This window comes from Capsicum annuum, chromosome 5 (genome assembly GCF_002878395.1).
Source record: "Capsicum annuum cultivar UCD-10X-F1 chromosome 5, UCD10Xv1.1, whole genome shotgun sequence".
In the NCBI taxonomy this organism is placed as follows: Eukaryota; Viridiplantae; Streptophyta; class Magnoliopsida; order Solanales; family Solanaceae; genus Capsicum; species Capsicum annuum.
In genome coordinates this window covers 181,641,959-181,714,047 of record NC_061115.1, presented here as the reverse complement: position 1 = coordinate 181,714,047, position 72,089 = coordinate 181,641,959, and positions in this window count along the sequence as shown.

The following is a 72,089-nucleotide window of genomic DNA, read 5'->3' as shown; positions in this document are numbered from 1 at the left end:
ATCCTTGGGGTACACCAGTTCTATTCGTGCAAAAGAAAGATGGTTCTCTTAGAATGTGTGTAATACCGCAAACGTTCTTAGCTCAACTCAGCCCTTAGTAATATTCCAATAGAACTTAGAACCTAAAAATAAAGCTAAGACTTGAGAGATTTAGTCATTTTTGACTCACTGTAAAATTTGAGGATTTTTAAGTTGACCTTCCGGGATCCGTGTTGATGATTTTTTTGTTTAATTACATTCAAGGGTGTAAGTAGTATGTTTAGGGTAAGTTTTAGAATTTTCGTACAAGGTTTGGATTGCATTCGGATTGGCAAGTCAGCAGCTCACCACGATTAGGCCGCATTACGGTGAGTATAGCGGTGAGGAGGACACCGCTGTCGAGGTGGAGTACAAATCACTACTCAATTTCCAGAGAGCCACCACAATTGCAATAACTCATGATGGATTTTGCGATGAAAGGCACACCACGTCGCGGTGTAGCCCAAATTAGCATTTGTCAAAAATCAGTGCGTCACCGCGATTCCATTATATCGCGGTGGGTATCATGATGACCCACTCACCATATCATAGTGAGGCCTTAAACGACACTCCATTTCTGAACTTAAACTTCCAAAGGGCAACTTAGTCTTTTTTGAAGCTAAAATCATGAAAAACAAAAGATTAAACCTATTCTAAGCATCTTATACCCATTATTAATCAAATTGCTCTCCAAGAAATCCCTAGGCTTCAACATTCAACTTCAAGGTAATCCAAGATTTCACCATTCTCTTTCAAAGATAATCTAAAATTCAAGGTTCCCATTTTAAGAACTTCAAGAAATAATCTTTAAGAGCATCAATAGGAATTCAAAGTTAAGTGTTTTCATCTATTTCATTAGTTAAGGTATGTGGGGTTATGAGCTATGATAATCTTTCATCCTTGTGCCCAAAATTAGTTTTGAAGTTGATTTTAATATGAATTTACATGAGATTCAAATTAGTGTTCATAGCGAATATTGATATTTGCAAGATTATGAGATTACAAGTGATATAGATGTTGAATTGCATGTTTACTTTCGTATTTTCATACGTATGATATAAATTTCCAGATTTCAAATTGTCTTATCATTATTCTCATTATCAAGCATGAACTTTGAAATGATTTGACAAGAATTTGATGCATAGGATATTAAGCCCTAGTTTGTATGTTGATATTTCAAGAATGACTATGCTTGAAGCATCCCATGACTAGTTATTTTCAGATTTTGATAAAGATTTGATCTGTTGATCTTAGCTTAGGCATGGAATCAACTTTACAGTCTCAGTTATAGTTTTAATTAACAGAATAGTATTTAGCACCGAGTTGGGCATGTTTACATGCCCTAGAACTACCAGTCAATGTAGGTACAAATTATCAGATTATTCCTATTTCTATATGGATGATAGTTATAGCTATGATCACTTAGATCAGGTTATACTCCTTGACAAGTGTAATGCCCTAAAATCCCATCCTGGAATGTCACACGGTGCTTAAGGCCACACGCGGCCTCAAGCTAACCCTCTAAGCTAGTCTTTCCTTCTATAACTCACTACGACAAAAATCAAGCTAGAGTAAGAAAGAAAAATCATTTTGTGAACATACTGTAATATGAAAAGATACTGTCCTGTACAATCAAAATACTGAAGTTCTGCATATACTGGTACTCTAGTATGACAAAGCCTCTACTACATAAGACTGAGGAGTCATTGGGATAGATCCCCCAACTGATTCATACTAAACTGAAAGGTAACAACCATCTATTAAAAAGACAAAATCAGGGACATAGTTCCTCGAACCATGAGGACTCACCAACTGCAGAAATGTAGATGAAGGTACTCAAAGATCATTGTCGCTGCTCAGACTGAGTACCTGAACCTACATCACGAGGAAATATAGAACACAAAAGAGTATGGGAATCAGTACTTGGCAATATACTGAGTATGTGGAGGTGTATGCAATGTTATTAAATAATACCATAAATATAAAATAAAATCATGCATGCTGACAATAATGACTCTCTTCACTTGAATTCCCTGAAACGTAATTTCCATAAATCATCAATAATAACACATGTTTTATAAATCTCATAAATCATTGGACTCAACTCAAACTCTTTGACTCATCACTTAGAATGACTCAGTAACTCAAGGAACTTAGATCATTATGGACTTGAGAGTTTTTTATAACAGACATAAACTAAACTAGATGAGCTGCATGGAGTCCAACGTTTTGCCCTCCTAAGGAGAGAACCCCACATTGGAGGGAGCGTCATACTCTTGCAAGGGAGTAAAACCTCAATTTCATTATCATAATTCCATACTCAACCTCTGGCCCACAATTATCAATATCAATACTACGGTGGCACATAATTTTGGGGAAATACCATATTTCCCGTTCGGTGCTAAATAATCCTCCCAGACTCAACTCAGAACGCGTTAGGAAATCCACCTTAATCAATATCAATTCATGGGTCTATCATAGAGACCAAAACATAAATATATCTCATCTGTAAATCATATACAACTGTGGATTCCTAACTCGACTCAAAATCAAAACAATCTTTCTCAACATCAAGTGTATTGCTCATCAAATCATATCAAATGTCAAAACTTTAGGAAGACATCAAAAGACTTATTCTTTAATTTAAGTCCCAAATATCAATATATATATATATATTCTATAATCAACATTTCATAGAAAAGCTTGAATCATGATACTTATCTCAAATCATTTAGAAATCATCAATACATAATAACAATATGCATCTCATGGCATAAATCCTCAATTTAAGAAATATGATGGTAAATAAATCATAATAACAAACTTAATCAACTCAAATCTCGTAATTCATCAATAAAGTAATTTGGGCACTAACCCACTTGCAAAAATTATGAAATTCCCATGGTAAAAATCAATTCTTTGGGCACAAAAATGAAAGGATATTCTTGTTCAAGCCCCACATACCTTGATTATGATTTTTAAGGTGAACAAGCTTTGTTGAAAACTCTTCTTTACACTTTTAAGCTAAGTTTCTTGATGCCTTTGAGTTGGAGAACTTAATTCTTGAATAACTTGGAGAAATCTATGGAAGATTCTTGAATTTCTTGGAGATGATTTGGATTTTCAAAAAGAAAACCCTAGTTCTGTAGATATTTCTTAGAATAGATTTAAGAGAAAATGAATGACTCTTATCTACTTGGATATATATATATATATATATATATATAAGTCCAAAAGGGGAGGAAGTAACCAAAATGCCCTTTTAAAAAGAGTTGAAAATTGTTGATCGAGGTCTATGACGGTCGAACTGATGGTCCGTCAGAGCAACTGATCATCCACCGGATCGTTTGTCACTGGAGTACCAAAACTAGGACATTCTTCCTCAACATGATGGTCGAAGTGATGATTCGTTAAGAAACTAACGGTCCACCAGATCATCCGTCACTCGGGAGTCAGAAATGGGACATTCTGCCTCGACTTGAAGGTCCGTTAAATTTTTAGCAGCCCACTATTTTGGCCATCGGACGATGGCTAGAAAAAGGGGTTATTGCCTTGGCTTGACAGGACAACTAACGGTCCACCAAGGACTTGACGGTCCATCAGATCGACCGTCAAAACTGGGCGATTCTGACAACGGTCAGTAAAATGGCCATAACTTCCTCGTCCGATGTCGGATTTTGATGAAATTGGTAACGATTGAAAGCTTATTCAATCAATTTAGAAGCCACCCCTATCCACTCAAAAGATAGATTTAGGCTTAAGAAACAATCAGGATATGCCAATATCTCTCCCTTGGAAATATTTGTCCTCGAAAGTTGCAAAATAGATCAAGAACAAGAGAAAAATGTGGACGCACAGCTAGAACGACCCATTTGAAGGGATTACTTTACTCTAAACTTTTAGGTATTGCACAGAATGCACGAATCATACAGAGAGTAACCATATAGATGAATTCACAACTGAATTGAGTATAAATAGTACCTTTGGCTTGATTTGAACTCGTGGTGAAGAGATGACGGTACTTGGCTCGCATGTCTGCTTCAGCTTCCCAAGTAGCACCCTCTACTGATTGATTTAGCCACAAATCTTTAACCAAGGGGACTTCCTTGTTCCTTAGTTTTCAGACTTGATAATCTAGGATCTCGACTGGAACTTCATCATTTGAAAGGCTATCCTGCACATCAAAGCACCAATGTGCTTCTTGAGTGTTGAAACGTGGAAGACAGGGTGGACAACTAACAACTCTGCAGGCAACTCAATCTCATAAGCTGCTTTCCCAACACGATTCAACACTCTATAAGGGCAAACAAAACGGGGATTAAGCTTTCCTTTCCTTCCAAATCTCTTCACCCCTTTCATTGGCAAAATTTGTAAGTACACCAAATCATCTACTTCAAACTCAAGATCTCTTCTCCTCACATCTGCATACAAATTTTGATGACTCTGGGCTGTCTTCAACCTCTCCCGAATTAACTTAACATTCTCCATAGCCTCGAACACAGCATCAGGTCCAATTATGGCAGCGTCACCTACTTCAAACCAACCTATGGGTGATCTACACCTTCAACCATACAAAGCCTTAAATGGATCCATTCCAATGCTAGCATGAAAACTATTGTTATACGCAAATTCAATCAATGGCAAATGTTCATCCCAACTCCCTATGAAATCAAGAACACATACTCTCAACATATCCTTCAAAGTCTGGATAGTCCTCTCATCCCGATCATCTGTCTGCGGATGAAAAGAGGAGCTAAGATGAACTTGGGTGCCAAGACCCTTCTGGAAGGCTCTCCAAAACTGAGAAGTAAATTGAGTACCTCTATCGGAGATGATAGACTATGGAACTACATGTAACCTGACTAACTCTCGGAGGTACAACTTAGCATAGTCCTCAGCAGTGAAAGATGTACGTACTGGCAGGAAATTCATAGACTTAGTCAACCTTTCTACAACGACCTAAATAGAATCATAATGACGATGAGAAAGAGGTAAACCGGTGATGAAATCCATGTTCACCTCTTCCCACTTCCATGTAGGAATGCTAAATTCTTGCATTATCCCACTAGGTCTTTGCTGCTCTATCATAACTTGTTGACAAGTTGAACACTTCTCTACGAACTTTGCTATATCCTTTTTTATACCATTCCACCAATAAATTTCCCACAAATTATGGTACATCTTGGTAGCACCGAGATGAATAGAGTATCGCGTCCCATGCGTTTCAGCCATAATTCTCTCCCTCAAATCATCAACATTAGGCACACACAATTTATTCTGAAATATCAATACACCATCTCCCCTTGGGAGAAAAAATCCAACTTTTGGTATTTGACGGACCCTTTCAGTTCAACCAGACGAGAATCCATATCCTTCTTCTCCTTCACTTTCAAAACTAGGGAAGATTCGAAACTACTCTGAACCCAAATATTACCCTCAGCTAATTCAAGAAATCTAACACCTAACCTAACCAAACGATGCACTTCGTGGGACAAATCTTTCTTATCTTCTTCTATATGTGCTACACTACCCATGGACGATCTGCTAAGGTCATCTGCCACTACATTGGCCTTGCCCGGGTGATACAACACATTCATATCATAGTCCTTTAGCAATTTCATCCATTGCCTCTCTCGAAGATTCAATTCTCTCTGAGTAAACACATAATGCAAAATCTTGTGATTCATAAAGACATCAACATGAACACTGTACAAGTAGTGTATCCAAATTTTAAAGGATAAAACCACAACAGCTAATTCGAGATCATAGGTCGAATCATTTTTCTTATGTCATTTCAACTGTCGGGAGGTGTAGGATATAACCTTACCTTTCTGTATCAACACGCACCCCAAACCAACTTTCAAAGCATCATAATACACCATAAAATCATCTACATTATTAGGTAGGGTTATCACAAGGGCTGATGTGAGTCGAGTCTTCAAATCCTGAAAACTCTTCTTGCAGTAATCTGACAACAGGAATTTAACTTTCTTTTGGGTTAACTAGGTCAAAAGAGCAATGATGGAAGAGAAAACTTTCACAAAATAACGGTAGTAACAGCTAGGCCCAAGAAACTCTTACTATCAGATGGAGAGATAGGTCTAGGAAAATTTTTCACAGCTTCTACCTTTTAAGGATTAATTGAAATACCTTCAGAAGAAACAATATAACCCAGGAAGGCAACTGACCTTAGCCAAAATTCACACTTGCTAAATTTGGTGAACAACTGATGATCTCTAAGGGTCTGCAAGATAATTCAAAGATAATCTGCATGGTCGTTTTCATTTTGAGAGTACACAAGAATATCATCTATGAATACAATAACAAACATATCCAGGTACTATCTGAACACCCAATTCATAAGGTCTATAAAAGCTGCTGGACCATTTGTTAGCCCAAAGGACATGACCAGGAATTCAAAATGACCATAACATTTGTGAAAAGCTGTCTTTGGAATATCATACTCTCCGACTTAAAGTTGGTGATAACTGGATCTCAAATCTATTTTTGAGAAATAACTAGCACCTTACAGCTGACCAAACAGGTCATCAATCCTAGGAAGAGGGTACTTGTTCTTGACTGTGACCTTGTTGAGCTGATGATAGTGGATGGACAAGCTTAATGAACCATCTTTCTTTGGCACGGATAAAATGGGTACGCCCCATGAAGACACATTGGGCCTTGTGAAACCCTTATCTAGAAGATCTCTGAGTTGCTCTTTTAACTCCTTAAGTTCTGTGGCGGCCATACGATATGGAGAAATAGAAATAGGCTGCGTATTGGGAAAAAGATCAATCCTGAATTCTATCTCTTTATCGGGAGGTACTCCTGGGAGATCTTTTGGGAAAACATTAAGAAACTCATTGACAACATTAATAGACTGAATATACGGAGTCTTGGACTCAGTATATTTAATACAAACCAAATGATAGAAACAACCCTTAGATATTAATTTTATGGCTTTAAGGTAGGATATAAAATGACTCTTGGAAGCTACGGAATTTCCGGACCACTCAAAAACTGGCTCGTTAGGAAACTAAAACTTTACTACATAGGTACGACAGTCTATAGACACATAGCAAGAGTGAAGGCAATCCATACCTCGAATAATGTCAAAATCAACCATGTCTAGCTCAATCAAGTCTACTAACATGATTCTATTAAGGACAGTGATAGGACATTTCTTATACACTTGCTTAGTAACAACAGATTCACCCACTAGTGTAGAAACTAGAAAAGGCTTAGGAATCTTTTCAGCACTGATTTCAAAATTCACAGCCACCAACAGAGTCACATAAGAAAGACTTGACCCAAGGTCCATCAATACATACACATCGGAATGAAATACATGAAACATACCAGTAACAACATTTGGTGAATCTTCCTACTCCTGCGGGGTGGTATAGCATAAAAGCAATTTTGGCATTGACCACCTGCAGTACTAGCGAGGCACCCTAAGGAGGAGTAGGACAAACTAAAGGGGCTGGAACACTAATAGCCTGACTCTGGGGATGAACATCATGACTCCCCTGTCTGGTATATGGGTAATCCCTGAATCTATAGCCCAACTTACCGCAACCAAAACAACTCCTCCGATCAACTAAGCACTTACCAGGATAGTCCCTAGCACACTTTGGACATGGGGAGGACAAGATTTGTTGCTCACACTGTCCTGGGACCTGGACATAGTAGACCTATTGCCCTGCTCCTGCCTCATTTTGAATACGGGAGCACTGGCTGATGAAGGCACTGGCATAAGTGAATGGTTCTGGGACTGAGGGCAATTCCCTCCAAAAAATCTAGTCTGACTATACCTCTGCTTCTTTGATCTAACTCTTTTAGTCCGTTTCACCCTCTCTCTCTCTCTCTCTCTCTTTTACCTTATCCGTCTCAATCTGCTGAGCATGTATCATTAATTTAGAAAGGTCCATGTCCCTATTAAGCATAGCGGACCTACACTCTTTCACAATATAACTAGATACACCAGCCAAAAACTTACTAATACTAGTTCTAGAATCAGTGATCATACAGGGAGCATACTTAGATAATTGATTGAACTTATGAAAATACTCCTTAACTGTCATGGAACCTTGTCTGAAGTTCATAAATTATTCTAGCTTTGCTTCCCTCTGCTCATAGGGGAAGAATCGGTCTAAGAACGCATTCTGGAACAACTGCCAAGTCATGGGAGAGGCATCCTCCCCTATGCTTTTCCTCCATATCTCTACCTAATCAAAAACAACATCTTTCAAGTGATAGGAAGATAAATCCATGATTTATTCTTCTTTTACTTGCATAATTTGGGTGATCTTTTTCACCTAATCAAGATACATCTGTGGGTCCTCACCTGCCCTTGACCTATAAAACTCTCGAGGATTTATCTGCATAAAATTCTGAACCTGAGTTGTCACTGAATTACGTTATTGTGGAGGTGGAACTGTGGCCTGAACATTGGCCTAAGCATTGGTGGTAACCGCCTGGGCTAGCGCCTGAAAAGCTTTCCAAAACTCAGCGTGGGACACTATCTCACCTAAAGGATCAATGGGTTGAGGTCGTTCATCATTTTTGCGAGCTCTACGAGGAGGCATTTTCTGTCATAAAAGAGCATGAATTAATAGTAAAGAGAAACAATTATAGGCACAATCAACTTTTAAAAGAAAGAAATGACTCCTAAAACGTTTCATAGCCTCTTGCTCATAGATGTGGCGCGCTACACATCGATGATCAAGAATCTACATAACACGGGTTGTCAGACTACCTAGGACTCTTTGAACCTTAAGCTTTGATACCAAGCTTGTAACGCCCCAAGATCCCATCCCGGGATGTCACATGGTGCTTAAGGCCACATTCGGCCTCAAGCTAACCCTCCAAGCCTGGCTTCACTTCTATAACTCACTACGACAAAAATCAAGCTAGAGTAAGAAAGAATAATCATGCCATGAACATACTAGAATATGAAGAGATACTATCCTATACAATCAAAATACTGAAGTTCTACATATACTCGCACTCTAGTCTGACAAAGTCTCTACTACATAAGACTGAGGAGCTATTGGGACATATCCTCCAACTGACTCGTACTTAACTGAAAGGCAACAACCATTTATTAATAAGAAAAAATTAGGGACATAGGTCCTCGAACCATGAGGACTCACCAATTGCAAAAATATAGATGAAGGTACTCAAAGATCACTATCGTTGCTGAGACTGAGCACCTGAACCTACATCACAAGGAAATATAGAACACAGAAGAGTATGGGAATCAACACTTGGGAATGTACTGAGTATGTGGAGGTGTATGCAATGTTTCTAAATAATATCATAAATATAAAATAAAATCATGCATACTGACAATAATAACTCTCTTCACTTGAATTCCCTGAAATATAATTTCCATAAATCATCAATAATAACACATGTTTCATAAATCTCCTAAATCGTTGGACTCAACTCAAACTGTTTGACTCATGACTTAGACTGACTCGGTAACTCAAGGAACTTAGATCATTATGGGCTTGGGAGTTTTTTATAACCGACATAAACTAAACCATGTGAGCCGCATAGAGTCCAACATTTTAGCCTCCTAAGGAGGGAACCCCATATTGGTGGGAGCATCGTACTCTTGCCAGGGAATACAACCTCAATTTCATTATCATAATTCCATATTCGGCCTTTGTCCCACAATTATCAATATCAATCCTATGGTAGCACCTAGTTTTTGGGAAATACCATATTTCCCGCTCAGTGCTAAATACTCCTCCCATACTCAACTCAGAACGTGTTAGGAAATATACCTTAATCAATATTAACTCATGGGTCTATCATAGAGACCAAGACATAAATATATCTCATTTGTAAATCATATTCAACTGTGGATTCCTAACTCGACTCAAAATCAAAACAATCTTTCTCAACATCAAGTGCATTGCTCATCAAATTATGTCAAATGTCAACACTTTAGGAAGACATCAAAAGACTCATTCTTGACTTTCAGTCACAAATATCAATATATGTATTCAATAATCAACATTTCATAGAAAAGCTTGAATCATGACACTTATCTCAAGTCATTTAGAAATCATCAATACGTAATAACAATATGCATCTCATGGCATAAATCCTCAATTCAAGAAATATAATCGTAAATAAATCATAATAACAAACTTAATCAGCTCAAATCTAAAAAAATCATCAATAAAGTAATTTGGGCGTAAACCCACTTGCAAAGATCATGAAATTCCCATAGTAAAAGTCAATTCTTTGGGCACAAGAATGAAAGGATATTCTTGTTCAAGCACCATATACCTTGATTATGATTTTTAAGGTGAACAAGCTTGATTGGAAACTCTTCTTTTCACTTTTGAGCTAAGTTTCTTGATACCTTTGACTTGGAGAACTTAATTCTTGAACAACTTGGAGAAATCTATGGAAGATTCTTGAATTTCTTAGAGATGATTTGGATTTGGAAAAGAGAAACCCTAGTTCTCTAGATATTTCTTAGAAGAGATTGAAGAGAAAATGAATAGCTCTTCTCTACTTGGATATATATATAAGACCAAAAGGGGTGGAAATGACCAAAATGCCCTTTTAAAAAGAGTTGAAAATTGCTTATCAAGGTCTGTGACAGTCAAACTGATGGCCCTTCAGAGCAACTGATCATCCACCAAATCGTCAATTACTCGAGTACCAAAACTGGGACATTCTGCCTCGACGTGATGGTCGAATTAATGATCCATCTGGAAATTGATGGTACACCAGATCGTCTATTACTCGGGGTTTAGAAATAGGACATTCTACCTCGACTGGATGATCCTCTTGACGGTCCGTCAAATTTTTGGCGGACCACCATTTCATCCATCACATGATGGCTAGAAAAAGGGGTTACTTCCTTAGCTTGACGGGAAAACTGATGGTCCACCAAGGACTTAACGGTCCACCAGATCGACCGTCAAACCTGGGCGATTCTAATAACGCTCAGTAAAATGGCCATAACTTTCTCGTCCGATGTCAGATTTTGATGAAATTGGTATCGATGGAAAGATTATTCAATTCTATACATGATATAAAGTAGAAATTAGAGAAATACAACACAATATAAATATCAATCAATTTGGAAATATAAATATCAATCAATTTGGAAGCCACCCTTATCCACTCAAAAGACAGATTTAGGCTTAAGAAACGATTGGGGTATTACAACAAGAGTATGACACCTCACCCCAATGTGAGATTTTCCTATAAGGAAACTAGACATTGGACTCTATGTTAGCTTACATAATTTATGTCAGTTTGAAGAACCTCTCTACAACATACAAAAAAGAATAACAAAAAAGATTTTAGAACTAAGTGTAAAGGCTTACAACTTAATTTATATTTTGCTCTATAGAAGACATTAGCTACAGATTTTAGTTCTCAGATTTTATATATAAAGTGAGTCCTTTCTATAGTTAGACAGCCTGATATTCAGACAGAACACTAGTACAACTTTCAAAAACTAAATGCTATGACTCACTAGATTATGTAGTATGTTTTACTACTCATTGTCATAATTCTCATTTTTGAGATATTAAGGCTTATGTGAGTCATCTATATATAGCATGCATTATGTTGCAAATTATGATGATGTTGAGACATTGTTTTACTTATGTATTCACCCCTATATACTCAGTACAATCCCAAAGTACTAATCCACATGTACATTTATGTGCTACATTATCTCATAATGTAGATTCAGGTACTCAATTTTAGCAGTGTGAGTGATTTCGATCATCTCAATCTGTATCCCGATAGTGGTAAGTCCTCACTATTTGGGGAACCAGTCCTTTAGTTTTTTTCAGTTTATTAGTATAGATAATTAAGTATTTTTAGATAGTTTAAGTCAGCTGAGGGTTTTTCCCAATGATTCTCTAGTTATTAGTAGTAGAGGCTTGTCGGACTGCTAGATACGATTCATATTTCCAGTATTGATTTATCAGACTCTTAAGTCTAGTATTTTCAAATATTATATTTAGATAATATCAGTTAGCTCAGATAGAATTTTGCATTTTAGCTTTCATTATATATCTTTATTTCCTCTATTTTGAGGTTTAAATTTAGTAGAAAGTAAATAGGGTTAGCTTAAGGCTACTCATAGTCTTGGGCACCGTGTGACACTCGGGACCCATTTTTGGGACATTAAAAACTTGGTATCAGAGCCTAAGAGTATAAGTGTCCTACGGAGTCAAAAAAGTTGTGTTAAGTAGAGTCTTGATCTTGTGTCTAAAGTGTGCCACATTTATAAGCAAGAGGCTACAGGATGTTTTTAGTTTAGGAAATCATCTATTTCTTTCATGATCTATCATGCTTACAGTATCTATATCTACTTTAAACTCATTTTCTTACATGATAGTTAAATATGCCTACTCGTCGAGCTAACGCCTGCAGAAATAATAACCAACCACCCCAGTCTGCTGACCTTCTGAATAAGAATGTATCCCATTCTGAATTTCAAGCTTCCTTTTAGGAATTGTCCAAAGCTGTGACTGCTAATGTTCAGGGCAACCATTAAGAGGTAGTCTTACTTCACCAGATTGGTGATTTAGCAATATCCAAAATCTGAGACTTTATGAGAATGAATCCTCCAGAGTTCTTTGGGTCAAAAGTAAGAGAGGACCCACAACTTTATTTAGATGAGGTGAAAAAGATCACTCAGTGTAGGACCCCGTATAAATCCTAAATCGAATTCATCTTCTTAAGGATTGATAAGGAAATCAAACACTTAGAAGAATTTTGCTAAGTGTTAGAAACACTTAGTTTCATCTTATACCTCCGAACTTTGGGGATTTATTTGACGACCTTCCCGTCCTCCGTTTTTAGATTTTCAAGTTGCGTTGTGATCGGGGAAGTCAAGAGTACATCTCGAGTGAGTTTAAGAATTTTTGGAATCTTTTTAGGGTGTGTTTAGATTTCAAAATAGAAGCACCATGCGATTTGCATGCGTCGCATGCTCTATAGCATGCTCCAGAAATTTTCAGCATTGCAGGATCAACTTCAAATGATCATAACTTCTTGAATATTTTGAACTGTGAGAGCTGCTATATATCGATGAAAAGATCTTTGATTTCTCTTTCCAATTCAATTAGTTTCATCCAATTTAAACATCGTAGAAAGGAGTTATGATCAATTTACTTCATCCTATCAGCCTAAAAATAATATAGGACAGCTGTGTCTTTCTCTCTTTCTTCAGGGGTATTTTAGGCCTTTTCCCATCCTATATATATGCTCAAACACAGAATTAAGCCTAATTTAGAGCATAATATACTCCCTTTTTCTCAAATTCTCTCAAAAATTATCAAGAACAAGTAAGCATTCAATTGGAGGTTTCAAGATTCAAGCCAATTTCACTATTAACTTTCACGGATAATCAATATAAGGTATGCATAGTGTTCATTCATGGATTCTTTCCATCCATGGAGCTCAAGAATCAAGTTTTAAGTTATGTATCTTGAATATTTTATTGTGGGATGTTTATAATCATGTTGTTGATGTTAAATTGAGTTTTAATTGCATGAGTTATTTCAAGAATCATGAAAACTAATTTATTTATGGTATTATTCATATGAGATTTATGTTGAGTTCTTGGGATTTACAAGTTGGATGTTATACGCATAATATTGATATATGTTAATTGATGAATGAAATATCCATGTTTCCCATGTGTGTTGAATTATGACCATCAAATGTTGAAAACCTTGAGATGTGAATTGCTGGTTATGGTTATAAATTAGGAGCATGTTATATATGCCTAAGTATAAAATCATGCCTTTCATGTGTTTGTGAAAATGTTCAAGTGAATGAATTGTGCCTTGTGATCCATTGGTAATCTAAATAATGAATTCATGTGAATACTACATGATCTAAATGATTTCCATGTTGATGCTATGTCTTGCAAGTTTTTGACAAATGGTTCATGAAAGTTAAGTAATGAAACTTCATTATGTTAGCATGTATACAAGCTCATGTCATGCAAGTAAAATTAAAATTGTGAAATTATGATATATTAGGATACATTCCTATTCATGTACAAGATTATGATTATCAAGTGCTTTCATGAGATCCTAAACTTATGGTATTATGAATTGCGGACTTTAGTCCTATGATCAAGAATTTTCATGATGTGTCAGTTTCCTTCCATCGAGTCCTGAGGGTACTTGTACCCGAAAAATATTGCGGGGTGCCTAGAGCCATGTCATGTTTTCACGATGCTCTCAGTCAAGCCATGTTCAGTAGACTTCAGTCAGTCTCATCACTCAGGAAAACTCATGTAAAGGCTGTATCAGTTCAGTTTTACTTAGTACTCAGTAATCTACGTAATCTCAGTATTATTCCATCAGTCTATGAAATTCAGTAAATCTCAGTATCAGTATAGTTTAGTTAAGTATTCAGTTCAGACATCAGTAAACTCAGTCAGCTAATAGAACTCAGTAGCATTTAGTCAGTTAATAAAATTCAGTAGTGTTCCGCTAGTCAACGGAACTCAATAAAATCAGTCCATGTTCAGTTTAGTTAAATTGAACAATCAGTAACAATTCAATTAATTCTAGTATGAACTAGGAAATCATTGCAGTATAATCAGTTAAGTGCAATTCAGTTGAGAGTAGGATTCAGCATCGTGCGAATCCAAGGATGGAAACTCACCTACCAGTAGAGGGTGTGATTCTTAGGTTGAGACATCAATACCTGTTAGTTGAGGGTAGATGGGGTGGCTTAACCTGTCAGATGAGGGTTCCCACCATTCTAATTAGAGTACCTGCCAGAGAAGGGTCACTCACAGCTTGTCCTTACCAGTGGTGCGATATTAACACCCTTCCAACCAGGGCAGAGATTGGAACCCAGCTTAGCTATTATAGCAAATTTAGGGCATGTCAGTTAGATAAGTACTTTCCATAGTTTTAGTATCAGTATCAATAAAAGAACTTAGATAGTTCTTCAGGATATCAGGACTAACAGATACAATCAACTCTGATACACTACAGAACTCAGCTAGTTTCACCAGATTCAGGACTATGAGATAAAGTCATTCATGCTATCAATTATCAGAACTCATGTTATCATATATATTAGTTACCAGAATTCAGTTATCAGTGATGATATGTTATAAGTAAATACATGTCATCAGTATTCATACTCAGTAGTCATTTTATCATGAACTCAGTTTCAAGACTCTTATATATGGTCATCAGATCAGTTCTTCATAATTAGAACTATCAGAAACAGTTATTTTCTTTATTAGTAATATAACATTAGTTCCTCTTTATTCAGTAAACTCACATATCAGTAAAATCAGTACATAGAATTTAGTATCCAGTACTAGTACAGTTTTAGTTACCATTATTATGTATTCGTGCATGTATTGTCACATTCATGTTAGTCATTATTGTTCATACATATGAACCCTATGAATTCAGCCTACCTCACTTGTATACAAATACATTCAAAGTACTGACGCATACTTTTCTCACGCTATTCTGTCTTATACCATAGGTTTGGATGCACGAGATCCAAAGCTCCCTTAGCAATTTCAGAGTCAGCCAGCAGCAGTAATTAACAGTGATTCCTCATCCTTCGAGGACAATTATGTTATTATTCATATCACTATTTAAGTTTTTAGTTTATTTCAGTAGACAGAGTTAGTTGGGAATATGTCCCCTCAACTCCTTATTCAGTTCAGTTTAGAGGTTTTCAGACTACAGTATGTCAGACAATTATTTCAGATTTATGTTTTTATTGTTATACCATTTTTAGATATTATTTTATCATATGTTTACAGTATTATGTTTTTGCATATTTTATAGTATGGTTATTTAGTGCTCAAGTACAGATAAAAGTCATGGGTTGGCTTGTTGTCCTTCAGGGTCATGGGCACCGTGTAATATTTTGGTTCAGAAAATTGGGGCATTACAAACTTTGTATCAGAGCCTAAGTTCAACAGTGTCCTAGAAAGTCTGAAAGCTGCATCAAGTAGAGGCTTATACATGGGCGTGCTATGCACCATACTTATATGCAGGAGGCTATGAGATATTTTAGGAACAATTTCTCTTCTTTCATGTCTCAAGATCATCCTATAGCAAGGTTCTCTAAGGAACCCATGTAGATTCACATTAGGCTCCCCTCATGTCAACCTTACCTTACTTTCAAGGTAACAGAAATAGTGAAGCTCAAATCCTAAAGATAGGGCTTTCTCATGCAGTCCCTGGAAATAGTTATGGGATTTGCCATATGCTCAGACAATATCCCCTCAGTTTAGTCATGTTCCAAAGTTGTACAGATTTTATTTATGATCATGACAACTCCTTTGTAAACTCAAATCCAATTTTTTATATTCCATTAGATCCCTTCTCAGAATCCTATGACAGTATAGACCTAGAATTTTAAGCATGGACCTAAGAGTTTAGCAGTAGATGAGTTGGGATAGTATTATCTAGTTTGATTAGATTATGTATTCATGGGGATAGTTGTACCAAGGTAAGTCAGGAGGCTTGAACACTATAAGTTAGAATTAAGTTTATTTACTTGAAATTAAGCATGAAGGTATGGATGTGATATTAGTAGTGTATGAGAAAACAGAAGTAGCTGATGTGGTTAGTAGGATGGGAAGGTGTTGAACAAAGTATAAGTATGTGATGATAGATCAAGTGACCAAGTCAGACTCTTAGATTCCAGTAGTAGTGCCAGTATGTATAGAAAAGAAGTAAGGGAAGACGATTCCCAACCCATTCTCTTCTTAGTACAAAGATTTATACATCAGCTATCACGAAATCTACTCAGGTCTTACATATGAACTCCAAGGTCACGAACCAAGATCGTGCACTTTTCCATAAATCATGTACGATTTCAGTTCCCAGTATAAAGGATCTCAGTTTACCCCACAGTATGAATCAATTCAATGAACATGGCTTATGTTCACACGTTTTTCATAGAATCGTGTGCACTTTCAGTTCCCAGCATAGGAAGTCAGATCTAAATCACCCAGTGCCACAAATCATGTCTTACGAATATAAAAATTCAAAACTTAGGTCATGCAGTTCATGAATCATGTACATATATCATGATTTACAGTATACTCAGCTTTCATGACTCATGCTATGCCCCTACAAATCAGATAATTCAGACTACGTCATGTATATCCTCAGTTCATACCTTTTTGGTAAAGTTATGTTGTTGATATTCTACTCCTCAGGTTTCAATCATGTGTGGAGTTTAGTTTGTATCAATTCATCCTTCAGGTCTTTGTGATTTAACCCTTCAGTCAACTCTCTTTATGAAAACAGTGTAGTGATAAGTGGTTGCGTAGATAGAATAGAGAAAACGTTTCATGTTAAGAGAAAATTGTTGCATGCTTATTTTATACCAGGGTGTAGTATTAATGATAGGCTTAAATGTAACTATTCAAATATAGAGTATCCTAGTAGTTACGAGTATAACCCAGTTCATGTATCATTCCTCAGTTCCAGATATTAGATAATTATGTCACGATTCAGTTCCTACATGCCTTGTGCATTGCCTTAGTTTTCCTCAATATTTAAGCAAAGGAAGTCCAACATTCTTCAAGGGACATAGTGTCCCAAGAAGTAGATACACTCTAATCCCTAAAACTGTTATGACATAAACATACCGGTCTCCCTTCACGTCATGAATCCAGCTTAGAGGAAGGGTTACTTATAAGATGGACTTATAACTCCAAATCTCAATCGTAAGCCATGTACTCAATGACTCAGTTTAGTTCATGATACTATATCCATGTCACGCATTAAAGACTGAGTTCATATCATGATATTCAGTTCATGTATCACGTTCCAGACTCAGTTATGTCCTCATGTTTCCACTCATGCATATTGAGTAATTAATCTCAAACTCATTGGTATTTTAAGTTCAATGTAATAGTCTTCCTTAAACTTACTCTTTCTCATGTTCAGATTTTAGTACCAAACTTTGTATTTAGTTTCATGCCCAGTTTTTAGTTAAACTTAGCATCTTTTACTATTGCATATTCAGTCACATGTTCATGAGCCAGTTCAGTCATATAATAATGCATCAGATATTTATGAATTCAGCTTATCAGTCATGCACAAAATATGTATTTTGAGAAACTCAGTTCATCAAAACACTTATTCCTTCATTTATAAATCAGTTACACATGCATTAGATATGCATGTTTAGTTTGAAACAAATTCAGCTTATTAGTCATGTAATTCATGAAATCCTATTTCAGTCATTCATGTTCAGTATATTCCTCAGTTGGTCTCTTCTCCCCTTCTTAGAAAGTCTTATTCGAGGACGAATGTTCCCAATGAGGAGATATTGTAAGACCCTATAAAAGTACTAAGTTAAATTCATCCCCTTAAGGCTTGATAAGGAAATCCAACACTTAGAAGAATTTTGCTAAGTGTTAGAAACACTTAGTTTCATCTTATACCTCCGAACTTCAGAGATTTATTTGATGACCTTCCCGACCTCCATTTTGGATTTTCAAGTTGTGTTGTGATCAGAGAAGTCATGAGTACATCTCGAGTGAGTTTCAAAATTTTTTGAATCCATTTAGGGCGTGTTTGGATTTCAAAATAGAAGTACTATGTGATTTGCATGCATCGCATGCTCTATAGCATGCTCCAGAAATTTTCAGCATTTCAGGTTCAAGTTCAAACGATCATAACTTCTTGAATATTTTGAACTGTGAGAGCTGCTACATATCGATGAAAATATATTTGAGTCCTATTTCCAATGCAATTGGTTTCATCCAATTAAAACATCAGAGCAAAGATTTATGATCAATTTACTTCAGCCTATCAGGCTGAAAACAACATAGGACAGCTGTGTCTTTCTCTCTTTATCCAGGGGTATTTTAGTCTTTTACCCATCCTATATATATGCTCAAACACAGAATTAAGCCTAATTTAGAGAAGAATATACTCCCCTGTTCTCAAATTCTCTCAAAAATTATCAAGAACAAGTAAGGGTTCATTTGGGGGTTTCAAGATTCAAGCTAATTTCACCGTTAACTTTCATGGATAATCAATCTAAGGTATGCATAGTATTCATTCATGGATTATTTTCATCCATGGAGCTCAAGAATCAAGTTTTAAGTTATGTATCTTGAATATTTTGTTGTGGGATGTTTATAATCATGTAGTTGATGTTAAATTGAGTTTTAATTCCGTGAGTTATTTCAAGAATCATGAAAACTAATTTATTTATGGTATTATTCATATAAGATTTATGTTGAGTTCTTGGGATTTGCAAGTTGGATGTTATACCCATAATATTGATATATGTTAATTGATGAATGAAATATCCATGTTTCCCATGTGTGTTGAATTATGACCATCATATGTTGAAAACCTTTAGATATGAATTAGTGGTTATGGTCATGAATTGGGAGCGTGTTATATATGCCTAAGTATAAAATCATGCCATCCATGTGTTTGTGAAAATGTTCAAGTGAATGAATTGTGCCTTGTGATCCATTGGTAATCTAAATAATGAATTCATGTTGATACTACATGATCTAAATGATTTCCATGTTGATTCTATGTCTTGCAAGTGTTTGACAAATGGTTCATGAAAGTTAAGTAATGAAACTACATTATGTTAGCATGTATACAAGTTCAGGTCATGCAAGTGAAATTAAAATTATGAAATTATGATATGTTAGGATATATTCCTATTCATGTACAAGATTATGATTATCAAGTGCTTTCATGAGATCTACAACTTATGGTATTATAAATTGCAGACTTTAGTCCTATGAACAAGAATTTTCATGATGTGTCAGTTTCTTTCCATCGAGTCCTGGGAGTACTTGTACCCAAAAAATATAGTTGGGTGCCTAAAGCTATGTTATGTTTTCATGATACTCTCAGTCAATCCATGTTCAGTAGACTTCAGTCAGTCTCATCACTCAGGAAAACTCATGTAAAGACAGTATCAGTTTAGTTTTACGCAGTACTTAGTAATATACATAATCTCAGTAATATTTCGTCAGTCTATGGAATTCAGTAAATCTCAGTATCAGTACAGTTTAGTTCAGTATTCAGTTCAGACATTAGTAAACTTAGTTAGCTAATAGAACTCAGTAGCATTTAGTCAGTTAACAGAATTCAGTAGTGTTCCGCTAGTTATTGGAACTCAATCAACTCAGCCCATGTTTAGTTCAGTTAAACAGAACAATCAGTAATATATCAGTTAATTCTAGTATGAACTAGGAAATTAGTTCAGTATAATCAGTTTAGTATTATTCAGTTGGGAGTAGGATTCAGCACCGAGAGAACCCAAGGATGGGAACTCACCTGTCAGTAGAGGGTGTGATTCTTAGAAGCAGTCTTTGCATTCCATAACTATATAGCTAGCATAGGTTGAGACATCAATACCTGTCAGCTGAGGGTAGATGAGGTCGCTTAACCTTTCAGATGAGGGTTCCCACTATTTTCATTAGAGTACCTGCCAGATAAGGGTCACTCACATTTGTCCTTACCAGTGGCGCGGTATTGACACTCTTCTAATCAGGGCAGAGATTGGACCCTAGCTTAGCTATTATAGCATATTTGGGGCATGTCAGTTAGATAACTACTTCCCACAGATTTGGTATCAGTCCTAGTAAAAAAACTCAGATAGTTCTTCAGGATATTAGGACTGACAAATACAGTCAACTTAGATACAATACAAAACTCAGCTAGTTCCATCAGATTCAGGACTATCAGATACAACCATTCATGCTATCAGTTATCAAAACTCAGGTTATCAGATATATCAGTTATCAGTCATAATATGTTATCAGTAAATACATGTCATCAGTAGTCATGTTATCATAAACTCAGTTTCAGGAATGTTATATACGGTTAATCAGATCAGTTCTTCATAATCGAAACTATCAGAAAAAGTCATTTTCTTTATCAGTAATATAACTTCAGTTCCTCTTTATTTAGTAAACTAAGATTTCACTAAATCAGTACACAGAATTCACTACTAGTACTAGTACAGTTTCAGTTACAATTATTATGTATTCATGCATGTTTCTCACGTTCATGTTAGTCAGTATTGTTCATACATATGAACCCCATGTATTCAGCCTACCTCACTTGCATACCAGTACATTCAAAGTACTGACATATACTTTCTAGCGCTATGGTATCTTATACCATAGGTTTGGACGCACGAGATCCAGAGCTCCCTTAGCAATTTCAGACAGCTAGTAGCAGTAATTAACAGTGAGTCCTCATCCTTCGAGGAAAATTATGCTATTATTCATATCACTATTTTAGTTTTTAGTTTATTTCAGTAGACGGAGTTAGTTGGGAACATGTCCCCTCAACTCCTTATTCAGTTCAGTTTATAGGTTTTCAGACTACAACATGTTAGACAATTATTGCATATTTATATTGGTATTGTTATATAATTTTTAGATATTATTTTATCAGATATTTATTTAGATTTGAACCTTATGGACTTACAGTATTATGTTTTTGCATATTTTACAGTATGGTTATTCAGTGCTCAGGTACAGATATAAGTCATGGGTTAGCTTGTGGTCCTTCGGGGTCATGGGAACCATGTAACATTTCAGTTTAGAAAATTGGGGCGTTACATTTAAATTATGTATTTTACTGAAGAGAAGAGTGTAGAGTTGGCATCTTATAGATTGAATGATGTAATGTATGATTGGGTGGTTATGTGGAAGAACGGCAACAGTGAGAATACAACTCCTGTGTGTTGGCAGGTGTTTTAGGATGTATTTCTAGATAGGTTCTTTACATCAAATAAGAGAAACTAAGAGAGAGGAGTTTGTAAAACTGAGGTAGGGCTTAATAACAGTGAAAGAGTACTGCTTTAAGTTCAACTAGTTGTCTAAGTATGCCCCTTATAGGATGGCTGACCCTATTGAGAGTATGAGTAAGTTTGTTACTGGAGTATCTGGTTTAGTAGTCAAGGAGTGTAGGACTACCATGCTTATTAAGGACATAGATCTTTCTTTATTGATGATTCATGCCTAATATATTATGGTAAAAAAGTTGAAGAAAAGAGAGAGGGGAAATAAGAAGGCTAGAATCGGGAAGTTAGAGTAGGGCCAGACAAAGTTTGGAGAGGGAAATCGTTTATAGTTTTAGAATCATTCATTTATGTCAGTGTCATCTTTAGATAGCACTCCTACTCCCTCTCCTAGATCTAAATAAAAGCATTGGTGTAAGACATATATGCCCAGATCTTAGAATAATATGAGTGGAAAACCCAGTTATCCTCCATATGCTAAGTGTGGTAAGAATTATCTTGGTGAGTGCTTGCTAGGATAAAAAGGTTGTTATGGTTGTAGTAAGTTGGGATATGGAATTAAAGAGTTTCTGTATGCTAAGTAAGGAAATAGGGATGTTCGTCCCCAAACTTAGTCTACTAGTGCACCAGCTCCTCTAGGTTACCCAGTCCCTTCTCAGAGCCCATCATCCAGTACCGGTGGTGGTTAGTGCCAGAATTAGTTTTATGCTTTACCACCCCGTCAGGATCAAGAGGATTTACCACATGTTGTTATTGGTATACTTCGTGTATTTCATCTTGATATTTATGTGTTGTTAGACCCTAGGTCAAATTTCTCTTATATGACCCCACTAGTTGCAGTAAATTTTGAAACAGGTCCTAAAAAGATCCTTGTGCCTTTCTTCGTTTCTACTCTAGTGGGTCAGTCAATTATTTTCAAACGGATCAATAGAAAGTGTCCTATCACTGTTCGTCATAAATTCATGTTAGTAAATTTGATAGAGTTAGATATAGTTGACTATGACCTTATTCTTGTTATGGATTGGATCCATTCCTATTATGCATCCATAGATAATAGCACCTGTGTGGTGAAGTTTTAGTTTCCAGATGAGCCAGTCTTTGAGTGGGAAGTTAATTTAGTGTCTCCCAAGATTCATTTCATATCCTATATTAATGCTAGAAAGTTGATCTCTAAAGGGTGAATTTATCATCTAGTTCAAGTCAAAGAAATTAAGTCTAAGGCTCCAACAGTTCAGCTAGTCCGTGTAGTCAATGAGTTTTTGAAAGTTTTGACTGAAGATTTACTAGGGGTACCTCCCAACCTAGAAATAGAATTTGATACTAATCTTCTTCTTGATACTCAACCCATCTTTATTCCTCTATATCGTATGGATTCAGCCGAGCTTAAAGATTTAAAGGAGCAAATCAAAGATCTTTTGGATAAAGGTTTCATAAGGCTCAGTGTCTCTCTATGGGGCACTTCCATCCTATTAATGCGAAATAAACATGGTTCTTTGGAAATGTGCATTAACTATCGTCATCTAAATAAAGTCATAGTAAAAAATAAATATGTCTTCCTAGAATTGATGAATTATTCAACAAACTCCAAGGTGTAAGTTGGTTCTCTAATATAGACCTTAGATTCGACTATCATCAGCTTAGAGTAAGGAAATGTGATATTTCAAAAATAGCTTTCAAACTTATTACGGTCATTTTGAGTTCTTATTCATGTTATTTGGTCTTACCAATTCCCCAACAGCCTTCAGGGACTTGATAAATAGAGTGTTTAAATAGTATTAGGACATACTCGTAGTGAGGATGACCATGCAGACCACCTTATAATTATGTTGCAAACTCTTAGAGATCACCAGTTGTTCGCCAAACTCTGCAAATGTGAATTTTGGATAAGATAAGTAGCTTTTCTTAGTCATATTGTTTCCAGTGATGGTATTAGAGTTGATCTCCAAAAGACAGAAGCAGTAAGAAACTAGCCTAGACCTACCTCTCCATCAGACATCTAAAGATTCTTGGGGTTAGCTGGCTATTATAGATTCTTTGTTGAGGGTTTTTCTTTTATTGCATCCCCTATGTCTAGATTAACTCAGAAGAAAATTATGTTTCAGTGGTCAGATTCCTATGAAATAGTTTTTAGGAGTTGAAGACTCAACTCACCTCAGCCCCAGTTTTAGTGCTGCCGAATGGTACAAATGGGTTCATCCTATATTGTGATGCCTCTAGAATCGGTCTGGGTTGTGTTTTGATGTATATAGGTAAGGTTATATCCTATGCCTCTAGATATCTTAAGATTCATAAAAAGAACTACCCTACCCATGACCTTGATTAGCTATTGCTGTGTTTGCATTGAAGATTTGGAGGGACTATATTTATTGTGTGCATCTTGATGTGTTTATGGATCACAAAAGCCTGCAATATGTGTTTTCTTAGAGGAAGTTAAATCTTTGTTAGAGAAGGTGGTTAGAATTGTTGAGAGATTATGTTATGAGTGTGTTGTAACATCCAACCAAGGCTAATTTAGTGGGAGCCGCCCTGAATAGATTATCTATGGGTAGTGTTACTCATATGGAGAATGATAAAAGAGAACTAGTTTGAGAAGTTCACTGGTTAGCTAGATTGAGTGTGAGGTTGGTTGACTCAGCTGAAGGTAATGTTTAGGTTCAGAGTAGTTTAGAATCTTCTCTAGTTTTTAAAGTGAAATAGAAGCAGGATAAGGATTCTAGTTTTTTCAAGCTGAAGGGTTCAGTTAAATTACAAAAGGTAGAGGTTTTCTCCAAAGGGGGAGATGGAGTGTTGAGATACCAGAGTAGACTGTGTGTGCCATATGTTGATGATTTGAGGCAGTGGATCATGGAAGAAGTGTATGGTGTTCGTTACTCTATTCATCCAGGAGCCACCAAGATGTACCGCAATTTGTGGGAAGTCTATTGGTGGAGTGGTATGAAGAGAGATATATGAGAGTTTATAGCTAAGTGTGCAAATTGCCAATAGGTTAAGGTAGATCAACAAAAACCAGGTGGTATGATGTTCTAGCTTTTGACGGAACATTTTCATCTTTTCTTGGGAAAATTGGATGTTTTCTGGCAACCAAGGTTGCATTTGATGCAGGTTTTTAGTGTTTCAGGGTAAGGAATTAGCTGAAGGAAAAGACTCTAGAAAGTGACAAAAAAGTGCTTTTGACGGTTGAAATGGTGGACCGTCACACCTTCGACGGACCACCAACCTTACCATAATGTTTTAGGCAGAACGCAAGGTTTCAGAACTCTCAGTGACTGACCAAATGGTGGACCGTCAGATCTGCGATGGACCACTATCTTGTCCATCAGTCTTATCCAGCATATTTCCTCCTGAAAGACTCAGCGACAGACCAAATGGGGAACCGTCAGATCTGCGACGAACCGCCAACTTAGCCGTCAGTCTTATCTAGAACATTGCTTCCTGAAAGACTCAATGACGGACCAAATGGTGGACCACCAGATCTTGGATGGAGCACCAGCTTGGCCATCAGTCTTATCTAGAATTTGACTATCCAGGATCAGTAGTGACGGATCAAATAGCAGACCGTCAGCCCCTCGATGGACTACCAATTTGGCCGTCAGTTTGGATGTGATTTGTTGAATTCAAATTTTCGATTCTTTTTACCTGAGAACGTATAAATACCATTTTTAGGTTTTATTATAAGGGCTATCTTTCATGTTTTCATTGGTCATCATAGTCTCCATATCTTAAAACTCTTTTTAACCTAGTGTTTTTGAAGGAATTAAGCAAATCTTGTCGAGCTAATAATTCCATCTCTATTTCAGATTCAAGGACAGATTTTTGTAACCTTTGTAAGTAAATCTTGAATTAACTTATGAATAACACAATTATTTCTTCTCTTTATATTGTGGAGATATATGGCTAAGCTCTCATAACTAGGGTTATGGGAACCTTGATGTGAAAAACTGAATTGGGTTGTGAATCTAGTAGAGTCCCATGATTAATTGATATTGGATAAACTCTTCTTCACTTTAATGACTTTTCTTGGTTGCAAACTTCAAAAGTGATCCCAAGAACATCACTTGTTCGAATGGAAAAGTGTTTGATGGGAAAGAAAGGGTTTACACAAATCTAAAAGCTTTAACCTTTGGATAGAGGGTAGATGCCTTAATCAGATAAACCCATGTGAGAATATAGTTGAATAAATAATATGTTCCTTATGTTTGATTGAATTAAGGGGTAAAATTACTCATTTAAGTTGAGAAACTAATGGGTAAACCATAGAATTCAATTACTCTTGTAATCAGAATTGTTCATAAGGAATTCAAAGTAGTTTACAACCCTAGCTATTTAACTATCTTGGTAACCATAACCCTAGTTTGACTACTCTTACTGAATTACTATTTTTTTGTACAATCAACAAGTGGATTACTTTCTGTGACAAGAATTTTTATACAACTGATAAATCAAAACCCCCTTTTTTTTCTTCAGGAACCTTCGACCAGTAGTTTAATAACAACCACAATACTTAGTAAACACAGTATTCCCTGAGGGATTCAACACCCAACCCAGTTGGGTTCTATATTTGATAGCGACTGCTTACACTTTCATAAGATGGTTGTAATTTGGCCTTATCAAAATTTAGTGTCGTTGCTGGGGAATACGGTTGTCAATTAAGTTTGTGATTATTAATCGACCCTTTGGTCAAAGTGTCCTCAAGCTTTACTTTTATTTGTTGTTTTTGTTTGTGCACGTTGATAATTGTGTATGCACAATACATGGAGATTAGGTGTACCATTATTACCAATTCATCTGGAGCCTCAGTTGATCAGTAGAATGGTTGATCCACAAGAGGCAAAAAGATTAGTCGCTTTGGCTAATGCTCAAGTAAATTAGCAAAATACTTATAACCCAGGTCGGGTATTAATTCTTGATGAGGAGGACCTGAGAGATAATGACTTATTGGATCCTGTAAACCCAAGACATGCTGGGAATGTAGCTCCACCTTTGAATCACAATGTTCATCGAAATCTCCCATTCCGGGGAAGACAGGACCACCAACCTATTCAGGACGATTTCAATAATGATGACGACGTAATGGATAAAGCAGGAGCAACTGGAACTATTATTCCTTCACCTCTAGAACCTGGAGAAAAATTTAATATCACTAGTACAATGATCAATCTCCTGTGTCTAAAGGGGTTATTTGGTGATCTGCTAGGACATGATCCTAACATGCATTTTGTGAATTTTGTCACCATTTGCAAATCTTTTGCTAATCCTAGAGTAGGTCAGAATGTTATTCGCTTGAGGTTATTTCCATTGTCTCTATTTGGGAAGGCAACATTGTGGCTTAATGAACTAATACCCGATTCTATAACCAACTGGAGACAGTTGAAGGAGGCTTTGCTCGAAAGGTTTTTTCTGCCCTCCAGGAAGGTATAATTGAGGGATAAGATTAGTAATTTTAGAAAGCTCCCAACCGAAGCTCTTCAAGAAACTTAGGAGAGGTTTAAAAAGAAGTTGATGTAGTGCCGAAACCACAATATAATGGATATTCATCTGATGAAGACCCTTTATCAGGCTTTGATCTCTATTACAAAACCTGTTGTTGATAATGTTGTAGGGGGATCTTTTATGGATCTCACTTTTCAAGAGGCCTCAAAGATGCTTGATTGGATGACCAAACGAAGCAGAGCTTGGCGTATCAGAGATTCTGTGGTAGCAAACCCTACTATTTCTGTTGGTATGACTACAGAACAACGTAAGAAAGAGGAAGAAAATAATCAAGATATGGCACATTTGAAGACGCAAAGGGACTTGTTGACCAAGCACTTATTATCTGCAAAGACTGAAAAAGTGAAGGCTGTTGCATCCCACGGTAGAGATGATTTTGATTCAGAAGAAGAGGCAAATTATTTGAATAACTAGGGGGGTTTCAAAGGCAATAGCCAAGGAAATAAAGGTTAGACTTATTATGACAAGGCTGGGTATAAGGAGCGGGATTAAGGAAACTGGAAGAGAAAGAATGACAGAAGTGGGTTATATATACCTCCCAAAAGTAGAGATAATGCTGCAACTAGCTTTTGCAAGATGTCCATAGAGGAAATGATGGAGAAACTGTTAAAGGGATTTGAGGCTACCAACTCTGGGGTGACAACCATGAAGATTGATTTGTCCTCTATGAGTCAGCTGGTAACCTCGCACTCCACTTTGATAAAATAGTTGGAACAACAAATGAGACAACTCTTTGTAGCATTAAATCAGAGAAAGAGTGGAATGCTACAGAGTGATAAAATTTAAAACCCTCAAAATAATGGTTCATGCATGGCTATTACCACACAGAGTGGTAAGGTTTTATCAGGCCCTTCTTTTGGTAAAGCTGTAAATGATGAGATGGACGAAGAAGATGTAGAGCTTAAAGAAGGTACTCCAGTAGATTCCTAAAAGTTGGATGGTATTGATATCCCTTCTAATCATCAGTAGGTTGATGAGTTAGAAAAAGGGAAATAGAAGAAAAATAAAGTAGTGGTTAATACTATCCCAAAACCACCACCTCTCTTTCCTTAGAGATTGAAAAAGAAAACCGATGATACAAAGTTTAGTAAATTCATGGAAATATTGAAGCAGCTGACTGTGAATTTTCCTTTGGTAGAGGTACTTGAACAAATGCCAAGATATGCTAAATTTATGAGGATCTTATGATGAAGAAAAGGGTGGTGAGTTACAAACCAGCAGATAATCTCCAATATTGCAGTGCTATTTCTACAAGGTCCTTGGTACAGAAGAAACCAGATCCAGAGGCATTCACTATTCCTTGTACGATTGAGTCTCTGGACATTATTATGGCCTTATGTGATCTGGGAGCGAGCATCAATTTGATGCTGCTGGATATTTATAAAAAGTTGCATCTGGGAAATCCCACACCTACCAATATACAACTTGTGATGGCAGATAGGTCGATAAAACAACCTGTTGGAATTTTGTATGATGTGTTGGTGAAGGTGGCTCACTTCATATTTCCTACAAATTTCATAATTCTAGATTGCGAGGTGGACTTCAAAGTTACTATAATCTTGGGTTGACCTTTTCTCACAACTGGAAGTATGCTGATTGAATTATAAGCTAACGAGCTCTTATTCAGGATAAATGATGAAGTGGTATGCTTTGATATGTGCCTATTGATGAAGAAGTATAAGAAAATGAGCATGTTCTCAATTTTTGACGTATATTATGAGGATGAGCAAGAAATGCCAATAGAGGAGAAGTTTGTTGTCAAGCCTTTAGCTGCAGTGCTTATGAATTTTGATCATAAAGGCATTGAGGATTATAAAAATACTGTTTGTGCTCTGACAGAAATATGTTCATACTCATATACTCCTAAAAAATTATATCTTAATCTTGCTAATCGACCAACACCACCGTCTAAGACATCTGTTGAAGAACCACCGGTGTTGAAATTAAAAAAACTACCAGGGCATCTGAGGTATGTGTTTTTGGGAAATGGAAACATGCTACCCATTATTATTGCAGCTGATTTGGGCGAGCAGCAGGTGGAAACACTTATTTCGGTAGTTTAGAGGTACAAGAGAGAAATATGGTGGACTATTGCAGAGATTATTGGCATTTCCCTGGCATTTGCACTCATAAGATACAACTTGAAGAAGATTGTACTCTGACCATCGAGCACCAAAGCCATCTTAATCAACCAATGTAAGAGGTAGTTAAGAAGGAAATTATTAAGTGGTTGGACGCAGGAGTGGTTTATCCTATTTCTGACATTAAATGGGAGAACCTAGCTCAATGTGTGCCTAAGAAAGGGGGCATGACTATTGTTGCAAATGAGCAGAATAAGTTGATTCCACTAAGGCCTGTGACTGGGTGGAGAGTTTGCATGGACTACCGCAAACTAAATTTATGGACTTTGAAAGACCACTTCCCGATGCCCTTCATGGATCAAATGCTCGATCGATTGGCAGAAAAGGGGTGGTATTGCTTCTCGGATGGTTATTCTGGATATAATCAGATAAGAATTGCTCTTGAATATTAGGAGAAAACAACATTTACATGCCCGTATGGTACTTTCGTATTTAAGAGGATGCCATTTGGGTTATGTAATGCCCCTGCTACCTTCCAATGGTATATGATGTCTATTTTCTCAAATATGGTTGAAGACACCCTAGAGGTATTCAAGGATGACTTCTCTATGGTAGGAGATTTATTTGAGTTATTTTTAGTGAACCTGAGTTGAGCCTTGTAGTGGTGTAAGGAATTCAACCTTCTTAATTAGGAAAATTTTACTTCATGGTGAAGAAAGGCATTGTTCTCGGGCATAAAATTACAACAAAAGGGATTGAAATTGATCGAGCCAAGGTTGGGGTGATTGAGAAGCTACCACCACCCAGTTCAATAAAGGAAATGTGTAGTTTCCTTAGACATGTTGGCTTTTATCAGAGGTTTATAAAGGACTTCTCTAAGATTGAAAATTCACTTTGCAAACTCTTATATAAGGAGGATAAGTTTGTATTTGATGATGGTTGAATGAAGGCATTCAAGTGCCTTAAAGAGAAGCTGGTTGAGGCCCCTATTATTGTCGCACCAGATTGGTCAAAACTGTCTGAGATCATGTGTTATGAAAGCGGTGTTACGCTTAGAGCAGTGCTGGCATAAAAGAAGGACAAATTTTTTCACCCTATTTATTATGCCAGCAAAGTGGGGCTCAAAAGAACTACATCGTCACCAAATAGGAGCTCCTTGTTGTATTTTATGCTTTTGAGAAATTCCGAGCTTATCTATTAGGGACCAAGGTGGTGGTCCATATTGACCATGCAGCTTAGAGGTATTTGATGGCTAAGAAGGACGCAAAATCAAGATTAATTAGATGGGTGTTGCTGCTCCAAGAATTTGACTTTGAAGTCAAAGATGGGAAGGGTTGCAAAAACCAAGTTGCAGTTCATCTGTCTAGGATAGAAGGTTAGCAAATAGTTGGTGAGGATGTTTAGAAAAATGATGCATTTCCTGATGAGGAGATCTTAGCTGCTGGTATGGAGAAAGTACCTTGGTATGCTGATTTTCCAAAATATGTGGTGAGCGAGGTCATTCCAAAAAATCTTTCTTTCCATCAAAGAAAAAATTCCTTCATGATGTGACATACTACTTCTGGGATGAGCCATATATTTTTCGGTGATGTACTGACAACATTATAAGGACATGTGTGCCATAAGTGGATGTATTGTGCATATTGTAGGCATATCATGTTTCCCCAGTTGGAGGTCACCATGTAGGTGACCGAACTGCTAAAAAGGTATTATAGAGAGGTTACTATTGGCTAACGTTATTCAAGGATTCTCATGAGTTTGTGATAAAGTGTAACCATTGTTAGAGGTAGGGCTCGATCTCCAAGAGGCATGCCTTTGACTTAGATGCTTGAAGTAGAATTGTTTGACGTCTGGCACATCGATTTCATGGAATCTTTTGTAAGCTCGTATGGAATAAAGTACATTTTAGTTGCTGTGGATTATGTATCAAAATGGGTCGAAGCTATTTCCTTGTTGATAATAAAGGGAAGAGATTTGTGGCATTTCTCAAGAAGAATATCTGCTCTCGCTTTGGAGTACCACGTACTATTATAAGCGACGAAGGATCTCAGTTCTGTAATAAAGTGTTCCAGGCTGCTTTGGTGAAATATGGGTTGAAACAACATAGATTAACAACTCTATACTACCCACAAACTAGTGGGTAAGTGAAGGTGTAAAATTGGGAGATTAAATCCATCCTAGCCGAAATAGTGAACGCTAATAGGCAAGATTGGTCTCAAAAGTTAGATGATGCTTTATAGGTGTATCGAACTACTTTTAAGAAATCAATTGGTATGTCACCGTATCAGTTAGTCTATGGAAAATCATGTCATTTATTGATCGAGCTGGAATACAAGGCTTTGTGGGATCTCAAAAGGGTAAATCTGAATTGGAAAGAGGCAGCAAAGCTAAGATTGGGGCAACTGAATGCGATGGATGAATTCTATCTCAGAGCTTATGAAAGGGCAGATCTTTACAAAGATAGGATGAAGAAGTACCATGATCGAAGGATTAAAAGTGGAGATTTCTGGAGAGGAGATTTGGTGTTTTTATTAAACTCCAAACTCAAATTGTTTCTAGGTAAACTCAACAGGACCGTTTAAAGATTGTCAAGTCTTCCTAGCTGGAGTAGTTAAGATTGAAATGAATATGGAAGTATCTTCAAAGTTAACGGGCAACGAATTAAACTTTATATCAGTCCAATAGACTCCATAAAAAGTATTGATACCTTCTATCTCGATGAAGTCTGAGTAATTGAGATATCTGAGTTGTGCTGCGATGATAAATCAGGTGCTAGTAGGAGGAAACTCACAATGTGTTATTGTAAAGCATTTATTAAATTTTGTTGTTAGTAGTGCATTTTTTATGTGTTTGTGAAGTGTGCAGGACCAAAATTGCAGCAAAAAAAATGAGTGGTACAGTTGAAAATAGGGGTAAAAACCTGAGCTGTTGGAACAAAAGTGATGGTCAATTCGGTGGACCACTATCCCTATGAAGGGTCACCATTTCCTTCGTCGCAACCAACCACAAAAATTCATTCACTGGATCAAGTTGACGGTTAAAGTGGTGAACTGTCCCAATGTTAGTGGACCATCTAATTGACCATCAAAATCAACGTAGATGGCCAGGGTTCTGATAAGGTTCGATGGTGACTTTGGTGGACCGTTAAAAATTCAGTGGGATTTCCCATTGACCATTACTTGGAAGAAGAAGTGCTTAGGACTTGGTAAGTTTTGACAGCCATCCTGGTGGACCGTCAGAAGTCTGACGGACCGTTGGGTCTAGCGCCGTGGTAACCCTAAGTCTGTGTCAGGTCAGGTTGACTCTGAAGCCTTGTTAAATGGCCCATATTTGACCCAAAAGTTTTAAAATTAATAATGAAGGCAGTTACATACGTTGTAACCCATTCAAATCCTTTAACTTTTCAACTTTCTTTGGGTTCAAAGAATCCGAAGGAACTTATTGTAGGACTCTACATCTCCTCCCTTATTTCCTATTTAAACACAACCACTATTCTTTTTATCTTCATCATAATCAAGTAATATCACCATTGAAGAGTTTTTCCAATTAGCCTTATTCTCTAAAATTGCAAGCTTGTCTCTCTACAAAACTAAGGTATGCGCATAATTCTATTTTTCTTGGTCTAAATGACGCATTCAGTTGTGGGTTGTGTTTGGCGAGTTGTTTTGTAAAGGAATTAGCATCTTGTTATACTTCTGTTGCTTTGAATTACTGAAGGTTTTCAAATAGGATTTTGAGAATAATATGTTTAGGTGAAGTTTGAGTAACCTACATGATTAAAACATGAAAAGTTGTGCTTGACTGTGTTATGATTGTCAACTATTACTAAATAAACAATGTTTCTCAACAAATGCTCAAAAATATTCCCAGTTGAAAGCTGAACCTGAAGAAGGGGGTGCGACGGTTAAAATGGTGGACCATCAGATTTGCGACAGACCACCAATCTTACCGTCGCAGGGCTATGAAAATTCTAGGACACTAGAAAAGGCTCGACGGCCAAAGTAGTGGACTATCAGATTTGCGACGGACGACCAATCTGACCGTCATAGGGCTATGAAAATTCCAGGACACTAGATAAGGCTCGACAACCAAAGTGATCGAACGTCCCACCAATGGCGAACCGCCATTTTGATCATAAAGTCATGAAATACACTGATTTGATAGATTTTTGTTGTGTAATGATTTCTTACCTCTTTTTCAGGTGTTATTGCTCCCAAACTACTAGTAAATGGAGGAGGAAGATCTAAAAGGGGTGGAGGTAGACCCGAATCTAGATACAACACTAGACAACGTGAAAGGGAAAATTCCCCACTCTTCCAGTCTGAAGAAGAGAGTGAGGATAGTACTAGTAGTACTAGTTTAAGCACAGACAAGGCCGCAGTTGATGTCACTCCACCTGTGCCTGCCGATGTTGAAACTGAGGATGCCAATGTATAAGGGCAAGCTAAAGTAGAGAATTAGAAACTTAACCTGAAGATGCTAACGTTGTTACACGAAAGGATCCTCACATTCGGGAGGTGATTAGATGGCAGATAGAAGGAGCACATAAGAAGTTCTATGATGGGTTAACACCTACCGCGAGAGGGATTAAAAGGTTATTTAGGGAAGAGCATCAAATTATGATAAAGGACTTATATGAATATCCTGACTTAGAAAGGCATTTCAATGAGTATGAACTAGCATAGATAAGCTTGCCATCGGTAGCCTATCAACTGAATTGGGTAAGAGAATTTTTTGCAAATTTTCTTGAACTGGTAGAACAGGATTGCCCAAAGGAGACATCAATTACAAATTTTCCGAACAGAGAGTTTGTACCTGTCCGAAGAGTCACTATTGATATTTCAGCCCGAACAATCAATAGGATATTATTTGGACCAGAGTACGAGGCCTTGCTTGCTATGCCTGATCGTGAGAACAGATTGAGAAATTCTTCCACTCAAAGGAAGTGGGTGGCTTCATCTTTTACTAACTATGGTAACCCCTTTTGGTTGAGCAACTCACGGAAGCTTATTGCAAAATATTACCTTAGTTTTAAGGCTAAATTCTGGTGGGCTGTTGTTTCTTTAAGGTTAATACCAACAAAACTGGATGGAAACTTGGATAAACACAGATCTGTGTTGGTGGCAAGCTTGATCTTAGGGCTTCAAGTTAACTTTGGCCAAATAATTAAGGATGAGATGTTTTTGAGGTCCCACAAAATTTCTAGTGCGTTGTCGTTTCCATGCTTAAGCATAGCTTTATACAGACAGGCGGATGTGCCCTTGATTCGTGGAGTAGATAATAAGCTCCAAGCTGTACACAAACAAGACCTTGAGAAGTCGAAAGACGACTCAAAATTTGAGATGTGTGTCATAAATCCTCTGACCTACCAGACTCAATCTGTACCAGCTCCTGATACTACAGAGATTCCCACAGATATGCCTTTACCCATTACCACGTATGTTCCACCTGAGTTCGTACCCCAAGGGATATCTATAGGGTCAGGTTCCACACAATCTATGGGTGAAGCAGATTTTGTTGAGTACTCAGACCAGAAAACTTTTGTTAAGCCTACCAAGATGCAAAATAGGTTTTAGAGACAGCTAGATAAGTGGGTTGTAGACTTCAAGACTTTTATTGATGAAATCGTGGCTGACGCAATTCGTCCATACCAAACCATTCAGGCTAGGATGGAGACCATGGAACTTCTTATCAACAAAAGGCTCAATTCATTGTCCCTCCCCGACCTTGCCAAGCTAATAGCTGAATTTAAATAAGTAAAGACGGACATAGCAGAGCTGAAGAATAAGCACAACAGCCTATTTTTGGCGTAACCTTATTGGAAAGTAATGTTGATAAAGGTATAGTAGACTTGATGGGTAGACCAGTGAAGACCAAAGAGAAGGAGCAAATGGATGAAAAAGCTGTAAGGAAAGAAGCAAAGATAAGAAAGAGAGCAAGAATGACACCAGAACAACAAGAACAACATGATATTAAGAGAGCTCAAAAGAAGTCACTGAAGGATGAAGAAAAGAGGATAAATAAAGAAGAATACGAAGTAGTAGGGGTATCCACTAGCGTTACCCTAGAAAGGGGGCACAGTGTAAGATCTGTTCGAGAGACGATTCCTCCAATCTTGAAGGGTGAGGTTGTGAACGCCCCTACCACTATATGGGCTAACATTGCACCAGGTGAGAACATAAGAGCCTCGCCACACTTCACAGACGCCTCAGATGAATAAGAGGCAAATCAAGTAAAACTATTTCCTTGTACTTTAAATCAATGCTTTGAGTACAATGCATCTATTTTTATCTGGGGGTGGTGTACTTGTACTTGTACCATGGTTGGTTGTGTTGACGATCTCTTTTATCTCCATGTGATATCAAGTAGAATCGGCATGTCTAGGGTGTTTTTATTTTTGCATCTTTATTTTCCTGTCTAGGGTATTTTTATTTCTGTGTATAATGTCATTTATAAATTTTTCCCTGTTTCAGTATCCCTTTGTAGATATGAATAATGAATGATGTTGGCATGAGACTATGAGCATGAATGTATAATTATTTACTCTAATCACATAGCAGAAGAAGTTTAACTCAGTTGCCACTTTGTGTGTGAGGATTTGTATTGAGTCTTGCATAATGTATTGCCTAGAACTTGCTCGAGTCATTTATACTATTTTCTAACTGATTCAATAGGATAGGATGACCGGCCCCCTTATTTTTTTAGTCCGCTTAGCCTAAATAATTAACCCCTCTAAGCTTTTTCTATCGCTTGAACCCTTTTGAGATTTTTAGTAGATTTTCACTTACTATAACTATAATTAACTCTCTGTAGGGCATTAGCATTCAACTCTGGCCCTAGCCCAATATTAGGAATTGTGTATCTCAACTTAGGCAAAACGCCTAAGTTGAGGGTGGCTGATGCTCTATTAAAAAGTAGAATTTATTAAGGGTTATTGTAAACAAGTTGATTAACGTAGCAGCTTGGGATCTAAAAAGTTGCGAGGGCAAGGAGAGTTAAACCCCATTGAGTCACTTTACCTAAAAGAGTACCCTCACCTAGCCTGAAGCCTCATTATAAGTCTAGAAAAGACCTGTTTTATCCTAATAAATAGGATTTGAGAGTGTGTTAAGTGGCGAGGGCAAGCTTATGGGTACCTATATTATGCTTGTAACTTCTTTAAGGAGAGTGAGAGTTTACATTGTGTCCATGTAGTATAAAGAGTGGTGGACATCTTTGTTGTGAGGGCAATAGGAATTTCACTTCGTTTTGTTTTTCTCTGTGGGACATAGCATCCATGTGTGTGTGCTAAATTATAATCAATGCTGGGTGTAGTGCCTAATGTGTTAAATTCATGTGAGTGAAGTGATGAGTGAATGATTGTGACAAAATGATTTATTAGTTAGATGCTTGTCATGATATTGGTCATGTTCACAATTAGATGCTGAGTTGCTTGAGGAAAAGCAATGATCTTAAGTTGAGGGTGTTGATGTTCTGACTTTTGATGGAATATTTTGCATTTTTTCATGGGAAACTTGGATGTTTTTAAGCAACCAAGGTTGAATTTCATGTGAGTTTTTAGTGTTTCGGGGCAAGGAATTAGCTGAAGTAAAACACTCTGGAAAGTAGCAGAAAAGTGCTTCTGATGGTTGAAATGGTGGACCGTCACACCTTCGATGGACCACCAACCTTACCGTCAAGTATTAGGCAGATCCCAAGGTTTCAAAACTCTCAACGATGGACCAAATAGTGGACCATCAAATCTGGAATGGACCACTAGCATGGCCTTCAGTCTTATCCAGAACATTACCTCCTGAAAGACTCAGTGACGTACCAAATGGTGGACCATCAGATCTGCGATGGACCGCCAGCTTGGCCGTCAGTCTTATCCAGAACATTGCTTCCTGAAAGACTCAGTGATGGACCAAATGGTGGACCATCAGATGTTCGATGGACCACCAGCTTGGCCATCAGTCTTATCCATGATCAGCAGTGACGGATCAGATGGCAGACCGTCAACCCCTCGACGGACCACTAATTTGGCCATTAGTTTGGACGTGGTATTTTGAATTCAAATTTTAGATTATTTTTCCTGGGAACATATAATACTAGTTTTAGGTTTTATTATGGGGGCTATCTTTCATTTTTTCATTGGTTGTCATACTCTACATATCTAAAAACTATTTGTAACCTAGTATTTTAGGGGGAATTAAGCAAATTCTTGTAACCTTTTAAGTAAATGTTGAATTATCTTATGAATAACACAATGATTTCTACTCTTTCTAATATGGAGATGTGTGGCTAAGCTCCCATAACTAGGGTTATGGGAACCTTGGCATGAAAAACTAAATTGGGTAGTAAACCTAGTAGAGTCCCATGATTAATTGATATTGCATAAACCCTTCTTCACTTTAATGATTTTTCTTGATTGTAAACTTGAAAAGTGATCCCAAGAACATCATTTGTTCTAATGGAAAAATGTTTGTTGGGAAAAGAAATGGTTTACACAAATCTAAAGGCTTTAACCTTTGGATAGAGGGTAGATGCCTTAACCGGATCAACCAATGTGAGAATATAGTTGAATAAATAATATATTCCTTATGTTTGAAAGAAATAAGGGGTAAAATTACTCATTTAGGTGGGGAAAGTAATGGGAAACCATAGAATTCAATTAATCTTGCAATTAGAATTGTTCATAGGGAATTCAAAATAGTTCATAACCCTAGCTATTTAACTATCTTGGTAAGCATAACCTTAGTTTGACTACTATTACTGAATTACTATTTTTTTTACAATCAACAAGTGGATTACTTTTCTATGAAAAGCATTTTTATACAACTGATAAATCAAAAATCCTTTTTTTTAGGAACCTTCGATGAACAGTCTAATAACAACCACAATACCTAGTAAACACAATATTCCCTATCGGATTTGACACCTAACGCAGTTGGGTTCTATATTTGACAGTGGACGCTTACACTTTCATAAGAAGGTTTTAATTTGGGCATATCATAGTACATTAAAGGAGTTTGGTATTTCTACTTGGAAGTAGGAAGAAGTGGATATGGATTTTGTGACTGGATTACCCAATTTGCATCGTCAGTATTATTCAATTTGGGTTATTGTAGACAGATTGACCAAATTAGCTCATTTCTTGCCAGTTCACATGTCTTACATAGCTTAATATTATGCTAAGATCTATATTAGAGAGTTGGTTAGATTTCATGGCATTCCCTTGTCCACCATCTAATATAGTGGTACTCAGTTTACCTCTCAGTTTTGGAAAGCCTTTCATAAGGGTCTTGGTACCCAAGCTCATTTCATTTTATCTTTTATCCGTTGATAGATAGCCAGGCAGAGAGGACCATTCAGACCTTAGAGGATATGTAGAGGGCCTGCGTTCTTTATTTTGAAGGTAGTTCGGATGACCATTTTCCATTGATTGAGTTTGCCTAAAATAATAGTAACCATTCTAGTATTTAGATGACACTATTTGAGGCTCTTTATGGTGGAGATATGGGTCACCATTCAGTTGGTTCGAAGTGGGTGAGGCCTCTTTGATTTGGCCAGATATGATATTTGAAGCCATGAAGAAAGTTCAGTTGATTTGAGAGATATTAAAAGTAGTTTAGAGTTGTCAGAAATATTTTGCAAACGTAAAAAGAAGTGATCTTGAGTTTGAAGTAGATGATCACGTATATTTAAAAGTTTCACCAATGAAGGGGGTAAAGAGGTTTGGCAAAAAAAGGAAGCTTAGTCCCCGATATGTAAGACCCTATAGGAATTTTAGTTATGTGGGGAAGGTAGTGTATGAGCTTGAGCTACCCGTAAACTTATCATCAATTCATCTAATATTCCATGTGTCCTTATTGAAAAAGTTCATGGACGATTAAACTGTTGTAATCCCTTTATAAAGCAAAGATATTTCGAATAGCCTTTCAAACAAAGAAGTTCCAGTAGAGATTCTTGATCATCAGATCCATAGACTAAGGAACAAAGAAGTTCCCTTGGTCAAAGTTTTGTGTTAAAATCAGTCTATTGAGGGTAATACTTGGGAAGAAGAAGTAGACAAGTGTACCAAGTATCCTTATCTGTTCTCCACCAACTCAGATTCAGCCAAAGGTAACAGTCTTCCTTAATTCAGTTCTTTTCCAATCTTACATTCAGCCATCTAGTTATCTTTATGAAAATTCATGTATTCGCAGATTTGTTCAGTTACTCAGTATGTTTTAGATTCAGTAATATTGTTTGTTTCAGTTGTGTATGTCAGCATATAGCCTCAGTTCCTCAGTATCTTCACTTTAATTAGTCTCATTCGAGGACAAATATTCCTAAGGGGGAAATATTGTAATACCCCGTACATTCTAAGCTCATCTCAGCCCTAAGTAATGTGCCTATAGCACTTAGAACATTAAAATAAAGCTAAGAGTTAAGGGATTTAGTCATTTTTGACTCCTTGTAAACTTTGAGGATTTTTAAGTTGACCTTCTAGGATCCGAGTTGATGATTTTTTAGTTGAATTACATTCAAAAGTGTAAGTAATATGTCTCGAGTAAGTTTCAGATTTTTCAGACAAGGTTTGGATCGAATTGAAGCTGGCAAGGCAGCAACTCACCGTGATTAGGCTGCATCATGGAGAGTATAGTGGTGAGGTGGCCACCGCATAGTGTTGGAGATCAAATAAACAATGGTCAGTTTCCATAAAGCCACTGCAATTTCATTGCTTCGTGGTAGATTTCTCAATTAAGGGCTCACCGCATCGCGGTGACACCCAAATCAGCATTTTTCAGAAATTAGTGAGTCACCACAATTCTATCACATCATGGTGGGTATCGTGATAGCCCACACACCGCATCATGGTGAAGCCTTAAATGGTACTCTAGTTCCAAAGTTAAATTTCCAAAGGAAAACTTAGTCTTTTTTCAAGTCCCTAAATCGTGAAAAACAAAAGATTAAACCTATTTTAAGCATCTTATACCCATTATTCATCAAATTAATTTCCAAGATTCAACATTTATCTTCAATAAAATCAAAGATTTCACCATTCTTTTTTACAGATAATCCAAAATTCAAGGTTCCCAGTTCAATACCTTTAAGAAACAATCTTCAAGAGCATCAATAGGAATTCAAAGTCAAGTTTCTTTATCTATTTCTACTCTTAGATAGACTAATTTTTAGGCAGAACACTAGTACAACTTTCAAAAACTAAATGTTATGACTCACTAGATTTATACAGTATGTTTTTCTACTTATTATCATGATTCTCAGTTTTCAGTTGTTCAAGCTTATGTGATTCATCTATATTTAGCATGTATTATGTTAAAAATTATGATGATGTGAGACATTGTTTTACTTATACATTCACCCCCCATATGCTCTTGAACTACTGATCCACATATACATCTTTGTGTGATATTGTCTCATAATATAAGTTCAGGTGCTCAGTTTTAGCAATATTAGTGATTTCGAGAATCTCTATCTGCATTCCGATAGTGGTATGTCCTTATAGTTTGGGGACCCAGTCCTTCAGTTTTTTTCAGCTTATTAGTATAGATAATTTAGTATTTTCAGACAGTTCGAGTTAGCTGGGGGTTTGTCCCAGTGACTCTCTAGTTATTAGTAGTAAAGGCTTGTCGGACTACTAGATTAGATTCATATTTCCAGTATTGATTGATCAAACTCTTAAGTTTAGTATTTTTAATTATCATATTCAAATAATTTCAATTATCTCAAACAGAATTTCATGTCATAGCTTTGATTATATATATTTATTTCCTCTATTTTGAGCTTCCGATTTAGTAGAAGACAGATAGGGTTAGCTTAAGGCGACTCATAGTCTTGAGCACTATGTGACATCTTGGGACCCATTTTTAGAGCGTTACAAACTTGGTATCAAATCCTAAGGTTATAAGATTCCTAGGGAGTCAGAAAAGTCACATTACGTAGAGTCTTGATCATGGGTGTAAAGCGCGCCACTTTTATGAGCAAGAGGCTATAGGACATTTTTAGGAAATCATCTCTTTATTTTATGATCTGTCATGCTTACAGTATCTCTATCTTGTTTTAACTCATGATCTTACATGATAGTTGAATATGCCTCATCGTCGAGCTAACACCCATAGAAATGATAACCAACCACCCCAGCCTTCTAACTCTCTGAATGAGAATGTATCCCATGCTGAATTTTGGGCTACCTTCCAGGCGTTATCCCAAGCTGTGACTGTTAATATTTAGGAAAACCATTATTTGATAATCTTACTTCAGCAAAATGGTGATTTAGTAGCATCTAGAATCTGAGACTTTATGAGAATGAATCTGAAAGAGTTCTTTGGGTCAAAAGCAGGTGAGGACCCATAACTTTATTTAGATAAGATGAAAAAGATTACTCATAATATGCATGTTATAAAAGAGAAAAGTGTAGATTTGGCCTTCTATAGATTGAAGGATGTAGTGTATGATTGGGTGGTATGTGGAAGAATAGTAGAGGTGAAAATATAGATCCTATGAGTTGGCAAGTTTTTTAAGATGCATTTCTCGATAGGTTTTTTCCACATAAAATGAGAGAAGCTAAGGTAGAGGAGTTTCTGAACCTGAGGGAGGGATAAATGATAGTGAAGGAGTACTTCCTTAAGTTCAACCAGTTGTCTAAGTATGTCCCTGATACGATGGTTGACCCTAGGGTGAGCATGACTAAGTGTGTCACTGGAGTATCTAGTTTGGTAGTTAAGGAGTGTAGGATTGTCATGCTTATTAAGGACATATATCTTTCTCGGTTGATGATTTATGCCCAGCAGAGTGAGGCAAAAAAGTTGAAGAAAAGAGAGAGGGGAAATAATAAGGCTAGAACCAGGAGGTTTGAGTATGGCCTGACAAATTTTGGAGGGAAAATCTAGTTTTAGAATCATTCATTTATACTAGCGCCATATTCAGCTAGAGCTCTTACTCCTAGAGCTAAATAAAAGTAGTGGTGTAAGACTTCTGTGTCCAGATCTTAGAATAGTATGAGTGGAAAACCCAATTATCCTCTATGTCCTAAGTGTGGTAAGAATTATCTTGGTAAGTACTTGTTGGGATAGAAAGGTTGTTATGGTTGTGGTAAGTTAGGTCATGGAATTAAAGAGTATCCGCATGCTAAGCAGAGAAATAGGGATGTTCGTCCCTAGACTTAGGCTACTAGCAAACCAGCTTCTCTAGGTTGTCCAATTCCTTCTTAGGGCTTATCATCCAGTATCGGTGGTGGTCAGCGCCAAAATCAGTTTTATGCTTTATCATCCAGTCAGGTGCAACAGGATTTACTGTATGTTGTTATTGGTATGCTTCGTGTCTTTCATCTTAATATTTATATGCTGTTAGACCCTAGGTCAAATTTTATCTTACATGACCACACTAGTTGCAGCAAATTTTGAAATAGGTCCTGAAAAGATCTTTGATCCCTTCTTAGTTTCTACCCTAGTGGGCTAGTTAGTTGTTGTCAAATAGATCTATAGAAAGTGTCCTATCACTATCCTTCATAAAATTATGTTAGCAGATTTAATAGAGTTAGATATGGTCGACTATGACCTTATTCTTGGTATGGATTGGATCCATTCCTTTTATGCATCCACAAATTGTCGCACTCATGTGGTGAAGTTTCAATTTCTAGATGAGCCAATCCTTGAGTGGGAAGGTAATTTAGTATCTCCAAAGAGTCATTTAATATCCTATATTAAGGTTAGAAAGTTGATCTCTAAAGGGTGCATTTATCATCTAGTTCGAGTCAAAGACATTACGTCTAAGGCTCAAATAGTTCAGTCTGTCCGTGTAGTGAATGAGTTTCCAAAAGTTTTTCCTGAAGATTTACCAGGGGTACCTCCCGACAAAGAAATACAATTCGGTATTGATCTTCTTCCTGATACTCATCCCATCTTCATTACTCCATATCGTATGGCTCCAGTCGAGCTTAAAGATTTAAAAAAGAAACTCAAAGATCTTTTAGATAAAGGTTTCATAAGGCCCAGTATCTCTCCATGGGACACTCCCATCCTATTCATGCGAAATAAAGATGGTTCTTTTTGAATGTTTATTGACTATCATCAGTTGAATAAAGTCATAATAAAAAACAAATATCCTTTTCCTAGGATTGATGACTTATTCAACCAACTCCAAGGTGCAAGTTATTTATCCAAGATAGACCTTAGATCCGGTTATCATCAACTTAGAGTAAGGGAATGTGATATTCCAAAACTAGCTTTCAGAACTCGTTACGATCATTTTGACTCTCTAGTCATGTCATTTAGTATTACCCATGCCCCAGCAGCCTTCAAGAACTTAATAAATAGAGTGTTCAAACAAAATATAGACATGTTTGTCATAGTATTTATCAATGATATTCTCTTCTATTCACGTAGTGAGGATGACCATGCATACCACCTTAGAATTGTGTTGCAAACTCTTAGAGATCACCAGTTGTTCGCCAAATTCAACAAATGTGAATTTTGGATAAGATAAGTATCTTTCCTTAATCTTATTATTTTCCAGTGATAGTATTAGAGTTGATCCCTAAAAGACAAAAGCAACAAGAAACTGACCAAGACCTATCCCTCCATCAGACATCCAAAGTTTCTTAGGTTTAGCTAGCTATTATAGATGCTTTATTGAGGGTTTTTCTTCTATTGCAGTCCCTATGTCTAGATTAACTCAGAAGAAAGTTAAGTTTTAGTTGTTAAATTCCTGTGAGAAGTGTTTTAAGGAGTTGAAGACTCGACTCACCTTAACCCTATTTTAGCACTACCTGATGGAACAAATGGGTTTGTCATATATTGTGATGCCTCTAGAATTTATCTGGGTTGTATTTTGATACAGAGAGGTACGATTATAGCCTGTGCCTCAAAACAGCTTAAGCCATATAAAAAGAACTACTCTACCCATGACCTTGAGTTAGCTGTTGTTGTGTTTGCATTGAAGATTTATAGGCACTATTTTTATGGGGTGCATGTTAATGTGTTTATGGATCACTAAAGATTGCAATATGTTTTTACTCAGAGGGATTTAAATCTTTGTCAGAGAATGTGGTTATAATTGTGTAAAACTTATGATAGGAGTGTGTTTATTATTCGAGCAAGGCTAATGTAGTGGTAGCCACCCAGAGTATATTGTCTATGGGTTGGGTTTCTCATATTCAGGGCAACCATCAGGCTGTAGTCTTACTTCACCAGAATGGTGATTTAGCAACATCCAGAATCCGATACTTTATGACAATGAATCCTCTAGAGTTCTTTGGGTCAAAAGTAGGAGAGGACCCACAACTTCATTTAGATGAGGTGAAAAAGATCACATAGTGTAAGAACCAGTAAGAATCATAAGTCAAATTCAGTTCCTTAAGGCTTGATAAGGAGATCCAACACTTAGAAGAATTTTACTAAGTGTTAGAAACACTTACTTTCATCTTATACCTCCGAACTTTGGGGATTTATTTGACGACCGTCCCAACCTCCGTTTTTGGATTTTCCAGTTGTGTTGTGATCGGAGAAGTCAAGAGTACATCTCGAGTGAGTTTCAGAATTTTTAGAATCCGTTTACGGTGTGTTTGGATTTCAAAACAGAAGCAACATGCGATTTGCATGTGTCGAATGCTCTATAGCATGCTTCAAAAATTTTCAGCATTTCTGGGTCAACTTCAAACGGTCATAACTTCTTGAATATTTTGAAATGTGAGAGTTATTATATATCGATGAAAAGATCTTTGAGTCCTCTTTCCAATGCAATTGGTTTCATCCAATTTAAACATTAGAGAAAAAGAGTTATGATTAATTTACTTCAGCCTATCAGCCTGAAAACAACATAGGACAATTGTGTCTTTCTCTCTTTCTCCAGGGGTATTTTAGTCTTTTGGCCAACCTATATATATGCTCAAACACGGAATTAAGCCTAATTTAGAGAATAATATACTCCATTTTTCTCAAATTATCTCAAAAATTATCAAGAACAAGTAAGGGTTCAATTGGGGGTTTCAAGATTCAAGCCAATTTTACCGTTAACTTTCATGGATAATCAATCTAAGGTATGCATAGTGTTCATTCATGGAGCTCAAGAATCAAGTTTTAAGTTATGTATCATGAATATTTTGTTGTGGGCTATTTATAATCATGTTGTTGATGTTAAATTGAGTTTTAATTCCATGAGTTATTTCAAGAATCATGAAAACTAATTTATTTATGGTATTATTCATATGAGATTTATGTTGAGTTCTTGGGATTTGCAAGTTGGATGTTATACCCATAATATTGATATATGTTAATTGATGAATGAAATATCCATGTTTCCTATGTGTGTTGAATCATGACCATCATATGTTGAAAACCTTGAGATGTGAAATGGTGGTTATGGTTATGAATTGGGAGCATGCTATATATGCCTAAGTATAAAATCATGCCTTTTATGTGTTTGTCAAAATGTTTAAGTGAATGAATTGTGCCTTCTGATCCATTGGTGATCTAAATAATGAATTCATGTTAATACTACATGATCTAAATGATTTCCATGTTGATGCTATGTCTTGTAAGTGTTTGACAGATGGTTCATGAAAGTTAAGTAATGAAACTACATTATTTTAGCATATATACAAGTTCATCTCATGCAAGTGAAATTAAAATTATGAAATTATGATATGTTAGGATACATTCCAATCCATGTACAAGATTATGATTATCAAGTGCTTTCATGAGATCCCAAACTTATGGTATTATGAATTGCAGACTTTAGTCCTATGATCAAGAATTTTCATGATATGTCAGTTTCCTTCCATCGAGTCCTGGGGGTACTTGTACCCGAAAAATTGTGGGGTGCCTAGAGCCATGTCATGTTTTCATGATGCTCTTAGTCAAGCCATGTTCAGTAGACTTCAGTCAATCTCATGACTCAGGAAAACTTATGTAAAGGCAGTATCAGTTCAGTTTTACTTAGTACTCAGTAATCTACGTAATCTCGGTAATATTCTATCAGTCTATGGAATTCAGTAAATCTCAGTATTAGTACAGTTTAGTTCAGTATTCAGTTCAGACATCAGTAAACTCAGTCAGCTAATAGAACTCAGCAGCATTTAGTCAGTTAACAGAATTTAGTAGTGTTTTGTTAGTCATCGAAACTCAATAAACTCAGTCTATGTTCAGTTCAGTTAAACAGAACAATCACTAATAGTTCAGTTAATTCTAGTATGAACTAGGAAATCAATTCAGTATAATCAGTTTAGTGTCATTCAGTTGGGAGTAAGATTCAGCACCGAGCAAACCGAAGGATGAGAACTCACCTGCCAGTAGAGGGTGTAATTCTTAGAAGCAGTCTTTGTGTTCCATAACTATGTAGCCAGCATAGGTTGAGACATTAATATCTATCAGTTGAGGGTAGATAAGGTGGCTTAACCTGTCAGACGAGGGTTCCCACCGTTCTTATTAGAGTACCTGCCAGATGAGGGTTACTCACAGCTTGTCCTTACCAGTGGCACGGTATTGACACCCTTCTAATCAGGGCAGAGATTTGACCCTAGCTTAGCTATTATAGTGTATTTGGGGCTTGTCAAATAGATAACTACATCCCATATTTTCAGTATATGTCTCAGTAAAAGAACTCAGATAGTTCTTCAGGATATCAGGACTGATAGATACAGTCAACTCAGATACAGTTCAAAACTCAGCTAGTTCCATTAGATTCAGGACTGCTAGATATAGTCATTCATGCTATCAGTTATCAAAACTCATGTTATCCAATTTATCAGTTATCAAAATTCAGTTATCAGTCATGATATGTTATCAGTAAATGCATGTCATCAGTATTCATACTCAGTAGTCATGTTATCATGAACTCAGTTTCAGGACTATTATATACGGTCAATCAGATCAATTCTTCATAATCAGAACTATTAGAAACAGTCATTTTATTTATCAGTAATATAATATCAGTTCCTCCTTATTCAGTAAACTCAGATGTCAGTAAATCAGTACACAGAATTCAGTATCCAGCACTAGCACAGTTTTAGTTACAATTATTATGTATTTATGTATGTATTCTCACGTTCATGTTAGTCAGTATTGTTCATACATATGAACCCCATGCATTCAGCCTACCTCACTTGCATACCAGTACATTCAAAGTACTGATGCATACTTTTCTTACGTTATGGTGTCTTATACCATAGGTTTGGACGCAGAGATCCAGAGCTCCCTTAGCAATTTTAGAATCATCCAGCAGCAGTAATTAATAGTGAGTCCTCATCCTTCGAGGATAATTATGTTATTATTCATGTCACTATTTCAGTTTTCAGTTTATTTCAGTTGACGGAGTTAGTTGGGAACATGTCCCCTCAACTCCTTATTAAGTTCAGTTTAGAGGTTTTTAGACTACAGCATGTTAGATAATTATTTCAGATTTATGTTGGTATTGTTATACCATTTTTAGATATTATTTTATCAAATGTTTATTCAGATTTGAACCTTATGGCCTTACAGTATTATGTTTTCACATATTTTACAGTATGGTTATTCAATGCTCAGGTACAGATATAAGTCATGGGTTAGCTTGTGGTCCTTCAGGGTCATGGGCACCGTGTAGCATTTCAATTCAGAAAATTGGGCCATTACACTCAGATTACGTATTTTACTGAAGAGAAGAGTGTAGAGTTGGCATCCTATAGATTGAATGATGTAGTGTATGATTGGGTTGTTATGTGGAAAAATGGCAAAGGTGAGAATGTAACTTCTATGAGTTGGCAAGTATTTTAGGATGCATTTCTAGACAGGTTCTTTCCATATGAAATAAGATAAACTAGGAGAGAGGAGCTTGTAAAGCTAAGGCAGGGCTTAATAACAGTGAAAAACTACTGCTTTAAGTTCAACCAGTTGTCTAAGTATGCCTCTAATGGGATGGCTAACCCTATCGAGAGTATGAGTAAGTTTGTTACTATAGTATCAGGTTTGGTAGTCAAGAAGTATAGGACTACCATGCTTATTAAGGACATAGATCTTTCTAAGTTGATTATTCATGCCCAATATATTAAGGTAAAAAAGTTAAAGAAAAGAGACAGGGGAAATAAGAAGGCTAGAACTGGGAACTTTGAGTAGGGCCAGATAAAGTTTGGAGAGGGAAATCATTTGAAGTTTTAGAATCATTCATTTATGTCAGTTTCATCTTTAGCTAGTACTCCTGCTCCTGCTCCTAGATATAAATAAAAGCATTGGTGTAAGACTTATATGGCCAGATCTCAGAATAGTGTGAGTGGAAAACCCAGTTATCCTCCATATACTAAGTATGGTAAGAATCATCTTGGTGAGTCCTTGTTAGGATAGAAAGGTTGTTATGGTTGTGGTAAGTTGGGACACGGAATTAAAGAGTGTCTGCATGCTAAGTAGGGAAATAGGGATGTTCCTCCCCAGACTCAGGCTACTAGCGCACCAGCTCCTCTAGGTCACCCAGTCTCTTCTCAGGGCCCATCATCTAGTACCGGTGGTGGTCAGTGCCAAAATTAGTTTTATTCTTTTCCACTCTGTTAGGAGAAAGAGGATTAACCACATGTTGTTATTGGTATACTTCGTGTCTTTTATCTTGATATTTATGTGTTGTTAGACCCTAGGAAAAATTTCTCTTATATGACCCCACTAGTTGTAGTAAATTTTGAAATAAGTCCTGAAAAGATCCCTATGCCTTTCTTAGTTTCTACCCTAGTGGGTTAGTCAATTATTGTCCAATGGATCTATAGAAAGTGTCCTATCACTGTTTGTCATAAAATCATGTTAGAAAATTTAATAAAGTTAGATATAGTTGATGATGACCTTATTCTTGTTGTGGTTTTGATCCATTCCTATTATGTATCCATAGATAATAGCACCCGTGTGGTGAAGTTTTAGTTTCCAGATGAGCCAGTCTTTGAGTGGGAAGTTAATTTAGTGTCTCGCAAGATTCATTTCATATCCTATATTAATGCTAGAAAGTTGATCTCTAAAGGGTGAATTTATCATTTAGTTCGAGTCAAAGACATTAAGTCTGAGGCTCCAACAGTTCAGTAAGTCCGTGTAGTCAATGAGTTTTCAGAAATTTTTCCTAAAGATTTACTAGGGGTACCTCCCGACATAGAAATAGAATTTGGTACTGATCTTCTTCTTGATACTCAACCCATCTTCATTCCTCTATATCATATGGATCCAGCGGAGCTTCAAGATTTAAAGGGTCAACTCAAAGATCTTTTAGATAAAGGTTTTATAAGGCCTAGTGTCTCACAATGGGGCGCTTCCATCCTATTCGTATGAAATAAAGATGGTTCTTTGGAAATATACATTGACTATCATCATCTACATAAAGTCATAGTCAAAAATAAATATTTTCTTTTTAGAATTGATGACTTATTCTACCAACTCCAACGTGCAAGTTATTTCTCTAAGATAGACCTTAGATTCGACTATCATTAGCTTAGAGTAAGGGAATGTGATATTTCAAAAATAGCTTTCAAACTCGTTATGGTCATTTTGAGTTTCTAGTCATGTTATTTGGTTTTACCAATGCCCCAAAATCCTTCAGAGACTTGATAAATAGAGTATTCAAATAGTATTAGGACATGTTTGTCATAGTCTTTATCGATGATATTCTTGTCTATTCTCGTAATGAGGATGACCATGCGGACCACCGTAGAATTTTGCTGCAAACTCTTAAAGATCACCAGTTGTTCGCCAAATTCAGCAAATGTGAATTTTGGATAAGATAATTAGATTTTCTCGGTCATATTGTTTCCAGTGATGGTATTAGAGTTGATCTCCAAAAGACAGAAGCAGTAAAAAAATAGCCTAGACCTACCTCACCATCAGACATCCAAAGATTCTTGGGTTTAGCTAGCTATTGTAGATGCTTTGTTGAGGGTTTTTCTTTTATTGCATCCCCTATGTCTAGATTAACTCAGAAGAAAGTTATATTTCAGTGGTCATATTCCTATGAAATAGTTTTTAGGAGTTGAAGAATCAACTCACCTCAGCCCCAGTTTTAGTGCTGCCTGATGGTACAAATGGGTTCATCATATATTGTGATGCCTCTAGAATCGGTCTGGATTGTGTTTTAATGTAGATAGGTAAGGTTATAGCCTATGCCTCTAGATAGATTAAGTATCACAAAAATAACTACCCTACCCATGACCTTGATTATCTATTGATGTGTTTGCATTGAAGATTTGGAGGCACTATATTTATTGTGTGCATATTGATGTGTTTATGGATTACAAAAGCTCGCAATAAGTGTTTGCTCAGAGAAAGTTAAATCTTTTCAGAGAAGGTGGTTAGAATTGTTGAGATATTATGTTATGAGTGTGTTGTAACATCTGACCAAGGCTAATTTAGTGGGACCTGCCCTAAGTAGATTGTCTATGGGTAGTGTTACTCATATAGAGATTGATAAAAGAGAACTAGTTTGAGAAGTTCACTGGTTAGCTAGATTGGGTATGAGGTTGGTTGACTCAGCTGAAGGTAATGTTTAGGTTTAGAGTAGTTCAGAATCTTCTCTAGTTTCTGAAGTGAAAGAGAAGCAGGATAAGGATCTAGTTTGGTCAAGCTGAAGTGTTCAGTTAAAGACCAAAAGGTACCAAGGGGGAGATGGTGTGTTGAGATACCAAAGTAGAATGTGTGTGCGTTGTATTGATTATTTAAGGTAGCGTATCATGGCAGAAATGCATGGTGCGCATTACTCCATTCATTTGGGAGCCACCAAGATGTACCATAATTAACTAGAAGTCTATTGGTGAAGTGGTATGAAGAGAGATATATTAGAGTTTGTAGCTAAGTGTGTAACTTGCCAACAGGTTAAGGCAGAGCACCAAAGACTTGCTAGAACATTATAGGCGTTTGGTATTCCCACTTAGAAGTGAGAAGAAGTGAATATAGACTTTGTGACAGGATTACCCCATTCGCATCGTCAACATGATTCGATTTGGGTTATGGTAGACAAATTGGCCTAATAATCCCATTTATTGCCAGTACATATGTCCTACACAACTGAAGATTATGCTAAGTAGTATATCAGAGAGTTGGTTAGATTGTATCGAGTTCCCTTGTCTATCATCTAACAGAGGGGTACTCAGTTTACTTCTCAATTTCTGGCAGCATTTTAGAAGGGTCTTGGTACCCAAATTCATCTCAGTTCAGTTTTTCATCCGCAGAAAATAGCCAGGCAGAGAGGACCATTCATACCTTTGAGGATATGTCAAGGGCCTGTGTTTTTTATTTCAAAGGCCGTTAGATGACCACTTTCTATTGATCGAGTTTGCCAACAGTAACAGTTACCATTCTAGTATTCAGATGACCCCGTTTGAGGCTCTTTATAGCCAGAGATGTAGATCACCAGTCAGTTGGTTCAAAGTGGGTGAGGCCATTTTGATTGGGCTTGATGTAGTGTTTGAAGCCATGGAGAAAGTTTAGTTGATTCGAGAGATATTGAAAGCAGCTCAGAGTCGCCAGAAATCTTATGTAGACATAAGAAGGAGAGATCTTGAGTTTGAAGTATATGATCTTGTGTATTTGAAGGTTTCACCTATGAAGGGGGTGAAGAGGTTTGGCAAAAAAGGGAAGCGTAGTCCCCGATATGTAGGCCCCTACAGTATATTTAGTCGTGTAGGGAAGTTAGAGTATAAGATTGATCTACCCGCAGACTTGTCATCAGTTCATCCAGTGTTCCATGTGTCCTTATTGAAGAAGTGCATGGATGATTCTGCTATTGTAATCCTCTCTAGAAAGCACAAATTTTTAGAATAGACTTTCATACAAAAAAATTCCAATAGAGATTCTTGATCATCAGATCAATAGACTAAGGAATAAAGAAGTCCCCTTGGTCAAAGTTCTGTGGTGAAATCAGTCTATTAAGGGTGCTACTTGGGAAGAAGAAGCAGACATGCATACCAACTATCCTCATCTCTTCTCCATGAACTCAGATTCGTCCAAAGGTAACAATCTTCCTTAATTTAGTTCTTTTTCAATCTCGGATTCAACCATATAGTTATCTTCATGTAAATTCATGCATTCACAAATTAGTTCAGTCGCTTAGTATGTTTTAGATTCAGTCATCTAATTTATTTCAGTTGTACACGTCAGCATATAGCCTCAGTTCCTCAGTATGTTCAGTTTAATTAGTCTTATTCGAGGATGAATGTTCCCAAGGGGGAGATATTATAATACCCCGTACATTCTTAGTTCATCTCAGCCCTTAGTAATGTGCCTATAGTACTTAGAAACTGAAAATAAAGCTAAGAGTTGAGGGATTTAGTTATTTTTAACTCCCTATAAACTTCGAGGATTCTTAAGCTGACCGTCCGGGCTTCGAGTTGATGATTTTTTAGATGAGTTACATTCAGGGGTGTAAGTAGTATATCTCGGGTAAGTTTCAGATCTTTTGAATAAGGTTTGGGTTGCATTCGGACTGGAAAAGCAGTAGCTCACCGCAATTAGGCCACATAGTGAGTATAGCTATGAGGAGGCCACCACATCGTGGTGGAGGTCAAATCAGCAATGGTAAGTTTCCAGAGAGCCACCGCGATTGCATCGCTTAGCGGTGGATTTTACGACGAAGGGCTCACCACACCGCGGTGACACCTAAATCAGCATTAGTCAAAAATCAATGAGTCATCATAATTCTATCGCGTCGCGATGGGTATCGCAATGACCCACTCACCACATTACGGTGAGGCCTTAAATGGAATTCCCATTCCAAATGAAAACTTTTGTGGGGAAACTTATTCTTTTTCCAAGCCCCCAAATCATGAAAAACAAGATATTAAACCTATTCTAAGCATCTTATACCCATTATTCATCAAATTGTTCTCCAAGAAAACCCTAGGCTTCAACATTCAACTTCAGGATAATCCAAGATTTCACGATTCTATTTCTAAGATAATTCCAAATTCAAGGTTCCCAATTTAAGAATTTCAAAAACAATCTTCAAGAGCATCAATAGGAATTCAAAGTCAAGTTTCTTTATCTATTTCATCAATTAAGGTATCTGGGGTTATGAGCAATGATAATTCTTTCATTCTTGTGCCTAAAAATAGTTTTTAGTTGATTTTTATATGAATTTACATGATATTCAAATTAGGGTTCATACCCAATATTGCTATTTGCAAGATTATGAGATTACAAGTGATTTAGATGTTGAACTGCATGTTTACTTTTGTGTTTTCATGCATATGAAATAAATTTCAAGATTTCAAATAGAATTGTCGTTATTCTCATTATCAAGCATGAAATTTATGATGATTTGAAAAGAATTTGATGCATGGATTATTAAGCCCTGGTTTGTATATTGATATTTCAAGAATGACTATGCTTTAAGCATCCCATGACTAGTTATTTTCAGATTTTAATAATGATTTGATCTTTTGATCTTAGATTAGACATGGAATCCCCTTTACAGTCTCAGTTATAGTTTTAATTAACAGATATACAGTTGGTTTTCATTTTAAACCATTATACTAAATTTTAAAGTGGATTTCCTATAGAATGAGCACACAGATTTAAGGGATAGTATTTAGCATTGAGTTGGGAATGTTTACAATTTCCTGAACTACGAGCCAATGTAGGTATAGATTATCATATTATTCCTATTTCTATATGGATGACAGTTACATATATGATCACTTAGATTAAGTTATACTTCTTGGAAAGAGTATCACACCTCTCCCCAACATGTGTTTTCCTATAAGGGAAATAGACGTTGGGCTCTATGTTAGCTCACATGATTTAAGTCGGTTAGAAGAACCTCCCTATAGCCTACTGAAAAGAATAACAGAAAATCTTTTAGAACTAAGTGTAAATGCTCATAGCTTTATTCAAATATTGCTTTATAAAAGAAATTATCTACAGATTGTAATTTTCAGATTTCACATATTAAAGTGAGTCCTTTCTACACTTAGATAGACTGATTTTTAGACAGAACACTAGTTAATCATTCAGAAACTAAATGTTATGACTCACTAAATTTGTACTATATGTTTTGCTACTCTTTATCATGATTCTCAGTTTTCAGTTATTCAAGTTTATATGAGACATCTATATTAAGCAAGCATTATGTTACAAATTATGATGATGTTGAGACATTGATTTACTTGTGCATTCACCCCCATATACTCAGTACAATCTTGATGTACTCATCCACATATATGACTATGTGCTACATTAGCTTATAATGTAGGTTCAGGTGCTCAGTTTCTGCAGTGTGATTGATTTCAAGCATCTCTATCTTCATCCTAATAGTGGTAAGTCCTCATAGTTTGGAGACCCAGCCCTTTAGTTTTTTCAGCTTATTAGTATAGATGATTCAGTATTTTCAGACAGTTCGAGTCAGCTGGGAGTTTTTCCCAGTGTCTCTCTATTTATTAGAAGTAAAGGCTTGTCGGACTGCTAGATACGATTCAGATTTCCAATATTGATTGATCAGACTCTTAAGTCTAGTATTTTCAAATATTATTTTCAGATAATTTAATTAGCTCAGATAGAATTCTGCTTCTTAGATTTTATTATATATCTTTATTTCCTCTATTTTGAGCTTCAGATTTAGTACAAGATAGATAGGGTTAGCTTAAGGCTACTCATAGTCTTGAGCACCGTGTGACATCTTGGGACCTATTTTTAGGGCATTACAAACTTGGTATCACAGCCTAAGGTTATAAGAGTCCTAGGGAGTCAGACAAGCCATGTTACATAAAGTCTTGATTATGGGTAAGAAGCGCGTCACATTTATGAGAAAGAGGCTATGGGATATTTTTAGGAAATAATCTCTTTCTATCATGATCTATCGTGCTTATAGTATCTTTATGTGCTTTTAACTTGTCCTCTTACATAACAGTTGAATATAGCTCATTGTCAAGCTAACGCCCACAAAAATGATAACCAACTAACTCTGAATGAGAATGTATCCCATGGTAAAATTTGGGCTTCCTTTCAGGTGTTGACCTAAGCTATGACTACTAGTGTTCAGGGCAACCATCAGGCGGTAGTTCTACTTTAGCAAATTGGTGATTTAGCAGAATCCAAAATTTGAGGCTTTATAAGAATGAATCAACCAGAGTTCTTTTAGTCAAAACAAGGTAAGGACCTATAACTTTATTTAGATGAGGTAAAAAAGATCACTCAGATTATGCATGTTACTGAAGAGAAGAGTATGGAGTTGGTATCATATATATTGAAGGATGTAGCGTAGATTTGTTGGTTATATGGCAGAATGGTAGAGAGGTAAGAATGTAACTCCTATGAGTTAGCAGGTATTTCAAGATGCTTTTCTAGACAGGTTCTTTTCGTGTGAAATGAGAGAAGCTAAGGTAGAGGATTTTGTGAATCTGAGATAGGGCTCAATGATAGTGAAGGAGTAGTTCCTTAAGTACAACCAGTTGTTTAAGCATGACCCTAATACGATGGTTGACCCTCGGGAGAGTATGAGTAAGTTTGTTACTGAAGTATCTGGTTTGGTAGTCTAGGATTGTAAGACTTCCATACTTATTGGGGACATAGATCTAGCTAGGTTGATGATTCATGCCCAGCAAATTGAGGTAGAAAAGTTGAAGTAAAGAGAGAGGGGAATTAAGAAGGCTAGAACCAAGCAGTTTGAGTATGGCTAGATAAAATTTGGAGGAGAAATTATTCACAGTTTTAGAATTGTTTGTCTATGCCATCATCGTCTTCAGCTAACGCTCCTGCTCCTAGAGCTAGACAGAAATAGTAGGGTAAGACTTTTATGTCTAGATCTAAGAATAGTGTGAGTGGAAAACCCAGTTATCCTCTATGTCCTAAGTGTTGTAAGAATCATCTTAGCGAGTGCTTATTGGGACCAAAAGGTTGTTATGGTTATGGTAAGTTGGGTCATAGAATCAAAGAGTGTCTGCATGTTAACCAGGGAAACAGGGATGTTTTTCCCCAAACTTAGGCTACTAGTGCACCAGCTCCTCTAGGTCACCCAGTCCCTTCTCAGAACGTATCATCCATTACCGGTAGCGGTCAGTGCCAGAATTAGTTTTATGCTTTACCATCCCATCAGGAGCAGGAGGATTCACCTTATGTTGTTACTGGTATGCTTCGTTTCTTTCATCTTGATATTTATATGTTGTTAGAACCTGGGTTTAACTTCTCTTATATTACTCCACTAGTTGTAGTAAATTTTTAAATAGGTCCTAAAAAGATTCCTAAGACCTTCTTAGTTTTTACCCTAGTAGGTGAGTCGGTTGTTGTCAAATGGATCTATAGATAGTGTCCCGTCACTGTCCTTCATAAAATCATGTTAGTAGATTTAATAAAGTTAGATATGGTTGACTATGACCTTATTCTTGGTATGGATTTGCTCTATTCCTAAAGCATCCATAGATTATTGCACCCGAGTGGTGAAGTTTTAGTTTCCAGATGAGCCAGTCTTTGAGTAGGAAGGTAATTTAGTGTCTCCCAAGTGTCATTTCATATCCAATATTTTGCCTTGAAATTTGATCTCTAAAGGGTGCATTTATTATCTAGTTCGAGTCAAAGACATTAAGTCTGAGGCTCTAACAGTTCAGTCAATCCGTGTAGTCAATGAGTTTCCAAAAGTTTTTCCTGAGGATTTACCAGGGGTACCTCCCGACAGAGAAATAGAGTTCGGTATTAATCTTCTTCCTGATACTCAGCTTATCTTCATTCCTGCATATCATATAGCTATTTTAGAGCTTAAACAGTTAAAGGAGCAACTCAAAGATCTTATAGATAAAGGTTTCATAAGGCTTATTGTCTCTCCACGGGGTGCACCCGTCCTATTCATGCAAAAGAAAGATGGTTCTTTGCAAATCTGCATTGACTATCATTAGCTGAATAAAGTCACAGTTAAAAACAAATATCCACTTCCTAGGATTGATGATTTCTTCAACCAATGCCAAGGTGCAAGTTATTTCTCCAAGATAGACCTTAGATCCGGCCATCATCAACTGAGAGTAAGGGAATGTGATATTCTGAAAACATCTTTTAGAACTTGTTATGATCATTTTAAGTTTCTAGTCATGTCATTTGGTCATACCAATGCCCCAGCAGCCTTCGTGGACTTGATGAAAAGAGTGTTCAAATAGTATTTGAATACATTTGTCATATTCTTTATTGATTATATTATTTTCTATTATCATAGTGGGGATGACCATGCAGACCACCTTAGAATAGTGTTGTAAACTCTTAGAGATCACCAGTTGTTTGCCAAATTCCAAAAATGTGAATTTTAGCTAAGATAAGTAGCTTTCCTTGGTCATATTATTTCTAGTGATGGTATTAGAGTTGATCCCCAAAAAATAGAAGCAATAAGAAACTGGCCTTGACCTATCTCTCCGTTAGACATCCAAAGTTTCTTTAGTTTAGCTGGCTATTATAGATTCTTTGTTGAGGGTTTTACTTCTATTACATCCCCTATGTCTCAATTTACTCAGAAGAAAATTAAGTTTCAGTGGTCAGATTCCTGTGAGAAAAGTTTTCAGGAGTTGAAGACTCGACTCACCTCAACCCCAATTTTAGTGCTGCCTGATGATACATATGGTTTCATCATATATTGTGATGCCTCTAGAATCAGTATGGGTTGTGTTTTAAAGCAGAGAGGTACTATGCCTCTAGAGAGCTTAAGCCACATAAAAAGGACTACCCTACCCATGACCTTGATTTAGTTGTTGTTGTGTTTGCATATAAGATTTGGAGGAACTATCTTTATGGGTTGCATGTTGATATGTTTACGGATCACAAAAGCTTGATATATGTGTTTACTTAGAGAAAGTTAAATATTAGTCAGAGAAGGTGATTAGAATTGTTGAAAGATTATGATTTTAGTGTGTTGTATTATCTGGGCAAGGCCAATATAGTGGCAGATGCCCATAGTAGATTGTCTATGGTCAATGTTGCTAATGTGGAGAATGATAAGTGAGAACTAGTTCGAGAAGTTCACCGGTTAGCTAGATTAGGTGTGAGGTTGGTTGACTCAGCTAAAGGTAACGTTTGGGTTCAGGTGCTCAGTTTCAATAGCGTGAGAGATTTTGAGCATCTCTATCAGTATCCCGACAGTGGTGAGTCCTCATAGTTCGAGGACCCAATCCTTCAGCATTTTAACTGATTAGCATAGATGATTCAGTATTTTCAGACTGTTCGAGCCAGATGGGGGTTTGTCCAAGTGATTCTCTAGTTATTAGTAGTAGAGGTTTGTCGGAACGCTAGATATTATTCAGATTTCCAATGGTGATTGATCAAACTCTTAAGTCTTGTATTTTCAGATATTATATTCAAATAATTTAAGTTAGCTCAAATAGAATTCCGCATCTTAGCTTTTATTATATATCTTTATTTTCTCGATTGTGAGCTTCATATTTAGTAGAAGGAAGACAGTGTTAGCTTAAGGCTACTCATAGTCTTAAGCATCGTGTGATGTCTCGAGACCCATTTTTAAGGTGTTACAATATGTATACACTACCTCCAGTTGAACAAATTCACCATAAAAAATAAATACCCACTTTTAGAATCGATGACTTGTTTAACCAACTTCAGGGTGTCAGTTACTTTTCTAAGATGGACCTCAGATTCGGCTATCATTAGCTTGGAGTAAGGGAATGTGACATTTTGAAAATATCTTTCAAAACTCGGTATTGTCACTTTGATTTTCTAGTCATGTCCTTTGTTCTTACCAATGTCCTAGCAGCTTTCATAGACTTTATGAACCGTGTGTTCAAGAAGTACTTGGACATGTTCATCATAGTCTTCATCGATGACATTCTTGTTTACTCCTGCAATGAAAATAATCACGTAGACCATCTCAAAATAGTATTATAGACTCTTAGAGCCCATCAGTTGTTCGCCAAATTCAGTAAATGTAAATTTTTTTTGAGGTCAGTAGCTTTCCTTAGTCACAGATTTTCCGGTCATGGAATTAGAGTTGATTCTCAAAAGACCAAAGAAATGAGAAACTGGCCTAGGCCTATCTCTCCTTCAGATATCAGGAGTTTCTTAGGTTTGCCTGGCTATTACCAACGGTTTATTAAAGGATTTAATAGATCTATTACATTCCCCAAGTCCAGATTAACTCAGAAGGAAGTCAAGTTCTAGTGGTCAGATTCTTGTGAGAAAAGTTTTCAGGAGTTGAAGACTCGACTCACTACAGCCCCAGTTTTGATGTCACCCAACGGTTTAGACGGATTTGTTGTATACTGTGTTGCCTCCAGAGTTGGCTTGGGTTGTGTTTTAATGCAAAAGGGTAAGGTAATAACCTACACCTCTAGACAGTTTAAGCCTCATGAAAAAAATTATCCCACCGATGATCTTGAACTAGCAGCGGTTGTATTTGCCTTAAAGATTTGGAGGCACTATTTGTATAGGGTGCATGTTGATGTATTCACAATCCACAAAATCCTACAGTATGTGTTTTCACAAAAATACCTAAATTTGCGTCAGAGAAGGTGGTTAGAGCTTTTGAAAGACTATGACATAAGTGTTCTGTATCATCCAGGCAAGGCCAATATAGTGGCAGATGCCCTCAGTAGGTTGTCCATGGGTAGTGCTGCTCATGTTGAGGATGGTAAGTAGAAGTTAGTTCGGGAATTTCATCAGCTTATCAGATTAGGTGTCCGTTTGGTTAATTCAGCTGAGGGTAGTGTTTAGGTGCAGAATAGTTTGGAATCTTCTTTAGTTTCTGAGGTGAAGGAAAATTAGGACAGGGATCCCAATTTAGTTAAGTTGAAAGAGTTAGTAAGAGATCCGAAAGTAGAGGTTTTCTCCCAATAGGGAGATGGTGTTTTGCATTTCCACGATAGGATATGTGTGCCATGTTTAGATGACGTGAGACAATGAATTCTGTTTGAAGCGCATAGTGCATGTTACTCTATTTATCCTGAGGCCACTAAGATGTACCGCGACTTATAGAAGTGTATTGGTGGAGTGGGATGAAGAGGGACATTGCAGAGTTTGAAGCTAAGTTCTCTACTTGTCAGTAGATAAAGATTAAGCACCAAAAGCCTAGTGGTTTCATAAAGGAGTTCATTATTCCCATGTGGAAGTGGAAAGAAGTGAACATGGACTTCGTGACAGTTTTACCTGGTACTCGTTGTCAGCACGATTCAATTTGGGTCACTATAGAAAGGATTACCTAGTTCGCCTATTTCTTGCTAGGTCATAATTTGGATTCAGCCGAGGACTATGAAATTCTTTATATCAGAGAGTTGGTTAGGTTGGATGGTGTCCCATTGTCCATCATTTTAGATAGAGGTACGCAGTGTACCTCTCACTTTTGGAAAGCATTCCAAAAGGGTCTTGGTACCAAAGTCAACCTCAGTACAGCCTTCCACCCTCAAATAGATGGTCAAGAAGAAAGGACCATTCAAACTGTAAAGGATATATTGAAAGCGTGTGTCATTGACTTTAAGGGCCATTGGGATGACCACTTACCTTTGATTGAGTTCGCGTATAATAATAGCTATCATTCTAGTATTCAAATGGCTTTGTTTGAGGCTCTTTATGGGAGGAGATTTAGATCTCCAATTAGATAGTTTGAAGTCAGTGAGGCCGCGGTGGTGGGGCCTGAATTGGTGTTTGATATTTTAGAGAAAGTACAGTTGATCAGGGCAAGCCATAAGACACCCCAAAGCTCACATAAATTGTATGTAGATATGAGAAGGAAAGAGCTTAAATTTGAGATTAACGACTTTGTGTATTTAAAAATCTCTCCCATGAAGGTAGTGAAGAGGTTTGGTAAGAAGGGGTAGCTTAGTCCCTGATATGTTGGTCCTTATAGGATTCTGAGTCATTTCGAAAAGGTAGCCTATAAACTTGAGGTTCCTGCAGACTTAGCATCAGTGCGCCTAGTCTTTCATGTCTTCTTGCTAAAGAAGTGCTTAAGTGACCCAACAGTTGTAGTCCCCATAGAGAGTGTAGATGTTCAGAATAATCTCTCTTAAGAAAAAGTCCTAGTCAAAATCCTCGATCGTCAGACTCGTAAACTAAGGAACAAAGAAGTTCCCTTGGTAAAAGTTCTTTGGCAAAACTAGTCCATTAATGGAGACACTTGGGAACTAGAAGCAGACGTGCGAACCAAGTACCCTTATCTCTTCTTCACAAACTCAAACTCAGCCTAAGGTAACAGTCTTCCTTAGATTTACTCAATTCCATGCTTAGTTCCAGCTGCATATCATTCTCATATCATTTATGCATTCATGAATCAGTTTAGTCATATCTCAAGAACCAGTTATGTTTCAGCTATGCACGTCAGTATAGTCACAGTACCTCAATGCCTCTTAACTTAATCAGTCTCATTCGAGGATGAATTTTCCCAAGGGGGAGATATTGTAAGACCCTGTAAAGTCCTAGTTCACTTCAATCCTATATAGCATGCCAAAAGAAGTCCCAGACTTAAAAAAAATTAGCAAATTGTTATGACTTAGTCTCATTTTTGGCCTCGATATTTTAATGCTCTCCTTTTTTATCTTTCGTTCCTTAGATTGTCGATTTTTAAATTAATTCATGATCAGGTTTCTTTATACGTCATCTCGAGTGAGTTTTTAAATTTTTGAACATTGTTTGAGAATTTTTCGGATGACCAAAATAGTGAGCCAACGCGATTAGGATGCATCGCATTGGCCATCGCATTATCTCTATTGACGCAATGCGTTGGCTACCGCGTCTACATCCTCAATGTGGCGCGTCGCCTGTCGAATCACTAGGCATGTTTTTGATTATTAAATTATGGGTTTATGGGTGCCGTTGAGTCATTTCCCCCTTACATTATTCAGCCATAACACAAATTTAAGCCTCTCAAAAGGCAAATTCACTCATTATTTCACAAAACCTCACAAGAATAAAACCCTAGGTTCACCAAATTCAAGTCCTAGTCTCAAGAATTCACTAAGGGATGGGGGATATTTATACCAATATAGGGTTTGACCCTTCGTAGTAGTTCCTAAGTTACAGAACTACGTAGCCAGCATAGGGTAAATCGTCTTCCTGCTAGACTAGAGTTGACATAACCTTATACATCTCACGAGTCTTTATTCCAAATTAGGGTTGAACCAGCTAGTGTTAGTAACCCGTGGCATGGTTCTAACACCGTTACAATTGGGGTTACAGGTTGGACCCCAAATTAGTATATAATCGGGGTATGTTAGTTAGATGATAACTCCCACAATCTCAGTTTCAGTATTCAGTACAGAACTCAGTTTAGTTCTACACGATCATGACTTACAATTATCAGTTATTTAGTTATAATAAATTCAGTACTTCAGTTACCAAAACTTAGTACGTTAGTTAAAGTCTAATTCAGGTACACGATATATGCTTTGTATTGTATGTTTAGTACTTTCAGTAGTCCCAGTCATGTATGTACTCTCATCCAGTTACTTTATGATATTTAGTTATTATTACTCATGCACATGAACCCATGCATATTAGACTAACCTCACCTAATGTACCAGTATATTCAAAGTAATCATGCATACTTTCTAGAATCATCACAGTAAACAACAAACCCATCTGAACCAGCTGGCAACATTAAACTAGGGCTGAGGTGAGTCGAGTCTTCAACTCCTAAAAACTCTTCTCACATGAATCTGACCACTGAAACTTGAATTTTTTCTAGGTCAATTTGAACATGGGGGGACACAATAGAAAAAAAAATCATCAAGAAACCATCAATGATAGTCGGCCAAACCCAAGAAACTCCAGATATCTGATGAAGGGATGGGTTTGGGTTAGTGACTTACTTTTTCGGTCATTTGAGGGTCAACTCTAATGCCATCATCAGAAATAATATGGCCAAGGAAAGCTACTAATCTTTACAAAAATTCACACTTATTGAATTTGGCGAACAACTGATAGGCTCTAAAAGTCTACAATACAATTCTGAAATGGTCGGCATGATCGTTATTACTACGGGACTAGTGAAGAATATCATCAATGAAGACTATGATGAACATATCCAAGTATTGCTTGAACACTCAATTTATCAAGTCCATGAAAGTTTCTAGGGAATTTGTTAGTCCAAAGGACATGAGTAGAAATTCAAAGTGACCATTTCAGGTTCTAAAAGTTATTTTTGGAATGTTACATTCTCTGACCCTAACCTGATGATAGCCGGATCTAAGGTCTATATTAGAGAAGTAACTGGCACCCAGAAGTTGGTTGAACAAGTCATCAATTCTTGGGGGTGGGTACTTATTATTGATGGTGTATTTGTTCAACTGACAGTAATCGATGGACATTCTAAGGGAACTGTCTTTCTTTCACACGAAAAGGACTGGAGCACCCCATGGGGAAACACTAGGCCTGATGAATCCCTTGTCTAGGAGATCTTTTAGTTGTTATTTCAACTCGATAAGCTCAGTTAGAGTAATTCTATAGGGTGGAATATAGATAGGTTGGGTATCTGGAAGAAGGTTATTCCGAAGTTAATTTTCCTTTTGGGAGGAACTCTAAGAAGATGTTTAGGGAAAACATCTGGAAATTCCCTCACTACTGAAATTGACTCAAGATTGGGAAGCTCAGAATTAGAGTCTTCAATTCGAACAAGATGGTAAGCACACCTATTGGATATCATATTTCTCTCTCTAAGGTATGAAACAAGTTGACCCCTAAGCGCCAAAGTTCTACCCTTCTATTCGATAACTGGTTCATTTAGAAATTGAAACTGAATGACTCAATTTCTATAGTCAACTAAAGCATAACATGAGTGGAGCCAATCCATGCTGATAATGACATCAAAATGGGTCATCTCTTACTCCTCAAGATCTACTGAAATGACTTTTTGGGATATTGTGACCAGGTAGTTCCTGTATACCTACCCGATTACAATAGATACACCTGCTGGAGTAGACACTGAGAAGGGTTCTGCTAAGGTTTTGGGAACGATACCAAAATTAACAACTATATAAGGGGTTACAAAAGAAAGAAAAGCCCTCGGGTCTAACAAAGCATAAACATGTAAGTAAAAGACCTGTAACGTACCCATAACAACATTAGCTGAACTTTTCTAATCCTATCGGAACTGAACTGCATACAATTAATTTGAGCACTAACCACTGGTTGCACTAGAAGTGGCACCCTGCTGAGCTGGGCGATAGGATGGAATTGAGGGACATTTGGACTGACCCTGCTTACCACTCTTTGGGCAATCCCTAATCCTATGGACTGGCTTGCCGTACCCAAAGCACACATCACTTTCAGCTCTACACACACCCTGATGATTTCTACCATATTTCTAGCAAAGAGGATTAGTCCAACCACTGTTCACACTATGCTGATTCTTAGAGCCTTGTGCCCTATCCTAACTACCATTTCTAAACCTTGGCACTAGAGCAATAGCTGAAGACAGAGCTGGGGAAAAAGATTTCTAATAGAATTGAGGATGGTTACCACCCTCTGATCTTGGTTGAGCAAAGTTAAAACTACTAGTCCTAGCCCTCTTATTCTCTCTTTTTTTCTCCTTAACCTTCTCTTAATCAATCTTCTAAGCATGAAGCATAAGCATAGACAAGCCTATATCCTTAATAAACATTGTGGTCCTACACTCCTTGACCATACTCTTAGATACACCAGACATAAATTTACTAATTCTTAACCTATTATCAGACACCACAAGAGGAGCATACCTTTCCAACTAAGTAAACTTAAGCGAATACTCCTTTACGCTCACACTACCCTACTTCAAATTAATAAACTCAAGCACATTAGCTTCCCTTAACTCCAAAGATAAGAATCTATCAAAAAAGGTTGTGGTGAACTCCTCCCACTCTACAGGCCCTGTATCTGTGCCTCTATCCCCCTTCCACTGCTTATATAAGGTTTGAGATATATTCTACAACTGGTAAGAAGCCAACTCTGCACTCTAACTAAAAGTCACACCTAAAATATCTTCTACCTTCTGAACCATGTCAAGTAACTCCGGTGGAACCTCATTATACTTGGATCCTGTAAACAAGGAAGGGTTTATTTAGGTAAAGCCTTGAATCCTAGCTGTGGCAGTATTAACCACTGGATAAGCTGGGATAGTAGCCTTTCAATTATTATGAGCTACTATAGAGAGAGACAGAGTAGTGAACACAGCTCTGAACTTGGCATGAGAGACATACTTATTCAGGTGATCTTCCTAAATGGGCAGAGGTGCAGGCTGATTTCTATTTCTTCTTCTATTACTCTTTTTAGGGATTTTCTATAAACAAAAGGAAGATCAAATTATAAATAGTGTTAAATAGATCTCATGCTCATTCGCAAGACATGAATACTGAAAGAAGGGAAACTTTTCCTAAAACATGTTATAGCCTCATGTCCATAAGTGTGGCACTCTTCACACCCATGCATAAGACTATATTCAATGTAGCTTTCAGACTCTCTAGGATACATTAAAACCTTAGGCTCTGATACCAAGTTTTTAAAGCCCCAGAAATACACCCTCGTCGCCACATGGTGCTTGAGATCCTGAAGGACCACAAGCTAACCCATAAGTGGTACCTGTTATGAGCATTGAATAGTATAGTAACAAATACATATGTGCATAAATAACTGAATAATACCAAAAGTTTAAAACACTAAGATCATTACTGAATCATGAGTATGAAGACATACTGAAAGTCAAATAAACACACTAATAAATAGACTAACTGTCTATTGTTTGAAAGCCTCTAACTCATTGAAAAGAGTTGAAGGGATAGGCCCTAACTAACTCCAACTATCTAACTAAAATGAAAATTTAAATAACTTAAATAACTAAAATAAATAACCATGTCCATGATAGATAAGGACTCACCATAATTATAGTTGCTGATAAATGGATCTATCTAAGTGTGTCAGGAAATTGAGTGTTCAAACCTACGATATAATACATCATAGCACAAAAAAAATGTATGTGATTAGTACTTTAAATGTACTAGTATGTGAGATAGGGTTAGGCTTAAATACATAGGGTTATCTGTATGATACAATGACTGAATGAATAGCATGAGATGACTAATTTTAAATACATAAAAGCTGTAAAATTTGAGAATGCATGACCATGCATGTAACATGATTCATAATTAGTCTGTAAACTAAAATACAAAAATATTGAGAGCTGAATACCTTATAACTGTATGTTATGGTCAAACAAACCTGAAACAAAATTCTATACTGAATATTGGACTAAGACTTAGGTGCTATCATCTAACCTACATGCCCCAATATGAGCTAATTGGGGTCCAACCTATGACCCCAGTTGGAAGGGTGTTATTATCGTTCCAAAATTACTAACAATGGCTTTATGGATCCACTAAACTGATATCCCAAAACACTAATGAGTCACCCTCAACTGGCAGGTGCTCTAATTAGATATGTGTCAACCCTCAATTGGTAGGTGGACATTTCAATCTACGCTGGCTACGGAGTTTTGGAATACAGGAATTGCTATTAAGGATCATACCCTCTACTGGCAGGTGAAACCCCATCCCTGGGTTCACTGGTGCTAAATCCTACTCCCAACTGAACTGACTCGGATTACTTATCTAATCTAAGTTTGAAACCATTCTAAAAATACTGAGGCTAAGTAACGAGCTAATTTTTTTGAGTAATCATAACCCCCAAGACTCGATAGCAATAACAATAGGATCATACGAAAGCTTTGGGGAACATAATAAGTAGTTATTGTTCAAAACCCAACCTTTTACTTAATTTATCAAACACATATGGGTCATTAGTTAAAGCATGGGAATAGTTAAATCATGTGATAATAAAATAATTGCAATATTAAGAAATGGTTTAAGGGCTTAACATGTGAATATCACCATTCAAATGTGTTAAGGGAAATTTCCAACAAGAACAAATGGTAAATATAATTTGTAATCAAAGTTCATAATAGCTTCATGGTGATAACTTATAATAATATATAAAAATTATAACTTCAAACTTGAAAATGGGTTCTTGAATTTCATGGGTGAAAAGGGCCCATGGATGAACATATAACATACCTTAATTGATGAATTAGTGAAAGTTCTTGGTGGTTTCTTAAAGCTTGAGCTTGAATTTTAAAGAGGCTAGGGTTTGGTCTTGAGAGAGAATTACTTTATTTTGAGAGAATCTTGTGTAAAAGATGACAAATAATTCTTTTTGGGACCTAAATCTTATTTTATGGGTGAGATAGTGTAAGGGAAATGACTCAAATACTCTCCTAGACCCGAAGCTCATTAAACTGAACCGAACAAGTCAATGAGAAATGTGGCGCGTTGCGCTGCTCTGTCGATGCAAAATACAATGCATCACAATGCCCCTCACCAAAGAAAAATGTGACACATTGGGGCCCTATCATGGAGCCTCTCTATTTTGGCCATCCAAATAGGTCTCAAACATCGTTCAAAAAATCATAAACTCACCTGAGATGAACTATCGACAACCCCAATCATGAATCAACTTAGAAACTAATGTTCCGAGGTTGGGAAGGTCAAAAATAAAATCATCAAAGTTTAAGGGGCTTTAGATAAGACTACGCCTTAATACTTAGTGAAATTTTCTAAGTCTTGGACCCCTTTAACATTTAATAGTATCTGAAATGAGCTAGGATCTTACAGGTACTTACATTAAGATTTCTTAAAGTGATTTCCTTTACTTTTTAGGAAGTTAATTATCAATTGGAAAACCACCTTTAGGCCTGGCATTTTGTGCCTACTGCATTTGCCCCAACTAATATTCCAAATTCTTCTGCAATACTTGCTGATTTTTGAGTTCAGCAGCCATCTGTTCTTGGGTTACCATAATATTCTTTAACATATCCTCTATGTTACTGGCCCGTGTATTTTATTGTTGTTGTTGAAACTAATGTGGTTGGTAGTTGTTCCATGATTGATTTGGTGTCTAAGTCTGCCACTTTTGGTTGTAGGTATTACCATAATTTGTCTTTGACCATTGCCCACAAACATGAATGACTTAAGATTTGCACTACACATAGCTGAAGAGTTACCACTATTGGCACAAACCTCGCACCAACAAGTGTCCTTCCACACTGCATTTACTTGAGTCACCGTTTGATTCACACCCAATTTTCTTAATTAGGCATATGTAATTCTGCATGGCTGATATTTGAGCGATCAAGGCTGTAACACTATCAACTTTACTTATGCCTGCAGCCTTTTTACATTAAACCTCTCAAGGTATCACCATGCCATTATATATTACCTTGAGCAATTCAGTTCAACAAGGTGTATAGCACATCATATGTATTCTCTAGTGCTTGACCATCTATAGGTGAATCTAGAAAATTTTTTGTGTTATGGTCAAGTTCCTCAACAAAGGTGTGAGCTAATACCTTATTTGACTGCTAATGATTTAGATAGTCCCTAAGAAGAACTTTGAACCTCTTCCAAGCATGATATAGGTTCTCATGTAGCCTCTATTTAAAGCTCAGAATCTCACTGCAAAGTGTCACAGTCTTGCCAGAAAGAAATAAATAGATGAGAAACTTCCGGGATAAGTAATCTCAAATTGTGATTAAACTTACTAGTTCAGATTTCAACTACTTCTTTGCTTCCCCCAATAGTGAGAAGGGGAAAAGTGTCAGTCGTACATAGTCAGTTGATACAACCATAAGGTTGAATGTGTAACTTATATCCAAATATATTTATAAGTGCACTTGTGGATCTTTATGTAAATTCCCGGTAAACTATTCACTACGAATCAAAGTTGCAGCATGTTTTGTTTCAGCTTAAATTTACCTCTGCAGCTAGTTTTTGAAAATTTAAGGTCAAATTTATCGCAAGTGGGATTGCCTCATCGCGAACTATCCTACGGGCTGGTGGTTCCTCATCCATGGGAGCAGGAATATCTTATTTTTCATTGATTTGCAGAATACGGTAGAGAAGGACTGCTTCTCTTCTTCATTGGTGTAAACGTTGTTCGGGTTCGGGGTCCCTTTCTAGCTTACTAGCCTGTAAACCTATTTCTTGCAGAGTCAGAACCAAAAACAAGTAAAAAGAACCAAAGAAAAACAAAACATAAAACTAAAACTAGAGCAGTTGCCAAATTACATGTCCCCAGTAACGGTGCCAAAAACTTTTTGCACACACACAAGTGTACTTGGTCTCAACAAGTAGTAAAGTGGTCTTATAGAAGCCAATTATCTATCCCATAGGGAATTGTGTTAACAACTATCCAAGTCAAGTTTAACTATTGAGATTAAATTGGTGCAAATGTAAGAAAAGAGTTTTGAGTTATAAACTAAAAGTAAAGTAAATAATGCAGTAAAGTATAGCACTTGAACAATCAATGATGAGAAACCCAGGGTTAAGGCGGTGTGAACAATCCTAATATGCAATTGAACTTAATTGGTTAGATTACTTATTTGTGTTTTTTATTCACGGGGTTGATAGTATGATCATGGTCTTCTGGGCCTTTAATCGTCTATCTAACTCAAACCCACAACTACATCGTTGAGCGAAGATGTGAGAACAAATCTAAATGCATTTATATTTTATCCCGTAATGAACCAAATAGGTCACTTATGTATATTTCTATCCTAAGTGAAAATTATGACTTCATTCTATATAAGATTATAATCCTATTCTATTTATCCCCACGTACTATCTTCTTGTTCCTCCTTCCGAGCTCACAAGTGGACTATGGATGTATTCAAAGGGTTGTGAACCCTTAAAATAGTTACAAAAATGATAAATAAACAACCAAATATGATAAAAAAACAAAAATAAATCAACTCAAAGAGATAGAAATCATGTTCTTGTCCTTAACCCCAGAAAGGGGGCTTTTAGCCGCTCATGGACAATACCGTAATAATATTAGATGAATATATGATAAAATCTATAAGAAACTAAATTAAAGTGATAAAAACCCTAATTGAATTGTTTTCCATCCCCTCTCCAAGTTTCAAACTCATCCAAGGTGTTTTGCATTGTACACAAGTTTCCTATTTATAGAAGGACAAAATAAGCCGAAATTGTCATGCCTCCGTGTTGCGCCTCTAATTGCGGTGAAATAAAACTATGTCATGGTATAACCAATGAGTCACACTTAAATTTGTCTCTTATGACACACAAATCCAGTTCTTGCCTCTTATCATTGTGGCATGGCCCCACAATGCGCTAATGATTCTAGACATCCATTTTCAGGTTTACACTTGTCTCGTGCCTTGGTCCTTCAATCCCAAGCCTTGTGATGTTGTTTAAAATTGATTTTCAGCTTTTGTATCTTAAAAATATCATCACAATCATCTCACCAAGTGTCTTATACAATCAAACACCACGAATTAGATATCAAAACAACATAATATCCCAGACAACAAACTAGAAACTTAAGCTAAGCAGCAGTCTTGCCCTTTTTATGTTTAACTTAGTCTTCACTCTTGGTTTTGTTTCAATTGAATATTTAACACTATAAAAAAGTTTTTCAACACATAATTACATAATCATACTATTAGGAACTCATTATATACACTAGAATCCATCGATAATAACTAGAACAACACCTAGCTCAAGCAAGTGACATTAGTTTTCTCATTTAGACTTTAAGTGGCCAATTTGTATACAAACTAGATTAAAATACACCTTAAACATTTTAATCAAGTATTTTAACACTTATATTCTCAATTATATCACTAATAACACATTAATCACACAAATTATCCTCAAAACAAGGCTAAATAAACTCGGATAACAACACTGAGGTGCATAAATCTACCTGAGATCGCATAGATTTTGGAACACTAAACAACTCTAATGTGCATATTTTGAAGAAAATTGATGCCATTTCACTCTGATATATATATTCTTTGGATAATTACAAAACCTTTCTTTATTCATTTTAAATCACATTTTCAAAGATTTTTCTATTTAAAAATGATTCTGTGAACCCCATGTTTGAGTTTGGTTAGTTACAGTATCAATGTGATCGATCTGGATCAGTAATTATTCATTTTTTTGAAACTTAATTCTCTGTAAAATGTCTTTTTTGGGTAAAATGAGATTTACATATTTATCAACAAAAACGATATTACATCGTTGTAGTAGTAGCATAAGTAGTAGTAGTAGCAGTAGTGGTCATTACATCACCAAGGATAATACAAGGATTGCCTAGCTTAGCTACCTATTAAAAGTAGTAGAGAAAACTTTCTTCATAACAAAATGATGAGCATCCACATCCACTTCCTTAAGTTTGAGAATAACTATAGTGGAGGATAAAAAAGAGTTCCACGTGTATGACGGAGAGGTTTATAGTTATCTTTTCTATTAATATATTTTATATTCGTGGTTTTGATGATGGGTAAAATTTATTCTTGATTCTAATGACTAAAACGCTCATAAAGGGACTAGAAAAGAATTAAAATGTTGTTATTTGGAGATATTGATGATAGGGGGAACTAATAAGAGAGATGTTGGTGATAACGGGAATTGATAAAGGACCTAATACTCTTAGCTGGTAGGAGAAACTAAAAAAGAGATAAATGATGCTAATAATAAAAAATCTTTGAGTCCATTACTATATTGGTTATCAGGCTGTCATCATAAGAAATAAGAAAAATTGGCGTACATGTGGTTACGATTGACAAAACTCATGAGAGAATATAGTCCTTACCAGATATGCTGCCTCTAGAATTTATTCCATTTCTCAAAGTCAATTGCATGAGAACCTGGTCCTTAGTAGGATACTATTTTGTAGGGACTAGGTTAATATTATAGATGTATTTATAACCCAATTAACTGGTAAACTTCTAAAAGGGATTTCTCTTAATTCAACATATGTATTT